The sequence below is a fragment of the Argopecten irradians genome, chromosome 13, assembly GCF_041381155.1.
Source record: "Argopecten irradians isolate NY chromosome 13, Ai_NY, whole genome shotgun sequence".
In the NCBI taxonomy this organism is placed as follows: domain Eukaryota; kingdom Metazoa; phylum Mollusca; class Bivalvia; order Pectinida; family Pectinidae; genus Argopecten; species Argopecten irradians.
In genome coordinates this window covers 2,372,370-2,444,458 of record NC_091146.1, presented here as the reverse complement: position 1 = coordinate 2,444,458, position 72,089 = coordinate 2,372,370, and the positions used below count along the sequence as shown (strand labels likewise).

Here is a 72,089-nt window from a genome sequence, read left to right as displayed (position 1 = left end):
CAACAAAGTAGGAAACGAAACCCTACAATCTCGATTAAATTATATTACAAAATTGTTACTGAATTGTACAAGCATATTGAAAAAGATCATATGTATTGCCGTTTGGACTGATTGATGTACATTTAGATTTTGATACTAGAAGTATTAAATTGTCCATTTTAATATGACAGTTTATTTTTTAAAATTACGTTGATTGTTAAAAAATAAATATTGATTTATCAGATTTTGACCCATAGCAAGGGCAATGAATTGTTGGGGGATAAAATGATGTAAGAAATTATGAACTATAGTCATTTAAAAGCCAGAGATATGTCATTAAGATTGTTTACATTTCAAACCAGAGGGGTTAAACATGCACGTGTTGCGAAATCTAAATTTAAGAAGAAAATATGCTGTGATTTAATGAAGCCATGAAAAAAAACTATAATTACTGACATTGATGATTGAGGACATTTATGTGGTAGATGTGGATAGTATAGCAAGAAACACAAAGTTGTCCAGCCATTGGCCAAACCTGCAAAAAATGCAAATGGGGAAAAAGGATCACTTTGCGAAAAAAAATGTAGACCATAAGAAGAAAAAAATCAAATGATTGTTAAAGAGTTTTCAGAGCAATAAAGTGAAAGTAACAGAAATGTTCCAATGTGTTTATTGTAGACTTTTCAAATAGCGCGTCCACACAGAAGTCACCGAATGGACTTGATCAATGATAATAAACGTGGAGGATTGTGTAAATAAACTTTCTTTAGATTACTGGGGCAGCCTGCAAGTCCCTAATTATCAGAACGTGTAAGAATTGAAACAAGTCTTTGATGACGAATAAAGTTGTAGTTTTTCCATTAATTCATTCAATCTACTCAGGTTTAGAAAACAAGATTACAATTGAAAGCATGGGGTTAATAGTCGAACTCTTGATTGTTGAGTACAAGGTACCCAGTACAATTACACAAATGAAAAAGGTTGTTGAAGTGTGGTTTTTACAACAATAAACATGCCAATTCTTGGAGCAAAGGCCTGTGAGGACATGGGTTTGGTGGGGCTAGAATGTATCGCATAGAACAACAAACAAGAACATTTTGAATGACTGCAACTGACATTAGTCAAGGACTATGGGGTTCTTTGTCAAAGGTATTGGATGTATAGTATCAGGAGTACATACTTTCAAGACGGACCCTGGTGTAAAACCAGTTAAACACCCTCCTTTGGAGGAAGATATTGTTAGCCCAAAGGTAAAGGTGAAAGCGGAACTAGATGATGTGGACAATGGGATTAGCTGATATGTAACATAGAAATGGTAAAAGCAAAACGAAAAACCGACTCCATGTGAACGAAATCTTATGGTTTCCGTATAGCTAAATCAAATGGGAAAGTACGCAAATGTATTGGGGGGCCATACCTTTCAATACATGGATCATGTTTGAAAGTTTTGTCGAAAAACAGTTTCACCACAACATGTCCCCATGAAAAATGATCGAAGACGTACTCGCAGAGATACCCAACGCAAAAAAAGTATAGGGTATTATTTTTTGACGCGACTTCAGGGTTTTTGGCAATTTACCAGACAGACATGAGAAAGTACAAAATGTTGTACATTTAACTCACCATTTGGCCGATACAGCTTCACGAGACTTCCCTTCGGTATTAAGAGTGCACCGGAAGTGTATCAACGCGCTATCACAGAAATGATCGCAGGTTCTCGAGGGATGTAAGGCAATAGTTGATGATATCCTTATTTGGGGAACCAACCTCGAGGAAAATGATGCATATGTACATAGTAGTCTCTCTACATAGTTCTAAGTTGAATATAAGATGGACCGTGTGTAAGTAATATAATTGATGTTCAGTCCTGACAAGTGTGAGTTTAGGAAAAGTAGTTACTGACATATTTCATGTAATTCAACCGTCATGTGTAATTGTGACCAAGGTGCTAAGCCTGACGAGTCTAAAGTCCGTCTGACGTGCAGTGATTGAAATATTTTGTACATGCAACTGAGTCAAGAACTACAAACTAAAGGATTCGTACTTGAACTTTTGTACCTTGGTAAGTTTGTGCCCAACTTATCAAAGATTTGTTAGTGCACCACTGAGAGAACTTTTGCAGAAAACCACAGAGATGGTATTGGTTTGAACAATGCTCAAGAATAATAGCGATTCAAGCGACTCAAACAGCTAGTATTGCAAGCACCAGTTCTGTTGCTATGTTTACAACACATGAAAATCCAACAAATTAACATTCGACTGAGCAAGCGCAAAGGGCTTAGGAGCAGCAATATATACAGAGGAAGGAAAACCTGTTGCTTATTCATCAAGTGGCCTTAATTCCCTGCACAACAGAATTACGTGTCAAATTGAGAAGGAGGCGTTGGCCTTTAGAGCCTTTGGATGTCAGAGATTTCATCAATTCATATACGGACGCCAGGTTACATGTAGAGAGTGACCATAAAACCGCTTCAGTCGATATTCCGTAAACCGTTGATGACAGCGCCCTCTAGACTAGACTGCAACATTGAATATTGCTAACATTGCAGAAGTACGACTTGAACGTTGTAGTTACAAACCTGGTAAGAGACATGTTCATTGCGGATCTATAAATCTACATTAAAGCATTATCTTACCTGAAAGCAAAAGATGACATCGTTCCAGATTTGACGATAAACTTTTGCTAACACTCGTATCTACCTGTATCTCCAGTAATGTTTTAAATAACTACAAGAGGAGACAGCAAAGGACTTACAACCTAGAGTTTACAGACACTTCAGGATGTTGTGATTAGAAGGTTGGCCAGAAAAACCAAAGTTGGAAATACAAAGGTAGTAGTAACGGAGATTCATTTACCCTACTGGAATTTCTAGATGAAATATATCAAACAAATTGTATGAAATGTGTGGATGGTTTGTTGTAACAAGAACCACAAACTAATCATTCCAAAATAATATTAATGCTCAGAAAAATGCTGAAAATTATAAGACTTTCTCATCTAGGCCAAAATAGTCAAGTCCAAATCCTTAGCGAGGGACATTCTGTACTGTACTGGCCACATATGGCGATCTAAATATTGAGAACCACATGTCCAGAGGTGTTCTGTGTGTGCGGAAACCCCTCAAGGTGATCTGAATCCGAAAGAGCCATTGGTAGAGGAGACCGAGCTACCATAACAGACAATGGGTCCGCGATATCATTTTTAAGATCTATCCATTTAATACAAGGGAATGTTGAACTATTTGTTTCCGTCGACAATTACTCAAAGTAAAAAAGTCTAGAACTCTCTTCAAGTTATAGACAATCTGGTTTAGTTATAGAAACACCATTTCCTAACCTAAAAGGTCAAATTTTTCGATACGGAGTTCAACCAGACATTTACGGGGAAGTTGTAAAACTTTGACAATGGATTAAACAGTTTGCATCAGAGGAGTTCATATTTAGCAGTGAGTACGGGATTTGAACATGTACAATTTGTCCCTCTTAAGTCCGATCCGCGAAATATCCGCAAGTCCAACGGTAAAGTATCAAGCCTACTTTTATCCAAGGATGTACAAACTTCATTAAAAAAAGATTCCAAAGCAGAGGATCCATTTCGTGCATTTGCTTGATTCTAACTAAAACAACGTCCCATTGATGGATTGGGTGTGTCACCGGCACAAATGTTCCTGTGTCGGAGATTAAAAACATTTATACCGACTATGATTTGTCAACAAAGTCTTGTTAGATAAAACCAACATTCAACGAACAAGGAGGAACTTTTTCGAATGAGAAAAACATACATAGGCAATTAAAAGCAAAAATCAATTATGACAAAAATTGCGGGACGCGAGATTGAAACCTCTCCACGAAGGACTGATACAGTTCTACGAACCATCAAAATAAAGAAAAGTGGATCGCTTTGAAAAAATTGAACAAAGACATATTTAATCCAAGGTTTACTTGTGAAGCTACAAATGGTCGTCAATACAGACGTAATAGGACGACCATTTATAATCACCATTACAAGAGCTGACTTCCAGCAAAAAAGTCAGTTCTAACAATCCAGAATCCTGCCTGACACAGTGTCAGATGAACATCACAAGTGATTCTAAGGCGAAACCTGAAAGGGAACCACATGTGGGTCCGATGGATTTTCACCTGAGGAGACAGCGGCCCACCACTAGTCCATCTGTTACATCACCATTTTACCCCTGGTAACCCGAAGTGGAAGAGTGGTCCGTATTCCCAGCTTTCGCTTCGAAGACTAGTCTTGACTTTGTAAATATTATTCGCGAGTTTAATTTGTTAAATTAATTTTTTTTTGCATGAACCGGTGTGAACTTTAATAGTTTTTGATGTTTCAAATTTCAAATAGTTTGAGCTTTAATTATGGATTTGAACTTCAATTATAATAAAAATCTTAAATGATATTTCACTTAGTTATCTCAGGACATTTTTGTATTTGAATAACTTACATGTGTCCGGAAATAATACAGTGTGCATTAATTATTAAATATAACAAATATGCATTAATTATATATGCATATTTATACAGCAAAAGGAAAAAAGCATAATAAATATGAATATGAAAGACTTTATTCCATGGACAGTAATGAGTGCTTTGATAATGTCTTATCATAAGTTTAAAAAATAGTAATTAATAATAATCATAATAGTTAATATTTTTATAGACATTTCAACTTTATATTTAAAGAGAATGGATGTTATGTATTTTAATTATAGCTATCCTAATAAGCCTAGTGGTTATTTAGTATGACCTCATGAATCATCAGTGAAAACGGTTTATTCACTAGTACAATACCCATGCATTTTATACCATGTAAAAGCGCCTAGTAGACCTTGAAGACAAATGATAACTTGAGTTGGAATTGATCTGACCATATGAGTCGTGTTTGGTAACAGTCGCCGATCGGTTTCGCACAGGTGCTTGTGAAACCGATCAACGTCAAGTCGTGGGACTTGGCAATTTTCCGTGATATTGCATCTGTTGATTTATGGAGTCGTTGTATTGATTAATATGTTATGTATATGGTATTTTATGAATGATAAATTTTGTGTATATTGTTCAGTATTTTCCTGACTTTCATCGTATCTATAAGTTATGCCAGATTGGTGAGAAAAAATGGTTAAAAATGACCACATATTGCTATGTATCGCGTTATTTACCACACATCACACGTACTTTTTAGATGAAATTCTTTGTTTTGAAAAAAAATGTTTGTTGATATTGCAAGATATTTATAAATTGATGGATACAAAGTTATCAACAGTATGAAGTTTCAAGCATTTATTTTTTCAGTACTTTGTGATTAGCAAGGGATTCCATTTTCGGGTCCCGTGCACTGAAATGTTTACGCCGACAGAATAGAACGTCGTCAATACAATTGTATAAATAGTTCCGGTGTTTCAGGCTGGCATCTTTTTTTATAAGCTCAATATTCACATCTTGAGATAACTTTGTTATATTGATAAAATTTTATAAGACATCATAAATATTACGTGATATCTCTAGTTTAGTTTTAAGCAAGATATTAATACCCGTATCTCCGATGCCCTACTAACTAATAAGGGCGTTATGTCCGTATGTGTTCTAAAACCGGCACTACGGATGTGTTGGGCGTAGTTTGGGCGTATCTGGGAGTTAAGGGGTTTATGTAAGCGCTAAACAACTATACACTCAGTAGAAATATTACCTACAATTACTTAGAAGAAGTAATTATTTTACTTGGATTGAGAAATGTTTAAGTAATTATTTTTAAACCAATTGGTAAGTAAATGTTAGTAATTTGCAATAATATCAAGTACTTTTCTAGTTAATATTGGAAAAATAATTACTCGGTTGAAGTTCAAGATATAAGTAAGATATAAGTAAAAGGGCTTATCATTTTAGTATTAGTTTTACTTATATCTCGAAAAAAGGAAGTAATACATGTACTTACTTCAAGTAATTCATAATTTAAAAAAAAACAACTCTTTATCCGTAAATAATTTACCTATTGCAAGTGATTGATAGGAACATTTTGTACTAATTGTTTAAGTAAAAGATTTACTTAAAAACAAGTGCTTTAATTGCTCGTTTAATGCTTATTAATTTACCTGTTTTGTTATAATTCATTTACTTAATTTGTGGTATATCATTTACTTGTTTTTGAGGTAATTTATTTACTTGTTTCAATAATAAATAATTGAATAAATGAATGATTTAAAGATGCTCCACCGCTGACAAAAAGTATTTTTTACACTATCAAAAACAGGAGCAGACGATTAAGTATTTTTCTTTAGTTACAAAAGTTACTTACTTTACACCGTTACCATCACTGAAAAGTTTGAGCTTTTAATTTGACTTCAAGTTAGAAATATGAAAAATAATCAATTGCAATCCGAAAAAAAAATCCACGGCACTATATCCTATATGGAATGAAGTACTGATTGCGCATGCACCAAAAGCGAAATAAATAATTTTATATTAGTTTTTGTGTTAATTAGACATATATATACTCAATTAAACACCAATTATTGTTCAAATGATGAATATAATTTATGCTCTGTCGGCGGTGGAGCATCTTTTAAATAAAAAAAAAAAATAAAAAAAAATATTAGACAACAAGATAACGTTTATTCAAATATAACGTGGCACATAAACTAAATAAAATCTTCTTGATTTGTCCATGATATCCTCCTTCTTTTCGTTGTGGGTTTGTTGAAGTCAACTATGTTCACTTTATAGCATCTTAAAATATGGAGAAAAAAAAACAGTTAATCTTTCCAATATAGACATCATAATCCTAATTTTACTTTAAATATTAACACATGGTTTTAGCTGCATCAATATTATCAATTCAAAAATTCTACAAAATCACAGGTTAAATAAAACAGTAAATTAAGGATGGTTATTGTATTAAACAATTTATAAAACTTTTTATCTTTTTTTGCACTTTATATTATTTGACACATGCATTTTAATAATTCAAGTGTAACCTTTAAATTCAGTAATGCTCAATAAAGATGGTTATCAATAATATGATAATAACATTCTCATCTTTTGATGTCTCGGATTTAATATGTGTCCCGCAGAATATGAAATGAAGAGACGTAAGGTACGATAACAACTGTTATCGTTCCTTCGGAACGAAATGTTAACACGACAACTTTTAGCTATCAACCCGCTTATAACCGCGATTTGAGTAATAAGGAAATCCAACGATATATTTTGCTGAAATTTTGAATGTAAGCTAATCACGGCGTGATCTATCGATTGATATAATCACCTTAGCTGTGAAAATTCAAAACGACGAGATATTTTGGTGTAAAACCCCCAAAATCGGCATTTTGACCACTGATTTCTGTTTAATCTATCCTAGTAAATAAATTAATAAAGCTGAGAAGCTAGAACTCTACATATAAAAAGTCCTTGTAATTCTGAACAAAACGGTAGTTCTTACTTTTGGAAATGTTATATACAACGGCCACAATACAGCCATGAATAAAGGTGGTATTTCGCAGGTTCTCGGTAAATTTCCACAACAGACGAGATATTTCGGGGTCCCAGGCGCCTTCCTTCTGAGCTATTCTGAACGATTGGACCGGCAAATGTACCATTTAAAAAATGAGTGAGTATATTTTTGAAATTTCCTGTAGAAGTGACTAAACTTTATAAAATGAGTAAATAATGTATGCGCTAAGAGCATCAAATTTATGTTACAAAATGCGCCCAACAAGTGCAACAGTGAAATGAATCTATTTGTACTGTCTCGAACGCACAAAACCATGGCGCAGACTATCGCGCCCCCTATAAGGAATGAGTATTGTTTGTATCCGGTTGAGTTAAAAACGTTGAAGCCGCCTTGATGTTCAAGTTAAAACAGTCCGGCATTATCAGGTAAGTAATTGTTCATTTTACTTGGGAACACATCTAGTATAGCGGACCCCATTTTTTCCGCGAAATATCACGAGTTTATTGACGGCGGGACCTGTAATATATAGAAGGACCGCGTGAGCGGGCGGTCTTCCAAAAATTAAAAATATGGTTTTATTTTGTATGCAAAAAAATGTTATAACATTTTGAGTTACACGAGTCCTTTTTTTGGTTTAAAAACTGAAGTTTTCAACAAAGTTTTTTTTTAACTAAGGAGTCATCATGAGCGAAAACATTGTTAGATGAACGAGAAAAAAATTCGGAATTTCGTTTTGGTTGTCAGCCGAGCACGCGCACTGAACATGCGCAGATGAGTGATTATTACGGACTTTGATTTTATTGTAAAACACAAGTCACGTGTAGTTACGATGGTGACGATTCGCAATCAGGATATATGACAGAAATAATGAAAACGTGTGCAATATCCATCCACTGGCTTATTGAAATTGGATCATTTTTCATTTGTCAGGTAAATTATTGCACAAACAGAGGAAAATTTGGCATGGGGAAAAGACAGCGAAATCGGTGTTCCACATGTGCTGGCATGGTCCAAACATAATCGAAGATCACATTTGAGGCCAAAGTTCCCCTTTCAAACGTCCTAGAATTGTGTTTTTTAAATATTTAAAAATGCTTAAAAAACAGCACGTAAACTGACCCCGAAACCCCGTCGGCTCTTCGAAGCGGGATGATTCAAAATGGCGACATTTTTACATGAGTAGCAAACCTCTGACATGAGCTGATTATTATGTTCTAAACTTCCGGGGTACGTTTAGAAACTTCCTGTACTTGTTATAGTCAGCAATATCGGTTGGATGTTAGTATTATCAGATATATTTGATTGTTTCTTGTAGGCCTGCAAATATAACGTTAGGTACTGTTTTCAGTTCTGTTTTATGATACCATATCGCGTCGTGTCTGTCTGACAACAGAACCATGCATGTGTTCTAAAATCGTGGCTTATCAGCACGTTAAACTGACAACTGTACGACTTTGAGGCATGATGCCGTTTGCATATATGTATCTCTATTTGAGCATATGATTAAATTGCTAGTAGTTAAACCATAATGTTCATGCACATTTATCGTTTCCGGTAGTGACGTAGGCTCACATGTAACGTACGTAACGTTAGCTTCGTTACATGTCATTTCGGTACATGCGGAAGTCTTTTCGGTATCATACAAGTGAACAGGGCGAAAATGACTTTCAGAAGGTACCGAAACGTCTTTGAGTAATCTGAATATTAGACAACTAAAGAAAACAAACCAGAAAAAAAATTAAAAAAATGGTAACAATGTACATGTAGTTTGACAATGGATATGATCAACATTATTACATGTAGATATGGACATTTGTATGCACTGCAGTTTTACATGACACATAATAATTGCTTAGGCTTAAGTTACTGTACAGACTGGGTGGGTGAGGGCAATCATATTAATGAAAATTCATTTCACAATTTTGCTGTGTTTGTGTATAGTGATAGACAACCTACTGCGTAATAATTAGGAATGCCGACAGGAATCATCAGATTGACCCGTGTTGTGAAAATTAGCATACATGTATAATATCACTCTGACCCATTTTTAGCAATGTTATGTACGGTCATGTCATACAATGTTGTAAGACGAACGTTATTGTGGCGTCGTAGATATTAATGACCGTCTGTGATGTTGTAATGATTATCTCGGTTGACACGTCGTCAAATCCAAGCCCGTGATTTGCCACTCTTACATAAAACAGAATTGAAACTAAACAAAGTAAACTCCCAATTTTGACCCAGAGCTTAAGCCCTGGCTATTCTCTCAAGGATTCAATAGATCTAGAATTAAATAAACAATGTTCAAGAAAATTTGTAAGATTTTTCCTTGTAAAGGAAGTTGTTGATATCTTCTTGGTGCCCCTGGACTCTGATCTGGTGGTCATTTATTGAGGTCAAGGTGCACTTTAAACTAAGCACCATGGATGCCCTTTTTTCCTGCAGGGGCGTAGGAAGTGTGGGGGAGGGGGGGCGGCAGGGGGGTGCAAATATTGTCTTTTTGAAGGCCCCCCCCCCCCCCATTTTCGCTGAGTGAAATGTTCTAAAAATTCACATTTGAAAGAAAAAAGGGTCCTACAACATTTTTTGAACTTTTTTAGAAAAATATTTCGCTGCACGACGTCACGTTATCCTAAAACATTCAAGCATGTAATGTTCAAAAACCTTTAATAATGAAAATTCAATACACACGAACTAGACTAAAAATGTCCATCAAGGAATTATACTATTACAAAAAATGCTTCTTAAAAGATTTATTTGTTTATATTGTCTTAGCAAGACAATCAGTTGATTATTATTTTGAGTTACACAACAATGTGCCGATGGTGTGAATCCGGGGTATGTTCAAATTCCATTTCGACCCCCAATAAATATATGTAATGCTATATGAAAAAAGTAAACAAGTATCTACTGTGGGTGCGAGGCGCGGGGGGGGGGTGTGTTATGAAATTATGAAATATTGAGGACCTTTGCCCCCCCACTATGTTTCATCTTCCTACGCCACTGTCCTGTCAGAATCACTGAAGTTTTGACTATGTTTTGATTAATACTAGTTATGTGATAAATAGAATCTTACACTCATGGCTACATCATTTGAAATTTATTAAACTTAAATTTATAAAATTTGAAATACCACGAGCCTTTAAGGATATTTTGACATTTTATTTCCAAAATAACAACAGTTTTCTGGGTTTTTTTTAAAATATCATACAGTATCTAGGTAAAAGGAGACCTAGTTATAACACTCACTATACAGTAGTGAATGTCAAACTTGTAACAGCCTCATCAGCTTGAGAAAGGTTTTCAAAATGTTTCTAAATCAAAAAAACAATTTAAAAAAAAAATTGATACATTGAAAGCCATTTCGGTTAAGGTATAGACTTTTAAATATATGATTTGCTTGCTGTTGACATTTTTTTCATCTGTGATGAATAACACTTGGAAACGGTAACTATTTTAAATACTAGTACATGTACCTATATATATATATATAGGTAATCTTCCTCAATATAAAAATTAAATATGATTAATAAAACAAAAGACTGAAGTATGAAAGATGTACCAATTAAGTAATTCATTTCTGCGTATGAATAAAAGCTACAAATAGATCCTTTAATGTGATGATTTATTTAACTGATTTTCATATCATTCAGCAGTATCAAGGATTTAAAATAATTTAATTACCTGGTACCATATGTGTTCCAATTAGGATGTACAATTCGGATGTAGAATAGAGTTCTCTTTTTTTATTAGTTTAACGTCCTATTAACAGCCATGCAGGGTCATTTAAGGACGTGCCAGGTTTGATGGTGGAGGAAAGCCGGAGAACCCGGAGAAAAATCACCGACCAGCTGTCAGTACCTGGCAAATTCTCCACATAGGATTCGAACTTGTGACCCAGAGGTGGACGGCTTGTGGTAATATGTTGGGACAACTTTACCACTTGGTCACCGTGGCCCCACGAATAGAGTTCTCATAAAAGGTCTCATAAATGTTATGATAATTAGAAAGATTGGCACCTAATATAACTCATTACCCTAATTGCCCAACATGAAATTCGAATTAGCATTATACAATTCCAAGGCATTTCTTGAGAATTAAAGCACTTTATTGTTAAATATCTTATGCAAGTACATGTATGATCAGGTGCATGTATACCATCAAACAACTGACTTACTTGTAAAAGGGTACGTGGGTTTTAAATTAAAAACTTTAAATTCTTTAAATGTTCATATGAACAGTTTCCATTGGGATTGGGTAAAGGGAGGTAATTGGCTTATTATTTTTTAAGGTATATTTTCTAGCAAAATGCTCAATATCACTAAAAGAATTGCAAAAACAGAGAAATGTATGTTTAAATTTTGGATTGAGTATTCGGTCAGACCAATATTGTCTATATTTTGACATTTTTTTTTATCTACATGTGGAAAAAAACAGTTTCTCTATTGATAAAATGGGGGTAGCAGAGACTTTTACATGATTATTCGTGATGTACATGTATAATTACATGATATTTTTCAAATCTTTGATGCCGTGTCTCATTATGAAACGATATAATCCATATTAAATGAATTCTGGTTATTTTAATTTTTTTTTTTATTTTTTTTTATTTTTTCCAAGACAATAATACAGGCATATACACATTCACTCCGACATAGACCATATACATTATACATGTATAGATAGTAATTGCAATCATATGAAGTACATACATACATTTATACATCTATTACATAGATTTATACATTTTCTGGTTATTTTAACTTGATTATAGCAGTAGTTTTATTTTGTTTTTTTTTCTCTGTAAAAAACTGTTTAACATTTCTTGTTCTCTAAAATGTATGTATTTGTAAGAGATTGAGTGCCAGCCAGGCGATATTGGTCTATTATTACCATTTTTTTTCCTTTTTTTTTTTTTCGATAAAATGGGGGTAGCTAGCAGAGACTTTTGCATGATTATTCATGAAAATGCATATTCCAGGCAGCAATAGCATAATTATGATGAACTCCTTGCTTAATTGTAAGTCATAGGGACAATTATAAAAATGCCACATTCAAGTTTTAAGTCTCCCTTTATTTAAGAAAATAGCAGCAGTAATAGCCTAATCCTTCTCCATTACGCCAGGGGTTACTATCACTCAGGGGTTGGTTTGAAGTTGGGTGTCACTTTCTCTGTAATCTTGAAAGGAAGTCTATGCAGGACTCAGTTTTGAGGTCACCTGAGATGAAGTCTCCAGTGACCTAATCTAATTTTGCAGAGACCTTTCAAGGCCAAAGGTCAATCAAAATTGTGAATTATATGGTCCCCTAGGGACCTGAGGGTTGGGGCCAAAAGGGGTCAATTAGGCTAAAACTTCAACAATCTTCTTCTAAAATTCAAGAAATAGTGGAATCAAATACTCTTCATAGATGGAATCACGTGGGGAGGGGGTCAAGTTTACTATAGTTTATTTAGGTAAAACACATTTTTGAGCATTATTTGGTCATTTGTAATAGAAAATTAATCAGAATTATCAGTATGAAATGGTCAATGAATCATATTAACATATTTCCCATAACTGACCCCCAGGGGCCTGAGGGGTGGGGCTAAAATGGGTCAAATAGGATAGGCTTAAACTTCAAAAACCTTCATCTAAAATTGTGGAAATGGTAGAATCAAATACTTTTCATAGATGGAAAGGTCTTAAGGTCCTTTACAATGATTATGAATTATATATGAACCTTGGGGTCTCATGTTTTCCCCTCGGGAGGGGTCAAGTTTACTATAGTTTTTATAGGGAAAACACATTTTTGAACATTATTTGGTCATTTGTAATAGAAAATGAGTCAAATGTTGTCAGAATTATCAGTATGATATGGCCATTGAATCCTATTAACACATTTTCCATGACTGACCCCCAGGGGCCTGAGGAGTGGGTCCAAAAGGGGTTTCTTTTAATTCATAAATGCTTTTTAAAGATTTGAACCAACTTTGCAATGTTCTTTCTGTATCAGCACTCAGGTGACCATCAAGGCCTCTTGGGCCTCTTGTTTTCTTCTGAACTGCATCCAATTTTACTAAGAGATATTAGTCCATGGGTGGATATTACGTCAGTGATAGTAACCCCTGGAATATTGAGGATGTAGCCAAAAATGATTTCTGCAAGCCTGTGATTGGTCAGTTTGTTTCTTCTGAAGTGGCTCCAAGTTACTATGAGATATTCCAAGAGTGGATATTACGTCAGTGATAGTTACCCATGGAGTTAGTATTGAGGATGTAGCTTAAAAGGATTTTTTCATTTTTTAATTACATTCCTTTATTGGTGTTTTTATAGACAATCAATTATAATGTATCTTTCAGGTTAACTGCCAGTATATATTATACAATGAACTACCAAGGTTGTTTAAATAAATAACCTTGACCTTTATTCAAGGTCACAGGGGTCAAATAGACTAAAATCCTTAAATGACTTCAAGCTCTGGTATATTTTTAGGTCATCTGACCCGAAGGTTCAGGAAGATCTATTGTCATCATGCATCGTCCGTCATCGTGCGCCGTCTGCAGTCTGCAGTGCGAAACTTTTTCATTCAAATGAAAGGCCCAGGGTACTGATATTTGGCCTGTAGCATGCTGGGATGAAGGGCTACCAAGTTTGTTCAAATGAATGACCTTGACCTTCATTCAAGGTCACAGGGGTCAAATAGGCTAAAAGATTTTAAACAATTTCTTGTGAATAACTAAGAGGCCTAGAGATCTGATATTGGGTCTGTGGCATGCTAGAATAAATGGCTACCAATTATTTGTTCAAACAGATGACCTTGACTTTCATTCAAGGTCACAGGGGTCAAATAGGCTAAAATCTTTTTTTAAAACAACTTCATGTGAATAAATTAAGTAGCCTAGAGACCTGATATTGGGCCTGTGACATGCACAGAATGAATGGCTACCAAACTTTGTTCAAATGAAGGACAATGACCTTCATTCAAAGGTCACAGGGGTCAAATAGGGTAAAATCTTTAAATGACCTCTTGTGAATAACCAAGAGGCCTAGATATCTGGATATTGGGTCTGTCGCATGCTAGAATAAATGGCTACCAAGTTTGTTCAAATGAGAACCTTGACCTTCACACCTCAAGGTCACAGGGGTCAAAAATGCTAAAATCTTTAAACGACTTCTTCTCAAGAACCAAAAGTCCCAGGGTACTCATATAGGGTCTGCGGCATGCTTGGATGACACAAGGGCTATAAAGTTTGTTCAAATAAATTTATCTTGACCTTCATCAGGTCAAATAGGCTAAAAAAATTTGAACGACTTCGTGTGAATAACTTAAAGGGCTATAAGAGACCTGATATTGAGCTCTAAACATGAATGACTACCTTGAGACTGGAAATTGAATTTGCAGCAAGGTGGTGGGGAGCAAGGGACCTTCCCATTCACGGTCTAATTCATTAAATATATCAGGACCTGCACTTCTTCTAATAAATGAGTTTTTTTGGATTGCCTTAACTGTTTGCCACTTCTTTATTCTTTGAGGTGTTGTATTGTGCCAATAGTCAGATGACCGTTTTAAGGCCCATCGGCCTCTCGTTCATAACCTAATGGAATTGGTCCCGTTTAAGGGTAACAACAAGACTTATCTTCCCTTTCTATTCTCTTCATTTCATCCGCGACACTCCTTCAGGTGTCGCCCAACAAGTATAAAAATTGGCACAGGTCGTTGTGTTTTCTGGTACTTTTTGTTGCTCACGAAATCATTAAACTTAAATTGTAACCACGTTAACATCAACAGTACAGTAACCACAGCTACATACACATTATATATATGCAAGAGTAGACCGTAGGCTTATATCCCATCATCATAATCACATTACCCAACAAATTACAAATTAGCTATTAAAGTGAGACGAATTTTAACTATGAAGGAGGATCCTATATTGATCTTGTACTATTACAGTAACTATTTGTGTGGGCCTATTTGGTTTTTGTCAATTATTAGACAGGTACATTGGAACATTCGTACATGTGATACCCTTAGTAACAAAATTATTCTCTTTCCAATAAAAGTTAGTTTAGGTTGCTGTATTTGGGGAAACCCTCGTTTGGACAAGTGTGACATAACCACCTCCTTCTAAGATGTTATTCATATGGGTTGTTTCAGAGGTACGTCGGTTTCCCAGAAACTAATGCAACGCTAGTATTTTTAACTTCAACACAAATAAAGTGTCCTCTTTAATAATTAAAGTAGACCGGTGTAGAGGCCAAGTTTGACTATTATTGTTTAAGGTAGGTTTTACGCCTTTTTGAAATAACCGCGCCAATTTGCAGCACGCCTGCACAGAAGCTCCGAAGATTGTTTGACATTGAGATCTTTGTCGCCCAGATAAAGTACGTTAGTTTTCGATACACTACGACAAGTCCAAATTGAGCATATTTTGATTCACTGAAGTAGTCCAGGAAATTTATTGACATACCCGATCATCGAATCAGTTTAGAGTTCAGAATAAATCCAAATTGAAGGACAAAAAATAAATATGCTATCACTTCCTGGACTTTGTCATAACGAGTGCCGAGATTTCTTCCGCTATGACTCAAACCTATTTTTCTTGATTCACATTTAAATGTTATTGAACTTTTGTCAAATTGGCTAACAGGGTAATGGTTGTTCCTGCTGAAACAGAAGGCATGGGATGTTATCTGTCCAGAGTAACTGATATCCCACTATGATGGAACTCTTAGACCAAAATCAATTCCAAGCATCTTAGTCCTTGTGCTCAACCAGATGATGCTTAAAATATGCGGATGGTGTGATATCCAAATAAAAGGACATATTACGGGCGTTTGCAGTTATACTGAACTATTACGCTGCTAAAATATCTTTTAAGTTTTGGACACAAAGGTACCGTCCCCTAATGACTCTGGACATACTATCAGGATCAGTTAAGTGTCAAATAGCAGCTAAATAACATCTTTTTTGCAAACATGAAAATTAACTAAAATAGATATTTACATTTATAATCATGATGAACTTTTGATCTTTTGTAAATAGCGTATGCAGCTTATGCAAATTAACACAGCATTAAACAGCTGATTAAATGAGGTATAGTGTCTTGAACCGTAGGAGGAAAGCGAACCTTGGCTAGCTGCGGCTGGAAAATAGACTCCCATAACTCCTCGATTTAAGATACCCTCTATGTAGCAACTGACATTCATTCTGGTTTTCACCACGTTGCAAAATCAATTAATAACCAATACGCAAGCTTTTCGCATTTGCAAATATAGGATAGAACACAATAAAGAACCTTAGAAAATACGATGAGAGTTATTTAAAAACAAATAAGGATCATTTCTGCTTTGATCTAGACATTAAGTCGTCCTCAGTCTTAACGTAAAGGATTGCCCTAATGAATAATTACAGAAAGATACTTATAAACAAGTAATTTGTGGAGATGTCCCCTGAGTGAAATAAATATCAATGTCGAAACGACAAACTCGAATTCTAGCTGGTTGTTTTAACCTTACGATTAGTAGAGACCTTTGCTGTACTTACGATTCAGGTAACTGTTACGAGGTCGTTGAGTTGGACTATTTGCACTTAGTAGCCAAATTGATTAGACGTGAACCTATAGTTCCTGAATCAGTTCCCGTTTGTGCGTTGTTGATACTAAAATTGAAGGCGAAGTGGTCGTCCCCCCCTTCTAAAATGAATCTGCTATTTTGGCATGATCTGAACATTGTTGAAATACATTATTAACAAATTTCTTGGCATAAAAGTAGAAGTTAGGATTTGTCCGTGGAGGTAACCCTATGCCAGACAAGTGTTGATCATAACCACCTCCACTTATATGGTTAATGTGTACCTATATGTTTCAGAGTCACAGTTATAGGATTGATCTATAAACGCAATTAGACAAACATTCGCAAAGTAAAGTGATATCTTAATTAACATTAAGTAGACCAGTAGTGTGCAAAACATCTTATTTGTTTGGCATTCAGGGTTCATACGTTTTTTGAAAACCTGGGGCCAATTTGCAGCAGGATTGCACCAGGAAGATGCAAAGATTGCTACTTCGAATCCCAGAAAAAGTTTTCGAACACTACGACATTCCACTTGACAATTTCAATTCATGATCAGTCTAAAATTGCTATTACATATAGTATGAGAATGTTTAAGTTCTAAAACCAGAATCAATAAAAGTTTGAATTAGAAAAATAGAGATGCTATCACTTCCTGACGATAAAATGAGGACTATAATTAAAGTTAACTCAAGCTGATTTTTTTTGTAAGTCTGTTTAATGTTATTGAACTTTGTTAGCTAACATAAGTTGTTCCATGCTGAAACAAATGTTTATGAACTGTTATAAGAATAGTAACTGATTCCACTAGTGATGGAAGCTCCCCCCCGTAGACCTCCAAAGCATCTTAGTCTTGGTTGCTCAACATTTTATGAATGTTTAAAGATATGCTCATTCCCAGGTAAAAAGGCATATTACGGCTTGCAGTTTGGGACAATTTACCTAAAAAATATATCTTTAAGATACTAAGTTGACACATAAACCGCCCTAGTAATTGGACTCTGGTATTTTAGGGAACAGTTTATTAATGGTATTTTAACAAAAAGGAAAAAACAATCTAGATTTAAAGATTAACTAACCTATGATATTTACATTTTTAATCATGATGTTCAGAAACAGTGATGAATTAGCAGTCGTTAAAGTAAATAATATAACACAGCATTAAACAGCTGAGGAGAGAATGTCATGATCCTGTTGAATGGTAGGAGGAAAGTCGAACTATTGGTCTACGCTGCGGCAGGAAAATCGACTCTCCATAACTGAAGCAGATTAATCTCACATGTTCTGGTTATAAAAAATTTCCTAAACTTAAGTTACCATTTAGCACGTCTTTTGCATTCCATTATAAACACAATAAAGAACTTAGAAAACACTTGAGAGTTATTTAGAAAAAAAAAATAAGGAATGAGATAGTTAAAGAAGAAGACTGTTTATTGTCTCTGAAACAAAAAGGATTGTATGAATCTGGGCCCTCATTATGAAAGAATACTTTTAAACAAGTAACTTCCATGTCCTTGAAAAATAAATATAAGGAAACGCTACAAACGGAATTCCAGTTTGTTTTAAAACTTACGATTATAGAGTATATGTTTACTACGTCCGGTAACAGTTAGCGAGGAGTCGTTGTATGGGACTATTCGTAAAAGTGCCATATTGATTAGATCGTTGAACATCTATAGGTTCCGAAAATCATGTCGTTTGTGGCGTTGTTTTGCATAAATAAAATTGGGCGAAGTAGGTCGTGCCCCCCCGTCTGGATCTGCTGTTGGTGATTATTCAGAACTTGTTTATATACATTATTGAACAAGTTTCTCCACCAATAGAAAGGTCGTATTAGGGTATTCTTTGAGGTAATATTGTACACATGTCCCTGTGTTTTAAAAAAAAAAAGACAAAGGTCTACGGAATTGTCTTATTATGGTTTGGGGCATGAGACTAGTAAAAGATCATATCCTAATATTGACGGGATGGGGACAATAAAGGGGCTAAAAAATCTAAATTAAAAGAATGAAAATAACAGTAAGCGGCAAAAATCTTAAATAATAATGGGGGTGCTTGATAACCCAACAGGTTACAAATTAACAATTCTTCCATACAAAGTCTTACCACGAGAAGGGGGGGGAGATAAAAATGTTACTCCGATAAACCAAATATTGGAGCTAAATTTTAAAGGCAGGATGCCTAAGTTCAAAATAAACAATCTGAAACAAATAGTTTAAACCTTCCTTACAGTTAACGTACGTCATCATTACGCTGTCCCAAATGAGATACTCAAAAGTATCCTTGAAAACTATCACAATACCGTCGTATAAGTCCTAAATCCAATACGGCTACACTCTTCATCTTTATTACTTAGTCTTTTGTTAACGAACATCCTTAAACGGCTCTCTCGATTATGTATATAAACTAATCTAAACATATCTAATAGATAGAAGCATCCCACTAGAAGCGCTTATATCCTTTACTTAAAAACTGAAATATTCGATAGTTTTTTATTGTGTACTATATTGTTTTACACTGTAAACAAAGAGATCTAAAACACACATGAACTTTCTAATGAAAAAAGACGTGCATTCTGTAATCTCTATCTGTAAATGTAATACATCACATGTACATGTAATAATACAGTGGTTGTATTAACATGTATAGCGGACTGAAAATAATAGGCATCTATAGAAAGAGTCTGATGTGGGATCAAACGAAACTGTAAAACACAGAATAGCTCAGGGAAAATGACTAATAACAACAGAAGATCATGTAACGACACCCTATCCCAAGACAAGAATAATCCGCAATAAGTAATAAGCTATAAACAAGAGAACGTCTCATCAAAACGTAAGGACCACGTTACCTGCGTAAATTATATCAATGTGAAAAACTAGGTAAATTAAGCCGCAAATAAGAACAGCTCGTATTCCAAGAATGTAACTGACAAAATATTTGTGTTCTCTGATAGTGTCGAAACCGTCCAAGTCCTAACTGAAATCTATTTCGCAACGTTCATTCGCGCACAGACTAAAAAAACAACTTCAGAATATCCGGGAATGAGCAAATAATTAGAGCGAGAACCGCAACCAGGAGGTAATAAAAACAAGCTAAGAGGGCAATGACGCACTAAATACGTAGCGGCGTGTTCATAAACAATCACCATATTGGTACCGACATTAATCGATGTACTTAATTATATGAGTATGACAGTTTACGGAAAACTCGCACAGAATAACGCATCCAACTGAAATAGCATTACGCTTATCAGAATTATAATGGCTCATACTGAACTAACCCATCACTTCTGGCAAAAAGCTACATAGTCAACAAACTGACAACTCGTGCGATAGAGAATGCCGTAGAACAAAACCATTTGACTACCAAATCACACTAAACTGAAAACAAATACAGATACAAAATTATTCGATAACGTTTACCCGTAAGCGGTCCTCCGTACCAACGGTTCGGCGACAATAAATTATAGTAAGTAAAAAAAAGGATTAAGTGGTATTATTCTGTAAGAACGCCTATATGAAACAACGGCAGAGCAACACGGAGAACGTGCAATTTTAAAAATCTTATCTGAAAAACTAACCAAAACAGAGATACGAAAGATGATATATTACGACAAGGACCGTGTATACTATTTCGAAAGTGCCTGACGATATATAATGTAATGCACATACTTGTGTGTTATTGACTCTTGACCATATTGTATAAACACTGCATACACTGTGTACATACATGTACATAGAAAATATGTCATGTATATTTGACATGTCTAGGCCATACTGCAGATACACTGCATACAGTGTGTACATACATGTATATGTGATATGTCTTGACCATATTGTAGATACACTGTGGTGTCTACATATATATATATGTGTTATCTCTTGACCATATTGGTTATACAAGTGCGATGTCTACAAACATGCATATGTATATGTGTTAACTTATGTATTGACCATAGTGTAGATACATGCGTACACTGTCGTGTTTATACATGTATGTTTTATGTATTTACCATATTCTATTGTAGATGCACTGCAGTGTCTACAGATATATGTGTGTTATGTCTTGACCATATTGTAGATACATTGCAGTGTCAACATATATATGTGTGTTATGTACTGACCATATTGTAGGTACTCTGCAGTGTCTACACATATATGTGTGTTATTTACTGACCATATTGTAGATACACTGTGTGTCTATACATGTATATGTTTTATGCATTGACTATATTGTAGAGATACGCTGCAGTGTCTACATATATGATTCATATCTTTGCCATATATGAATGTTATGCCTTGACCATATTACAGTATCTACATAAGCATGTGCATTGCATGTGCTGTGTCTTATTCAGATTGTAGACACACTGCAGTGTCTACCTGTATATATGTTATGTATTGTCATACACGTACGTGGTCTTTGTTTAGTCATACTTGTGTGATAACAATTCCAAAAAATTGACTTCACCTTTTACTACATGTTCACTTTTGATATAGCTATGAATAAATCCATAAACATGTATCTGAACATTGTTTTCTGACATATGCTCTTTTTACAAATGATTTGCTAAAGACAAAAAAAATGTATTATTTCAACAAGAAACAATTCAAAAATCATATATGATTATTTCAATACAGAAAGCAGAAAGACATGATGAAAATGCTGAGTCTCATTACATGGTTATGTTAAATACATCTGACCCCTTTCCAAATTATAATTTTAAAATTAACTTCCCTACATTTGTGTAACATACATGTACATTTTTTAGCCTAATCTTTTTTCTGGGCAAATATCAATAGTATCTCTATCACAGAGCATAATATTTCACATTTATGTCAATTGAAGCATGAAGAACTTTACAGGCAAAATATGTTTATACATTTTGTATCTCTGCTCAAGTTGCCCTGTCACTTCCCATCAGAAAACCATAATTTGGATTACATGTAAATGCATATGCGGTATAAAGAAGATGATATATAAGATTCAGTTGACTTATTTGTATTATGTGACAAACTGCATTTTTAATGTTTTTAGTGCAAATAGTACATTGCATGTGTCAATCTTTGATTTGAGATTAAGAGCAGAATTTGTATTGATACTGAATCTATCTGTACTATACATGATGTACATGTATAGGTATGTATATGAAAGGTATCATTATTCTAAATGATTGTATCTCTGCAACTTTCACTACATAAGTTAACATGATCTATCCAAATTGGAACACTTTTTGAAGAATTGGAAAAAAATGTAGAACTTTGTGTTTGTGTCATGATCCCCCTAAAATTTCAAAACATAGATTCCTTTGTTTTCATTTCATATGTTTTGTTTACATGTCAATAGACTATTTTTGGTAAACTGTACTGGATTAATTAGTTGACTTCCTCCTGGAGGACATTTCTAGTTTGAATTTGAAGAACAAATTCATTACAGTAAAATTTGAAGAATCATGTTTAAAAAAAAAAAAATCTGGATATTAAATATCATTATAGATAATCTAATATATCTTGTCATTGACACTTGAATTGTTTATTTCCATTACTTGTAATCAGTAATTTTCTTAATATCAAACAAAATGTATATATTTAAAATAAAGATAAGATATCATAGTCAGTATTTGAAGTTAATCTAGTATTCCAATCCACAAAATATGTATGGGTATATATATCGTATCAATGTTTACCTCTGTGCCTATGTTCGTCCTACGATCGAGTCTTTGGAATGGACGGGCGTGAGACCCTCTGATAGAGGTCAATTAAAAACATATCCTCTTGTCTTTGTTCTTTGAGAATTTAATCATGTGTATTATAAAACATGCACCGCTAATAATCCACGTGTTGACAGTTACGCGTCACCACAAATACATTGTATCCGTCGAACACAAGTGAATTTGTTTCATCTATCGATGGCGATGGATCTAACCGTAGATTATATAATCACATGGCTCCCAAGGATGATATCGTCAAGTCAGACGACATCTCAAACACATTGAGCTGCTTGAAAATCGGTGTTTTGACAACTTCGGCAAACTCAAGTGTGTAAGCGTGCGTCAGCTTCGCCTCGCTGCACAATAACGGTCACCGAGTTCACACATGTGGCCGTGTACAAATTCTTTATGTTATTACGCTATTTATTAACTTTTAGCAAAATTGAATATGCATTTAAAGTTCTGATCTGATGAAATAAAATTTTCTCTGAAATTTACTGTGTTTGTCATGTTTATTTTACAATAAATTATTGAACTTTTTTGTCGTCGCGGATGAATAATTCTACCTTACGTGAAGAGTCATCATTCGCTGTTCAATTGAGTAAGCTCCTCCCACTTTTGACCGACTTTTATTGAATAATTACGTCACATTCAAATGACGATTTTATTGCATAAAATATAAATAAAAATGTCGTTTGAGTGTAAATATAGGGATTGGATTGCGCTTTTATGTTAACCATGCTTGTATGGAGCAATTCCTCTAAGAATATATTCAATATGGGGCGCTAACGCGCCCCATAGAATATATTCTTAGAGGAATTGCTCCATACAAGCATGGTTAACATAAAAGTGCAATCCAATCCCTATATGTGTTTAGTTCTATTGGTATTGATACAAATTAATATTTACGATGAGGTTACGGCATATTAGGTACCATGTATGTTTCGTATTTTTGTGTTCAGGAAACTTCGCATCGTGTCCGGCATACTTACAAGCATGCACATTGTACATGTGTCACGTAGGTACAGTAGATCTACATGTATATCGGCTGATAACACAACCATGTTAATTAGGTCCTCAGTGATTATGACAGTGTCACTCATAAGATGTCCTAGTCAATCAATACTAACAATTTAGCTATAAACATGCGGGCCACCATAGAAAATCGGCGTCGGACACGTGTGCTTCAATACATGTAACTTTTAGAAATGAAAGTCCGAGGAAATCCCCGTTCTTATAAATAGTTTTATCTGTCGTCAGCAAGACTGATTTGCTGAATTAATATATTTTTTGAATACAGTCAAAGAAATCACTGTAAACATGTTTCTTGACATTTTTTGCGTAAGGGTTTAGAGTTTTTTAACGCCAAAATTGAGGACCATTATCCGTGTGTTCTGGTAAAGTCGCCGATCGGTTTCGCACAGGTGCTTGTGAAACCGATCAACGTCAAGTCGTGGGACTGAGCAATTTTCCGTGGATGCGTCTGTTGATTTATGGAGCCGTTGTATTGTTAATATAGTATGTTATGAATGATATATTTGTGTATATTGTTCAGTATTTTCCTGACTTTCATCGTATCTATAACTTATGCCAGATTGGCGAGAAAAAAATGGTTTAAACTGACCACATATTGCTATGTATCGCGTAAAACCACACATCAACACGTACTTTTTAGATGAAATCTTTGTTTTTGAAAAAAATGTTTGTAGATATTGCAAGATAAATATAAAATTGGGATACTAAGTTATCAACAGTATGAAGTTCAAGCATTATTTTAAGTACTTTTTGATTGGCGAAGGATTCAATATCGGGTCCGTGCACTGAATGTTACGCCGACAGAAAGACGACGTCATCAATTTAAAATGTTCCGTTTTTCAGTCTGCATCTTTTTTAAACTCAATAAAACATCATGAAGATATTGTTAAATGAAAATGTTTTAAGAACACAAAATTTTACTTGTTATCTCTAGTTTTAGCAGATAGAATCAGTATCTCGATAGCTCCTAAAATAAGGGAGTTACAACGATTTGTTCAACACCGACACGTTATTGGCGTAGTTTGGCGTATCTGGGAGTTAAGGGGTTAACGTGTGATTTGTCCGCCAATAGGTGAATATATTCCACATCTGATGGAACGTTTTCTAAATTTACTTTGACTACTGTGGTGTACCCGATATCGAGTTGGCACTGCAAGATGGCGGTCACATGAAAGCAAAAAAAGTCGGATGCAAAATTTTCCATATTATAGCTAGATTTTCAGAGTTGTTATAGTTATAGTTGTTTTCCAGTACCGGAACAGACAAGACCCTCTACAAGGGACACGTATTAGTTATCAACAGTGTATTTAAAGTTCATTTCCAGTTATGGGTTTTCCATATTTCATGTAATCTGTTCTTAAATGAGTTTGTATTTTTAGCTGATATAACATCTTCAGGACGACTTTTCCATACTCTAGCTGTTCTAATGTCGAATGTTTTACTTCTCAGCGTGGTCCTGAATTGTTGTGTAAATATCATCTTTGAGTTTCCTCTACTGCTGTGCCGTTCGGCCACTTCTTTCCATAATTTACTAAAATTGCAGGAGTCTTTATCATATATACCTCTTAAAATTTTGTAAAGTTCAATCGTGTCTCCGCGAATCCGTCTGTATGCTATTGAAGGGAGTTTTAATTTCCTGAGCCGCTCTGGATACGGTAGATCACTCATTCATTGTACATGTAAATGTTTGGTTGCTCTCCGTTGCACTGCCTCCAATTTATCGACGTTTTTTGCCTTCCACAGGGCCCACACAGAGCTAGCATAATCTAGCTGTGATCGTACCAACGTTTTGTACAGCAAATTGAAGGTTTTATAATTCACAAATCTAAATGTTCTTCTCAAAAGACCAAAAATTTGATTAGCCGAATAGCCGACTTAGTTCTGTATCTAGAATAATGCCAATATCTTTTTCTTTGTCCAATTTTACCACAGTGTTTCCCTGTAACTTATATGAGGTTATTCGCCTTTCAGCGGTTTGATTTTTATTATCAATGTGCATATCTTTGCATTTTCCAGGATGCATCTTTAAAAAGCCACGTGTCGCTCCAGGTACTCATAGTGCTGTAATACAAATTCGTATTATTGATGTTAAACAATGTCGCATTGCCATGACCCTGTTAATTAACGATGTTTTGGTCATGGAGTAGACTCGAATATATGGGTATAGGGGTACTTTTTTCGTCCTCGAGAAAGTAACTCTACCAGGGACACAATTCTAGATGTACCCCGCCACATATAGTGTCAATGGTTATAAATTATTGCGATATATCACAGATTATTATACAATGTACCTCACTTTCATTTAGAATGTTCTAATTGGATTAAACTTGATCACATGACATTGAATAAGTCAGATAAATCCCCAGAATTGGAAGGCGAGAGAAATAACCCCAGGGAAATAACCCTGAGGAAAATAACCTCAGGGAAATAATCCCTTGGAAGCTCCGCACGTGACCGGAAGTTGACGTCATCTGCAACGTTAACCAACAATGGCAACGACATTATACAATTATGGCCCTCTGTGGAGGGATACATCTAGAATTGTCTCCCTGGAAAGAGTTATTTTCTCGAGGGCGAGTGTGGTTGAATTCGTCGGGCTGTAAAACAATAAGCATTATTATACCTCACTTTTATTCAGAATGTTCTGATTGGATTAAACTTGATCACATGACATTGAATAAGTTAGATGTTTCCCCGGAATTGGAAGGCGAGGGAAATAACCCCAGGGAAATAACCCCCGAGGGAAATAACCCCTTGGAAGCTCCGCACGTGACCGGAAGTTTACGTCATCTGCAACGTCAACCAACAATGGCAACGCTGTTGTTTATTTTTTGTAGCCCAACGAATTTAACAACGTTGTTGTTGGGAAATATCTTCATGGATTCTTTTAACAGAGATTTTTTTCTTTTGATTTTGTTCGGTATAATAAAACAATTATGCCCCAATGTGTCGAGATACATCTAGAATTGTCTCCTTGGAAAGACTCATTTTCTCGAGGGCATTGTTCTCAATGGTAATCCGTAACTACAGATGATGATTATGACCAAACAGAAACATTGAGGAGGTTAACGTTCGCTGTATTCCCAGGGATATATCAGTAAAGTATGACTCTAAAAATAATACGGCTGTTTTATTTAGAACCAAGGGTTTAGACAGTTAAATTTGAAAGAAAAAAATGATAATGTTGTTACAATGAAGATTAATTAGTAATTAGCTAAAATTACATGTAAAAGCAAAGGAGCTATTAACATGTAACTTAGATGATATCAAAGCGTAGATATCATACTAAGTTATGATGTATTGTGAAATAAATTTACAATTGAAATTTACTCAATAAGTGATATAACGATTCACAAATGAATGTAAAAAGAGATAATAGATTAAATGACGAATAACAGACACAATTGTTGTTTTTATTCCATCGTTTTAATGATCATATAAAATATGTAACAAATCGTAACAATCAACAAATAATATGATACATAACATGTGTGTCTGAACATTTAAATAGAAGCAATGCCACTGAATCCTACATAATCTGGCATTAATGTCGCACCGTTTAGACCTTGTGGAATGGAATCCAAAAACAACTCTATACCCCGCTTACCCAACACAGTGGTCTGTGCTTTGAGTTATCTGCCCTTGCGAATGTGACGTCATCTTTTAATGAACGTTACGTAATATAAGACCTTTTAGAGAAAACGAAGCAAATTTCGCTCATTATATAGAGACGTCACAATTTATGGATATCTATTTCCAAGGGAAGTAACTCTGATATACTTAACATTGTCGTGCTTTCCTTACATTGCCTCTAGATTAAACATTGACATAGGATATATGGCACATGGTCATGGTGAAGGTCAAAGGTTAAAAGAAGGTCATTTTGAGGTCGTCGTCAGGCCACTCTGGGTAAATGACTGTACAGGTGAAGGTCACGGGAATGTGGCGTGAAAAGGAGTGAGGAAGGGGGGGGGGAGGGATGGGGGGGGGGGGGGGGGGGGAGGGGGGGGGCGGGGTGGGGGGGGAGGGGAGGCGATGTTGTGAACACGGCGAGGAAAGGAGGGTACCGCCACAGGAATATGGCATAGTTGTAGTAAGGAGATGTGGGAAGTGTAAATATCTTAGAGGAAAAACATTGGAGCAAAGTTCTGGGGATGGGTGGTAGTTTGATGCTACAATGTAACAAAGATAAATAATCTATATTTATTGTATATCAATCAACAGAAAATTATAACGTATTTACAAGGCACATGATACACGGCACACATGGCTTTAAAATATATAGTGAACGATTTGCATTATTCATAAAATAGCAGTGAACCACGGTGGAGATTGCACAAACACACACATCAAAAAAACACACACATTAAAATAAACGTAGTACAAAAATAGGATAAAGATCTCATGAAAAATATTTTCTGATCATATATTCTGACAGTATCACCAAGAACAACTTCAATAGAGGTATTTGAACAATTTCCACTAGAGAGAATAATTTGAAAATGGTGTTCAGGTTACATACATCGCGCCATTTAAATATTAGTTTAGCATTTCATTGGCTTAAATATAATGCAACTATCTTATAACGTCGATTATAACGCTGTTTCTTATTGGGTTAAACAAAGGCGCAATGATTCTATAGAAAACGGACTTTTACTAGACTATATCGAACAATAAACATTAACTTAATATATAGATATCTTATGTTATGGAGATATGTCACAAAAATTCAAGGTGCAATATCACCATCAAGTCAGATTTAGAGTACACTCAGATTTAGAGACTCAGGTTTAGAGACTCAGATTTAGAGTACACCCAGATTTAGAGTACACCCAGATTTAGAGTACACCCAGATTTAGAGACTCAGATTTAGAGTACACCCAGATTTAGAGTACACTCAGATTTAGAGACTCAGGTTTGGAGACTCAGATTTAGAGTACACCCAGATTTAGAGTACACTCAGATTTAGAGTACACCCAGATTTAGAGTACACTCAGATTAGGGTACACCCAGATTTAGAGTACACCCAGATGTAGAGACTCAGATTAGAGTACACCCAGATTTAGAGTACACCCAGATTTAGAGTACACTCAGATTAGAGTACACCCAGATTTAGAGTACACTCAGATTTAGAGACTCAGATTTAGAGTACACTCAGATTTAGAGTACACCCAGATTTAGAGTACACTCAGATTTAGAGTACACTCAGATTTAGAGTACACCCAGATTTAGAGTACACTCAGATTTAGAGTACACCGAGATTTAGAGTACACCCAGATGTAGAGACTCAGATTAGAGTACACCCAGATTTAGAGTGCACCCAGATTTAGAGTACACTCAGATTAGGGTACACCCAGATTTAGAGTACACTCAGATTTAGAGTACAGATTTAGAGTACACCCAGATTTAGAGTACACTCAGATTAGGGTACACCCAGATTTAGAGACTCAGATTTAGAGTACAGCCAGATTTAGAGTACACTCAGGTTTAGAGTACACTCAGATTTATGTTATGTGTGATATGTCACAAAAATTCAAGGTGCAATATCACCATCAAGTGTTTCATTGTTTATTTAGAGTACACTCAGATTTAGAGACGCAGATTTAGAGTACACTCAGATTTAGAGTACACTCAGATTTAGAGACTCAAGTTTAGAGACTCAGATTTAGAGTACACCCAGATTTAGAGTACACCCAGATTTAGAGTACACTCAGATTTAGAGACTCAGATCTAGAGTACACCCAGATTTAGAGTACACTCAGATTTAGAGACTCAGGTTTGGAGACTCAGATTTAGAGTACACCCAGATTTAGAGTACACTCAGATTTAGAGTACACCCAGATTTAGAGTACACTCAGATTAGGGTACACCCAGATTTAGAGTACACCCAGATTTAGAGTACACTCAGATTAGGGTACACTCAGATTTAGAGTACACTCAGATTTAGAGTACACTCAGATTTAGAGTACACCCAGATTTAGAGTACACTCAGATTTAGAGACTCAGATTTAGAGTACACCCAGATTTAGAGTACACTCAGATTTAGAGTACACTCAGATTTAGAGTACACCCAGATTTAGAGTACACTCAGATTTAGAGTACACCCAGATTTAGACACCCAGATTTAGAGACTCAGATTTAGAGTACAGCCAGATTTAGAGTACACTCAGGTTTAGAGTACACTCAGATTTAGAGTACGCTCAGATTTAGAGACTCAGATTTAGAGTACACCCAGATTTAGAGTACACTCAGATTTAGAGTACACTCAGATTTAGAGACTCAGATTTAGAGTACACCCAGATTTAGAGTACACCCAGATTTAAAGTACACTCAGATTTAGAGTACACTCAGATTTAGAGTACACCCAGATTTAGAGTACACTCAGATTTAGAGTACACTCAGATTAGGGTACACCCAGATTAAGAGTACACTCAGATTTATAGTACCCTCAGATTTAGAGACTAAGATTTAGAGAACACACAGATTTAAAGTACATTCAGATTTAGAGTACACTCAGATTTAGAGTACACTCAAATTAAGACACTCAGATTTAGAGTACACCCATATTTAGAGTACACCAGATTAGACACTCATTAGATTTTTAGAGTACACCCAGATTTAGAGTACACCCAGATTTAGAGTACACTCAGATTTAGAGTACACTCAGATTTAGAGTACACCCAGATTTAGAGTACACTCAGATTTAGAGTACACTCAGATATAGAGTACACTCAGATTAGAGTACACACAGATTTAGAGTACACTTAGATTTAGAGTACACCCAGATATAGAGTACACTCAGATTTAGAGACTCAAATTTAGAACACTTAGATTTAGAGTACACCCAGATATAGAGTACACTCAGATTTAGAGACTCAAATTTAGAGTACACTTAGATTTAGAGTACACCCAGAGGTATAGAGTACACTCAGATTTAGAGACTCAAATTTAGAGTACACCCAGATTTAGAGTACACCCAGAGGTTTAGAGTACACTTAAGAGTACCTTTAGAGTACTCAGATTTAGAGTACACTCAGATTTAGAGTACACTCAGATTTAGAGTACACTCAGATTTAGAGTACACTCAGATTTAGAGTACACTCAATTTAGAGTACACTCAGATTTAGAGACATCCAGATTTAGAGTACACCCAGATTTAGAGTACACTCAGATTTAGAGTACACTCAGATTTAGAGTACACTCAGATTTAGAGTACACTCAGATTTAGAGTACACTCAGATTTAGAGACTCAGATTTAGAGTACACTCAGATTTAGAGTACACCCAGATTTAGAGTACACTCAGATTTAGAGTACACTCAGATTTAGAGTACACCCAGATTTAGAGTACACTCAGATTTAGAGTACACTCAGATTTAGAGACTCAGATTTAGAGTACACTCAGATTTAGAGTACACTCAGATTTAGAGTACACTCAGATTTAGAGTACACTCAGATTTAGAGTACACTCAGATTTAGAGTACACTCAGATTTAGAGTACACTCAGATTTAGAGTACACCCAGATTTAGAGTACACTCAGATTTAGAGACACTCAGATTTAGAGTACACTCAGATTTAGAGTACACCCAGATTTAAAGTACACTCAGATTTAGAGTACACTCAGATTTAGAGTACACTCAGATTTAGAGTACACTCAGATTTAGAGTACACCCAGATTTAGAGTACACTCAGATTTAGAGTACACCCAGATTTAGAGTACACTCAGATTTAGAGTACACTCAGATTTAAATACACTCAGATTTAGAGTACACTCAGATTTAGAGTACACTCAGATTTAGAGTACACAGATTTAGAGTACACTCAGATTTAGAGTACACTCAGGTTTAGAGTACACTCAGATTTAGAGTACACCCAGATTTAGAGTACACTCAGATTAAGAGACTCAGATTTAGAGTACACTCAGATTTAGAGTACACTGATTTAGAGTACACTCAGATTTAGAGTACACCCAGATTTAGAGTACACTCAGATTTAGAGACTCAGATTTAGAGTACCCAGATTAGAGCACTCAGATTTAGAGTACACTCAGGTTTAGAGTACACTCAGATTTAGAGTACACCCAGATTTAGAGTACACTCAGATTTAGAGTACACTCAGATTTAGAGTACACCAGATTTAGAGACTCAGATTTAGAGTACACTCAGATTTAGAGTACACTCAGATTTAGAGTACACTCAGATTTAGAGTACACTCAGATTTAGAGTTCACTCAGATTTAGAGTACACTCAGATTTAGAGTACACTCAGATTTAGAGTACACTCAGATTTAGAGTACACTCAGATTTAGAGTACACTCAGATTTAGAGTACATCAGATTTAGAGTACACTCAGATTTAGAGTACACTCAGATTTAGAGTACACTCAGATTTAGAGTACACCCAGATTTAGAGTACACTCAGATTTAGAGTACACCCAGATTTAGAGTACACTCAGATTTAGAGACTCAGATTTAGAGTACACTCAGATTTAGAGTACACCCAGATTTAGAGACTCAGATTTAGAGTACACCCAGATTTAGAGTACACCCAGAGACTTTTAGATTTAGACCACACTCAGATTTAGAGTACACCCAGATTTAGAGACTCAGATTTAGAGTACACCCAGATTTAGAGACTCAGATTTAGAGTACACTCAGATTTAGAGTACACTCAGATTTTATGTTACATCTCCATCACCTAGATACCTATGTTATAATACCAGTATGACGCAGGAAGAGTACATTGTATATTGGAAGAAAACAACTAAAATGGATTTCTATCGAATGTACATTGTTTACCGCCAAGTATAGACAAATAAGAAATGTTTTAAAAACTCTAACATAATGTTCACAGACAAGATCTGGCATAAATATAAAAACATAATTGGCACATTCGATTTGCATCCAAAATACACTATGGTATATTACCGGTGTCACTGAAATCTACCCAGAAATAACAGTATTCGCGAGACACCGTTCTACAGTAAAACCTGACTAGGCGTCCACCTCTCTATAACCACAACTGCTTAATATTTTCTCGCGCTCAATTTCAACAAAATTCATCCCCGTATAAAGACATCTGCATAATCAACATCAAAGATATCTGGGAAACTTTAAATAAATAATTTTATTAAAGATGCTCCACCGCCGACAAATGGTATTTTTTTCACTATCAAAAACAGGAGTAGATGATTAAGTATTTTTCTTTAGTCACAAAAGTTACTTATTTTACACCATTACCACCACTGGAAAGTTTGAGCTTCCAATTTTACTTCAAGTTAAAAATATGAAAAATAATTAATTGCATCCGAAAAATTCCGTGGCACTATATCATTATATGGAATGAAATACTGATTGCGCCATGCACCCAAAGGCAAAACGACTGATTTTATATTTATTTTTGTGTTAATAATTAGACGAATATGTATACACGATTAAATACCAATTATTGTTCAAATAATGAATATCATTTATGCTCTGTCGGCGTGGAGCATCTTTAAGATTTGATGTTACTATGTAAATATTTTTAACCTGCATAGGGGTATGAAAAAAGAAATTTTGTTTGCAACTCTGTGTGCAATCCGCCGTAGTGTTTACTGACCCACTGATGTTTACAATAGAAATTATATCTATTATTACATGTATAATTCTCAGTTCCTTACGTTTGCTCGACCACTGAAGTTTACAATAGACCTTATAATCTATTATTATTGTATATTCTCAGTTCCTTAGTTTGTCGACCACTGATTTTACAATAGAAATTATATCTATTATTATTGTATATTCTCAGTTCCTTAGTTTGTCGACCACTGATGTTTACAATAGAAATTATATCTATTATTATTGTATATTCTCAGTTCCTTAGTTTGTCGACCACTGATGTTTACAATAGAAATTATATCTATTATTATTGTATATTCTCAGTTCCTTAGTTTGTCGACCACTGATGTTTACAATAGAAATTATATCTATTATTACTGTATATTCTCAGTTCCTTAGTTTGCTGACCACTGATGTTTACAATAGAAATTATATCTATTATTACTTGTATATTTCTCAGTTCCTTAGTTTGTCGACCACTGATGTTTACAATAGAAATTATATCTATTATTACTGTATATTCTCAGTTCCTTAGTTTGTCGACCACTGATGTTTACAATAGAAATTATATCTATTATTACTGTATATTCTCAGTTCCTTAGTTTGTCGACCACTGATGTTTACAATAGAAATTATATCTATTATTACTGTATATTCTCAGTTCCTTAGTTTGTCTGACCACTGATGTTTACAATAGAAATTATATCTATTATTATTGTATATTCTCAGTTCCTTAGTTTGTCGACCACTGATGTTTACAATAGAAATTATATCTATTATTATTGTATATTCTCAGTTCCTTAGTTTGCTGACCACTGATGTTTACAATAGAAATTATATCTATTATTACTGTATATTCTCAGTTTCCTTAGTTTGTCGACCACTGATGTTTACAATAGAAATTATATCTATTATTACTGTATATTCTCAGTTCCTTAGTTTGCTGACCACTGATGTTTACATGAAATTATATCTATTATTATGTATATTCTCAGTTCCTTAGTTTGTCGACCACTGATGTTTACAATAGAAATTATATCTATTATTACTGTATATTCTCAGTTCCTTAGTTTGCTGACCACTGATGTTTACAATAGAAATTATATCTATATTACTGTATATTCTCAGTTCCTTAGTTTGTCGACCACTGATGTTTACAATAGAAATTATATCTATTATTATTGTATATTCTCAGTTCCTTAGTTTGCGACCACTGATGTTTACAATAGAAATGGTATATCTATTATTACTGTATATTCTCAGTTCCTTAGTTTGTCGACCACTGATGTTTACAATAGAAATTATATCTATTATTACTGTATATTCTCAGTTCCTTAGTTTGCTCGACCACTGATGTTTACAATAGAAATTATATCTATTATTATTGTATATTCTCAGTTCCTTAGTTTGCTCGACCACTGATGTTTACAATAGAAATTAGAAATTATTATCTGTATATTCTCAGGTTCCTTAGTTTGTATATTCTACATTAGAAATTATATCTATTATTATTGTATATTCTCAGTTCCTTAGTCGACCACTGATGTTTACAATAGAAATTATATCTATTATTACTGTATATTCTCAGTTCCTTAGTTTGCTGACCACTGATGTTTACAATAGAAATTATATCTATTATTACTGTATATTCTCTCAGTTCCTTAGTTTGTCGACCACTGATGTTTACAATAGAAATGGTATATCTATTATTACTGTATATTCTCAGTTCCTTAGTTTGCTGACCACTGATGTTTACAATAGAAACGGTGGTATATCTATTATTATTGTATATTCTCAGTTCCTTAGTTTGTCGACACTGATGTTTTACAATAGAAATTATATCTATTATTACTTGTATATTCTCAGTTCCTTAGTTTGTCGACCACTGATGTTTACAATAGAATAGAATATGCTGGTATATCTATTATTATGTATATTCTCAGTTCCTTAGTTTGTCGACCACTGATGTTTACAATAGAAATTATATCTATTATTACTGTATATTCTCAGTTCCTTAGTTTGCCCACTGGATGTTTACAATAGAAATTATATCTATTATTACTGTATATTCTCAGTTCCTTAGTTTGTCTGACCACTGATGTTTACAATAGAAATTATATCTATTATTATTGTATATTCTCAGTTCCTTAGTTTGTCGAGACCACTGATGTTTACAATAGAAATTTATATCTATTATTACTGTATATTCTCCAGTTCCTTAGTATTGTCGACCACTGATGTTTACAATAAGAAATTATATCTATTATTACTGTATATTCTCAGTTTCCTGTAGTTGTGGCTGACTCACTGATGTTTACTATAGAGTTATATGTGTTATTACTGTATATTCTCAGTTTCCTTAGTTTGACTGACCCACTGATTTTTACAATAGAAAGATATATCTACATTATTGTATATTGCACCAGTTCCTTAATTTGTCGACCACTGATTTTTACTAGAAATTATATATATTATTATTGTAAATTCTCAGTTCCTTAGTTTGTCGACCATTCTGATGTTTACAATAGAAATGGGTATATCTATTATTACTTGTATATTCTCAGTTCCTTAGTTTGTCGACCACTGATGTTTACAACAATAGAAATGGTTTAGATCTATTATTACTTGTATATTCTCAGTTCCTTAGTTTGCTGACCACTGATGTTTACAATAGAAATTATATCTATTATTATTGTATATTCTCAGTTACCTTAGTTTGCTGGACCACTGATGTTTACAATAGAAATTATATCTATTATTTACTTGTATATTCTCAGTTCCTTAGTTTGTCGACCACTGATGTTTACAATAGAAATTATATCTATTATTACTGTATATTCTCAGTTCCTTAGTTTGCTCGACCACTGATGTTTACAATAGAAATGGTATATCTATTATTACTGTATATTCTCAGTTCCTTAGTTTGTCGACCACTGCATGTTTACAATAGAAAATGCTATATCTATTATTACTTGTATATTCTCAGTTCCTTAGTTTGTCGACCACTGATGTTTACAACAATAGAAATTATATCTATTATTATTGTATATTCTCAGTTTCCTTAGTTTGCTCGACCACTGATGTTTACAATAGAAATTATATCTATTATTACTGTATATTCTCAGTTCCTTAGTTTGTCTGACCAACTGATGTTTACAATAGAAATTATATCTATTTATTACTGTATATTCTCAGTTCCTTAGTTTTGCTGACCACTGATGTTTACAATAGAAATTATATCTATTATTACTGTATATTCTCAGTTCCTTAGTTTGCTCGACCACTGATGTTTACAATAGAAAAATGGTATATCTATTATTATTGTATATCTCAGTTCCTATTGTTTGCTGACCACTGATGTTTACAATAGAAATATAATATCTATTTATTACCTGTATATTCTCAGTTCCTTAGTTTGTCGACCACTTGAAGTTTACAATAGAAATTATATATATATCTAGTTTCATTAGTTACTGTATATTCTCAGTTCCTTAGTTATGCTCAGTTCCTTCGTTGTGACCACTGTGTTTACAATTGAGACGATATATGTATTATTACTGTATATTCTCAGTTCCTTAGTTTGCTGACCAACTGATGTTTACCAATAGAATTATCATCTATTATTATTGTATATTCCTCAGTTCCTTAGTTTGTCGACCATGTTGTGCTTGGCATGTTTACAATAGAAATTATAATCTATTATTATTGTATATATTCTCAGTTTCCTTAGTTTGTCGACCACTGATGTTTACAATAGAAATTTATATCTATTATTATTGTATATTCTCATGTTCCTTAGTTTGTCGACCACTGATGTTTACAATAGAAATTATATCTATTATTATTGTATATTCTCAGTTCCTTAGTTTGTCGACCACTGATGTTTACAATAGAAATTATATCTATTATTATTGTATATTCTCAGTTCCTTAGTTTGTCGACCACTGATGTTTACAATAGAAATTATATCTATTATTACTGTATATTCTCAGTTCCTTAGTTTGCTGACCACCGATGTTTACAATAGAGACGATATGTGTTATTACTGTATATTCTTTGTCAGATTCTTATAATTAGTGATGTACGTCCAACACTTCTGTGTTGTCGTAGCTATGCGATTCCGTCTTTGCATGTTACAGAGTTAGCTCGCTCGCGGATAGGTACCTATTCTTACGTCAATTTTGTGTGCGCCAATCCACGTCGTTTCTCCAAAAAGTATGACGTTCACGCTCTCATACATATGACGTCACAATCAAAATTACCTTTTTTTAAACCTACCACACGGGCAGTTAACTCTGTAATATGATCAATTGCATAGTATATTTCGAATTTTCTTAATATTATTCTTCTCTCATACACAAAAAACGTATGTGCATGCTAAGGTCGTTGATATATATACCCCTGTATAGTAATGATATAGTGATGGCACCACAATATTGTCATAAATTTACACATAACATAAATAGGAGCAAATCAAAATAAATAAAATAAAAAACTTTAAAAGTGTAGTAGATCATCAAATTTTGATTGGATTCACAAAAATACCTGAACATCAATGATTGCTTATAGAATCGTTTTTACGATCATCGCATAACTACCTCCCTTGTCCATCAATGTTTGTCTTGCACCTATGTAACTGGAAGTAAGTCTGTAACAATTTCTTTTTGTGATCTTTTGTCAAAGAAGAAGGCGAATAGGTCTAGTTCCCCGGATCCGGATGCTACATCTCTAAATATATTACATCCCCCGATGTACTTTCAATACTGCCCCAGGTGGTGGTCGATTATAGTTATCCAGGGCCCCTGTGGCTTGCATGGCGGAAAGCAGTAGATATACCTCCGGGCAACTCATGGCCCGGGGACAGCAAATGAACGACAGCCAGGCCCACAGCAGCCATACCAGATAATCCGTGACCCACTTGTAACCATGGCAACAGTAAATGTTTTTTCACTTTTAAAATGAATTAAAATTTAGACATTAATGGATAAAGACATATAAATAGGAACCATACTATGTCGACATCAAAACATTTATAATTATAATAACTATGTTTTCGTAATAAATTTGATTTTACTTGCGTGTGGTAGATGATATGAGATATGTAAATATTGATGTCATCTCTGCGAGGCATGTTTACTGAAGGAGATTCCTTTAAAGTTAAAAATGAACGCTAGTGAAAACTGGGCCCGAGGAACACATACCCAACGGCAGATGCCATTCTGATTTACTTAAAAGTAAAGTCTTTATTTGCTATCCTAATCTAAACCGATAGTCATTGATAAGAGCGCCATGATTTACAGACCAGTGTGTGCAAATACGAGCGCCAATGTACAGAACAAGATAAGTGTGCAGATAGCAGCGCATCATGATAACAGTCCAGTGTGTGCAGATACGAGCGCCATGATACAGACCCAGTGAGTGCAGATAAGAGCGCCATGATACAGACCAGTGAGTGCAGATACGAGCGCCATGTAAACAGACCAGTGAGTGCAGATACGAGCGCCATGATACTGACCAGATGAGTGCAGATACGGTGCGCCATGATACAGACCAATGAGTGCAGATATGATGCGCACATGATACAGGACCCAGTGATGAGTGGCAGAATACGAGGCGCCTTGATACAGGACCAGAGGAGTGCAAGATACGAGCGCCTTGATACAGACCAGATGAGTGCAGATACGAGCGCCATGATACAGGAACATTAAGTGCAGATTAAGAGCGCCATGATTACAGAACAGTGTGTGATGAAGGATAAGAGCGCCATGATTACAGACTCAGATGAGTGCAAGATACGAGCGCTCCATGATACACACAGTCAGATACGAGCTGCAGGATACGAGCGCCATGATACAGACACCGATGATAGTTGCAGATTACCGGCGCCATGATAAAGACCAGATGACGTGCAGATTAGTGCGCCATGATACAGACCAGTGTGTGCAGATAAGAGGGCCGTGTTTACAGACAGTGAGTGCAGATAGAGCGCCTATGATACAGACCCCAGATGAGTTGCAAATAAGAGCGCAATGATTCAGACCATATGAGTTGCAAATACGGAGCACCATGATACAGACTCAGATGGAGTGCAGATACGAGCGCCATGATTCAAGACCAGATGAAGAAGTGCAGATACGTGCGCCATGATACAGACCTGTGAGTGCCAGTTTCGAGCGCCTTGATTACAGAACAGTGAGTGCCAGATTAAGAGCGCCCATGTTACTGACCAGTGAGTGAAGATGTGAGCGCAATGATAAGACCATGAAGTTGCAGTTACTGAGCGCCAAGATACCAGACCAGTGAGTGCAGATAAGACGGGCGACCATGATACAGACCAGTCGAGTGCAGAATACGCGCGCCATGATACGACCAGTGAGTGACAGATACAGTGCGCCTGATACAGACCAGATGAGTGAAGATCACGAGCGCCATGATACAGGACCACGTGCGGTGCAGTTACGGAGCGCCTCGATATCAGTACCACAGATGAGTGCAGATACGAAGCGTCCATGATACAGAAGTGAGTGGCAGATAAAGAGCGCCATGATTACAGACCAGTGAGAGCAGATAAGAAGCGCCATGATACCAGACCAGATGAGTGCAGATTACGAAGCGCCATGATACAGACCAGATGAGTGCAGATTACCGAGCACCATGGATACAGACCAGTGAGTGCAAAGATAAGAGCGCAATGTTTAAGACCAGGTGATGTGCTCAGATAAGGAAGAGCCATGTTATCAGACAGGATTGAGTGCAGTTTCTCAGTGCACATGAGACAGACCAGTGAGTGCAGATTAGTGCGCACATGATACAGACACACGTGAGTGCAGATACGAGCGCCATGATACAGACCAGTGAGTTGCAGGATACGGGCGCCATGATACTGACCAGTGTATGTGCAAGATAAAGAGCGACCATGGTACTGACCAGTGAGTGCAGATACGAGCGCAGTGATACAGTCCAGTGAGTGCCAGATTTACGAGCGCCATGTATTCAGACCAGTGAGTGCAGATAAGTCAGCGCCATGATACAGACCCAGATGAGTGCAGTTACGGGAGCCCTATGATACAGACCAGTGAGTGCAATTAAGTGCGCCTCATGATACAGTCCCACGTGAGTGCAGATATTGATACGAGCGCCACCAATGATACAGAACAGGGAGTGCCGAATAAGAGCGCCATGATACAGACCAGTGGTGTGCAGATACGAGCGCCATGATACAGAACAGTGCGTGCAGATAATGAGCGCCATGATACAGGCCAGTGAGTGTGCAGATTCGAGTATTAGCGCCCATGATACAGACCAGTGAGTGAAGTTGCCGAGCACCATGTACAAGACCAGGGTGTGCAGCTAAGTGCGCCTTGATTACAGCGCAGTGAGTGCAGATACGAGCGCCTTGATACAGACACTAGTGAGTGCTGATACGAGCGCCTTGATACAGACCAGACGATCTTCGTGATGTGCAGTATACGAGCGCCATGATTTACAGACGTGAGTGCAGATAGAGCGCATGATATAGGACCAGTGAGTGCAGAATAAGGAGCGCCATGATACAGACATCAGTGAGTGCAGATACGAGCGCCATGATACCGACAAGTGAGTTGCAGATACGAGGCGCCTTGAATACAAGACCACGTGAGTGCAGAATGACGAGACGCCATGAATCACAGGGACCAGTGAGATGCAGATAGTGAGCGCCATGATACAGACCAGTGAGTGCAGATACGCGCTTCCCATCACCTCCACCCCCTTACTCTAGTTCCTTAACCCCCTCTCTCCACATCACACCCTATACCCCTTCTATCCCTCATCTCTCCCTCCCCACCAATTCACACCCCTGACCCTACCCCCCTATCTCCTCTCACCGGAGCGCATGATACAGACCATTGAGGCAGATAAGTGCGCCATGATACAGACCAGTGAGTTGCAGATCGAGCGCTCATGATATTCAGAACCAGAGTGAGTGCAGGACCTACCTCGGTGCATCCTTTGCCCCTATGGCGTGCCCCGAATCAGGAGATAGGAATCCCACCCGAATACAGAGCCATTCGAGAGTTGTTGGCCCCTTACTCGTGCTTGAGTGTGTCTGACGGAGACTCCAGACAAACAGGCACCTACCACCACAAACGACACGAAGAATAACCTGCAAGGGAGGTAACCAGGAATCATTTCATTTTACATCATGTTTACTTAAACTCAATGTTTCAACGTAAACAATATCTAATTTATTTGTGGTAGAGCAGATAATCTATCTTACATGTGGGATGGTACAGTAAGACAAAGGTACTGATGAAGCCGGACGATCCTATTTCTTTCATACTACAAATATCAAAATGGGTGCAAATCACATATCATGTTTTTTATCAATCTTACCTGCCAACCATAAGTTTCCGACGCTCCCCCCCCCCCCCCCCCCCCCCCCCACCCGGTCCTGTACCCCACCCCCCCCCTTATCCTCGACCCCACAACAATAAGGAAATGTTTCGAGCCCCCACGTTCTTATCCGTGATGACCCATTGTGATACTATGGTGACGTAACTACTGCTGCCCCCTACCGTATCCTTGACAACCAACACCAGGGGGACCTGTAGTAGGCCAATGAAGGCACCTGTAGGAGGACAAATGGATGTTGTGTAATTTTATCTTGAATGTTTATCAAAACTTCAGTTATCACTTTGTATTCTCTTTACGTGTTATTTGTAATTACTAATTCATGATCTCAGTTCATTGGCCAATTTTCTGATAATGTAATAGTTCCGTCTTTGGATATTGCAGAGTTAGCTCCCTTGCGGATAGGTATCGATTGTTACGTCATTATTTTGTGAGCGCAATTCACGTCGTATTCTCTCCGAAAAAAGTATTGACGTTATTTATGCTCGCAAACTCATGACGTAACAAGCAATACCTACCCGCAAGTGCAGATAACTCTGTAACATGCAAATACAGAATACTTTCCGTCGAATCTGTCCATCAGCATTTGGTGTAACTCTGATAACTTAAAACGTACATCAGTAGGCAATGAAGAATTTTTAATGGAGTTACTTCCCTTTCTATAAAAAATATGAGAAATTCCATTCTCAATTGAATATGATGATGTACATGGTCTCTATGACCTTTTTGCACTGGAAATCGATATGATTGATATTCTGCTTGCTGGCAACTCTAATAATTGAGCACTTAAAAAAACATCCGTCATACAAATGTATATCGCATAATGACATAAACATCAACTCATTCATCCCTGATTAACACATTTAAGATCATCTAAAATCATAGAATGGACCGGTCCATTATAACATTTCAGGGGAGTTAATACTAAATTAGAAAATCTGTCGTCTCTAAGCTTTACATAAATGATAAACAAACATACTTATATACATTATCAAACCATACATGATATAATAGTGGTCTATTGGTTTACTCCGTTTCTGTGTCCTATTAATACAACATATCATTAAATACGCATCCATTCGAATTTTAGGACTATGTGTATTAAGATCGAACAATGACGAGAAATCGTTCAGGCATTAGCTTTTCTAACAATGTATAAAATTGACATTTGTCTACAAGACCATTGTTATACGGCAGCTGAGTCATAACGAGGCTTTTACTGCTATTAATTTGTTATCACAGGGCTTTAACATAAATCATCATTAAATAATGATTAAGCTGAGACAAAACATTCCGCCGATGTGCCAAAATATAAATGAATATAGTGTATAAAATGTATGATACATAAGTATACAAATAAGGTGTATACGTCATACCTGATACATATAGTATACAAATAAATTGTATTAGTCGTACCTGATACATATAGTATACAAATAAAGTGTTTAAGTCATACCTGATACAGTACGGTGGCCATCCCACGGCTGTCACCACATTAGCACTGGCTGGGTTTTCTCGCTATAATCCAAACCACAACACAGATTATAATTAAACGTGTACGAAAATTTAACGTGTACATATTTATCTTTAGTACTGTAAATCGACTTATAGTTTTTGCGTGTGATGCTTTCTCGTGGATTTCACGGGATATAACAAAATCGCGAAAACAATTCGCCGCGAAACTTTTTAATATAGAGGGCCCAGTTTCACGAACATTTCTTAACTTAAAGGAATTTCCTAACTTAAAATTATCGCGTAGGAAACCATTACAGAATTTAAGATTTGATTCCTTAACTTTTGTAATGCTTGTCTATGGGAATTCCTTAAGGATGTATTCTTCTCTGAGGTTTCAGTCCCGTTGAAGTCTCGTTTCAATCATAGACCAAAGAAGTTATGAGATTTTCAAATATAATTTATCAGTTTATGTAGCAAGTTGCCAGATGCAAATTTTGTTCAAAAATTACATTTCTATTTTTAGTAGATTATTTTATACGGGGATTTTAAAAGAAAATGGCCCATTTGGCGGCCATTTTGAAATTGTGTCTCTTTTTTCGCTTCAAGTAGAGCCACAGTTTTACCATTTTTTCCTGAAATTGTTTTTACTTAAATCATCACTGCGCCATCATTTTTAGCTGTATTTAACTAATTTTTGCTGCAAATCGTTACTTAGCTTAGTAGTAATTAAAATATTTAGCATTAATATGTGAAATGATACACTTTTGTGACTTTCTTTTTACATTTAATGATAATTTTGGCACTTTTATTTTTTTTTCTCTAAAATACTGAAAAATAACAAAAATTCAAATAGGGCAAAAAAGTAAGCACACGGACCCCCAATTTTCTTCCTGATTTAGAAAGAACAACCGTTTCCCTATTGATATGCAAAATAATAACAAAAGTTTAATACCAGAACTTTTTCTGTAAAGGGTTAAATTTGGCAAAAATGGCTGCAAATGGTGCATTTTTTAGCTCAAAATTAAGGGGTAGGGGTAGCATATGTTGTTATTCTGAGAAAAAATATTAGTCTATTTGATCAAAACTGATATATTTTTTAAAGAAGACTACTAGAAAATGAATTCTACAAACATTCATACATATCAAACACCCCCATTAGGAAATTATGGCTTTAATCTCTATCTTATATGGTCAAAACGGCAAAATTTCCCATAAAATCCAATATTTTGTCAACTAGGTATCTTTGAGTGACAATAGCTCAATAACGAGCACACGAACATATGTTTTTTCTTCCATTTTCTTTTATGGTATAAACTCCTTTTTCCAAAAATCTATATGAGAAAAAAAGTTTAATACAAGAAAATTTTGACTTCTCAGAGGTGTACATCCTTAAAGTTATGGAATGTTCGTGACACTGGCCCCAAGTAAGTTAGAACTGTAAAAGTAGCTAGTTGGTGAAATTAAATCTCTGCGAAAAAGTCTTTAAGCATAAAGACACGGTAAAATGAGTAATTAATCTTCTTTGTTATAACAGGTTATTATTAATAAGGACTATTTTCATTATCGAAGAGAACTTTCATGAATCGTCTTTCTCTTCATCATCCATTCCACATACAAGTTTTCGTTATATTGATACTTTGTATATTGTCCTATTCTCGTATTTTAAAGACGATGATGGAACAGATAAAACAATAACATAGTAAGATTAACGAATTAAATGCTTCTCACCAATGAAAATCATGTTTATTTAATTTCTTTTCGTTTTGACCAATCAGAATCCATGTTACACTTACCCCCATAGAAACGAGGTCTTTGTTCCAGGACCAGAAATACTCGATCAGGGCCACGATCACTAACAGTAATATAGCCATGGGTAGGGCCAGCAGTATGAAGGGTTTGTCTAGTGACGTGTGTACGCTAAAATCATACAATTATAAATATTTATATATGTAGGTATATTTCCATCTAAACACACATTCAAAGCTGACAATGCAATTTAAAAAGTATACATTTGGGATAAAAAAAATAATAAAGGTTTTGTTTCAATATTTTTTTTCCAATTCGTTTCTGAGACAACCCCTTGCGTTTCTAAGGACAGGCAGTCGCCATTTAGTTTTAACTCTGCTCGGATACACCACCGGGTACCGACCCCTATATATGCTCATAATGAGGCTTGAAAAGGCCCTTTTGGTGTCCTTTCCATGCCAATTAAAAAACTCGTTGTTTGAATCCGGCGAGTGCAGGTAGCGACAATTGTTGGCAGGTTGGTAATCTGTGACAATAGAAAAAACAAAACATAACTTCCTGAAACAATCATTCTTGTAAACTAAAACTAATTTATTTATTAGCTTATTAGACAAATGACTCCCTTGTTGTTTCAATTGTTCTCACATTTTTTTGGAATACTTATAAATTGTGTGTACTATCTATATCCAAGCAGCAAAATGTGCACATACTTTGGGGATTTCCACCATAACCAGGTGATGCTGTAGTTTTGTTATCAATAACCTTCTTATCAAGTGCCTGGAGGGAGACTAGTGGTCAGTGTTTAGAATATGGACGGAAAAGAAATAAGGGGTGTGGGATTTTAGTTTCATGTTACAGAGGAATGTTGTGAAGGGAGTGTAATCTATTCTATACATCACAACCATTTCAGCATTGGATTATGTATTCAAAATTGTAAACTTGTATATAATTATATAACTCTTCACTTGTTAAGTTGCTTATCTAAAGTAGGCTTGATCGTATGCAGCCTGCTTATAGCAACATTAATTATAATTCAAAAGGAATTTTCTGTACTGATATATAATTTGAAATTTGCTCTAATGCTGTTAAAAGGTACTTCTTTATTAGAACTTTCAAACTCTATATCATATCAGACAAATAACTTATACTACTTATGAAATAATGTTATTATGTCTGTCGATGTTATTCAACTTAATCTTTCCTCACCATCTACGGTGTATACGTACACTGACCATGTGGTAATGTTTACATGCAGCAGCAGAGGCTGGCCACTATAACCACCCCAATGTTTAAGTAGGACGTTCCCAGCCTTTCAAAAATAATATATTCCGTTGTTGCATGTACATAATGCGCATGTTTTATAACATGTTAATTATCTACATCTACATGTACCACTTTCAACCTGATCACAAATTTTGTGAAATATGTTTTTGGCATGTGTAATAGTACTGATAAATTGGCAAAGGTTTAGCTTTAGTTTGAACATGGAAATGGAACTATAAACATACACCAAACAATCTGTACATCACCACAACGTTAAAACAGATATAATATCATTATTACTGATCATTAACTAGTATATTATAACAAAAGTAACTCTACTTACAATTTTGATGTGGTCTTGAAGTAATTCTTCCTATATGTCAGCAAAACTCAATATGAATTCATGTGTGCTGGTCAGCTCCTGGTCAACTAGCTATAGAGTGTGGTCCAGATACAAATAGATGGGGTTGGTCTTGGCGGGAATAGTCACGTGACTCATAGCAGATGTGGATAATTGATAGTGTCCGCCAGCGGAAATTATCCGTGTACACGTAATGGTATAAGTATGACCAGAAGACCGAGTCAAAGATGCAAACATTAAATTCAAGTAATGAATCTCGCAGATACACACTGAGGATTAAGACAAAAAATAAAATAGGCCTAGGAAATAAAGAAAAAAAGTGTTTTTTTTTTTAATTACATCAACTCACGGTCATTAGAGAAATTTCTAGCAACTGTGTGTAGTACATAACATTGTTTCATTATTTTATTGAAAGTTTTTTTTTCTGTCACACGTCGCATTGGCCCAATGAAACTGTATTGGGAATCGGCCAATTTGCCAATAATGGGCCAACATTTTACCAATGTAAGCAGGCCAACCATTGGGGCGTACAACATCGGACCAATAATGGGCCAACTTTATCATCCCAACCGTTGGTCGTACTTTATCGGGCCAACATTATATTGGGCCATTGATAGTTCACCGACTGCCAGCGGTCACCCGACCGTACGACCATTACCCAACATCGGGCCAACATTGGCATGTTATCTGGGCATACATTCTTTCTAATTGTGGGATCCATTTTGATTAAAATGTAAACAAACTCGGAAATTCTAACAGCAGATAACATTGTCAAACTAAAAATAAACACTGCACCACCTGAAAAAGTTTCATTGAAGTAATATTGTCTGCTAGATCCGAAAATAAGTCAAATACGAGCTAAAACACTTCAATATGCATTAGATATTACACGCACATGTACACGTGTGTACCTTCGGTAGTTTATTTATGGAAGCGTCACTTGTTCGGGTCAGGTGACCACGTGCACGTGGCCAGTCGAGTACATCGGGTACGATAGTATACGTGGAGATTTGTGGACGGATTATCATTGGGATTTCTATTCATTTGTGTGGAAAGTTCAATTTGTGAAACACCTAAATGACAGCTTAGAGGAGTTGACATGTTTGCATTCTAAAATAAGTTCTGCACATATTACAGGTAAGCGGTTTGTTTATGTATTAGAAGTTAATACACTGTGGACAAGAGCTAGGTCTATATGTACATGACTGAGCGCACGTATGTTGATTCACGCGCTTTATCCAAGCAGAGTTCAAAACAAAATGGCGTCTCCCCGTCCTTAGAAACGCAAGGGAATGTCTCAGAAACGAATTTGGAAAAAAAATCTTTTTTTTTTTAAATCACAAATGTATATCTTTAACTTGCATTGTCAGCTTTAAGGTATAAACAGTAAGAACTCTACTGTCACTAAGTTCTGTGACTTATGTTAACAAGGCTTTATAATGTCTGTCTGTCCATTGGAATGGATTACTGAAAAATTAGCATGTCATCATGTAGCTGCTGGTCTACTATATATATTATATGATTGGTAGTGCTAGCACCCTATTTCTATAACATAGTTACATACTGTGACCACGTGTAGGCTTTCTTTGGCTTGGTCAGTCTGGAAATGAATGGGTCGAGTAGTCCATATACCAAAGCTCCTAGGAGGACCCCGAGCAAACTGAAAACTAAATAAAGGGGTACAGCATTAATGTTAAAGTAGATTGTAGCAACATACAGGACTCAGATCGCACTAAATACCGGAACATATGATTAGATAGATAGATATCTTTATTTCCTCCATGTGTATGAAGATTACAAAAATAATTCATAGTAATGAGTTCAAGAGTGATGCAAGTTTGCGAGAAAATTATGTAAACTAAACATATAAATTATCATGAGAGCCCGTCTGTGAAGTGAAAATGTATTGTTTATTACATAATATTGAATAAAATATTTTTGAAAAAAAAAAAAACGGGAAAAGAGAGGTACAGCATTAATGTTGACATATATATAATAGCGATGTGTCTATATCAAACAACTATAGAACGTACGAGCTCTCACAGGAGGTGTCTATATCAAACAACTATAGAACGTACGAGCTCTCACAGGAGGTGTCTATATCAAACAACTATAGAACGTACGAGCTCTCACAGGAGGTGTCTATATCAAACGACTATAGAACGTACGAGCTCTCACAGGAGGTGTCTATATCAAACAACTATAGAACGTACGAGCTCTCAAAGGAGGTGTCTATATCAAACAACTATAGAACGTACGAGCTCTCACAGGAGGTGTCTATATCAAACGACTATAGAACGTACGAGCTCTCACAGGAGGTGTCTATATCAAACAACTATAGAACGTACGAGCTCTCACAGGAGGTGTCTATATCAAACAACTATAGAACGTACGAGCTCTCACAGGAGGTGTCTATATCAAACAACTATAGAACGTACGAGCTCTCACAGGAGGTTTCTATATCAAACAACTATAGAACGTACGAGCTCTCACAGGAGGTGTCTATATCAAACAACTATAGAACGTACGAGCTCTCACAGGAGGTGTCTATATCAAACGACTATAGAACGTACGAGCTCTCACAGGAGGTGTCTATATCAAACAACTATAGAACGTACGAGCTCTCACAGGAGGTGTCTATATCAAACAACTATAGAACGTACGAGCTCTCACAGGAGGTGTCTATATCAAACGACTATAGAACGTACGAGCTCTCAAAGGAGGTGTCTATATCAAACAACTATAGAACGTACGAGCTCTCACAGGAGGTGTCTATATCAAACAACTATAGAACGTACGAGCTCTCACAGGAGGTGTCTATATCAAACAACTATAGAACGTACGAGCTCTCACAGGAGGTGTCTATATCAAACAACTATAGAACGTACGAGCTCTCACATGAGGTGTCTATATCAAACAACTATAGAACGTACGAGCTCTCACAGGAGGTGTCTATATCAAACAACTATAGAACGTACGAGCTCTCACAGGAGGTGTCTATATCAAACGACTATAGAACGTACGAGCTCTCAAAGAGGCGTCTATATCAAACAACTATAGAACGTACGAGCTCTCACATGAGGTGTCTATATCAAACGACTATAGAACGTACGATAGGGTGTCTATATCAAACACTAGAACTACGAGCTCTCACAGGAGGTGTCTATATCAAACAACTATAGAACGTACGAGCTCTCACAGGAGGTGTCTATATCAAACAACTATAGAACGTACGAGCTCTCACAGGAGGTGTCTATATCAAACGACTATAGAACGAACGAGCTCTCAAAGGAGGCGTCTATATCAAACGACTATAGAACGTACGAGCTCTCACAGGAGGTGTCTATATCAAACAACTATAGAACGTACGAGCTCTCACAGGAGGTGTCTATATCAAACGACTATAGAACGTACGAGCTCTCACAGGAGGTGTCTATATCAAACAACTATAGAACGTACGAGCTCTCAAAGGAGGTGTCTATATCAAACAACTATAGAACGAACGAGCTCTCACAGGAGGTGTCTATATCAAACGACTATAGAACGTACGAGCTCTCACAGGAGGTGTCTATATCAAACAACTATAGAACGTATGAGCTCTCAAAGGAGGTGTCTATATCAAACAACTATAGAACGTACGAGCTCTCACAGGAGGTGTCTATATCAAACAACTATAGAACGTACGAGCTCTCAAAGGAGGCGTCTATATCAAACAACTATAGAACGTACGAGCTCTCAAAGGAGGCGTCTATATCAAACGACTATAGAACGTACGAGCTCTCACAGGAGGTTTCTATATCAAACAACTATAGAACGAACGAGCTCTCACAGGAGGTGTCTATATCAAACAACTATAGAACGAACGAGCTCTCAAAGGAGGCGTCTATATCAAACAACTATAGAACGTACGAGCTCTCACAGGAGGTGTCTATATCAAACAACTATAGAACGTACGAGCTCTCACAGGAGGTGTCTATATCAAACAACTATAGAACGTACGAGCTCTCAAAGGAGGTGTCTATATCAAACAACTATAGAACGTACGAGCTCTCACAGGAGGTGTCTATATCAAAACGACTATAGAACATACGAGCTGTCACAGGACGTACAGCTGTCAGCAGGAGGTGTCTATATCAAACAACTATAGAACGTACGAGCTCTCACAGGAGGTGTCTATATCAAACAACTATAGAACGTACGAGCTCTCACAGGAGGTGTCTATATCAAACAACTATAGAACGTACGAGCTCTCACAGGAGGTGTCTATATCAAACAACTATAGAACGTACGAGCTCTCACAGGAGGTGTCTATATCAAACGACTATAGAACGTACGAGCTCTCAAAGGAGGTGTCTATATCAAACAACTATAGAACGTACGAGCTCTCACAGGAGGTGTCTATATCAAACGACTATAGAACGTACGAGCTCTCACAGGAGGTGTCTATATCAAACAACTATAGAACGTACGAGCTCTCACAGGAGGTGTCTATATCAAACAACTATAGAACATACGAGCTCTCACAGGAGGTCTCTGTGACAAACGATTATAGAACGTACGAGCTCTCACAGGAGGTGTCTATATCAAACAACTATAGAACGTACGAGCTCTCACAGGAGGTGTCTATATCAAACGACTATAGAACGTACGAGCTCTCACAGGAGGTTTCTGTGACAAACGATTATAGAACGTACGAGCTCTCACAGGAGATGTTTATCAAAAGACAACATAACTTACTTGCATTGGGTACCCAAGCTCCGATCTGTGATAACACCATTGCAGGACACTGAAAAAAGAAACCATTTAAATCTGAAGATATACAATTGTTTTGGTGAAAAATTATTTAAGGATTAACTTGAATAGATTTTTTATGTTATGGAGATATAACACAAAAATCTGAGTGTACTCTAAATAAACCGCGAAGCGGTTTATGATGAGAGTACACTCAGATTTTTGTGTTATATCTCCATAACATAAAAAATCTATTCAAATTAATCCTTATAATTCAAATTACTAAAGATAATCTCTTCAATATTCAAATTTCATTTCGGGACTCTTTTGTCTATGAAATCATTACGCCGTCATCTCAGCCAATCAGAAGCAATGTTACAAACGGCGACGCCATTTTTTCCTCTATGGGCTGATAAAGTAAATTTTTAAGCCAATGAAAATGCTCGTAACAAGCAAAATTGAATTATATATATATATGATATTTTTGTCATTTGTCCGTTTGAACCGTTCACTCAAAAACAATAAACTCACATGCGAAAACCTTTTCTCGCTTCATTCCATTTGCTTACGAACCGTTGCGAGTAAAACCCGAAATTAGCAAAAAAGATGATCGATTGAATGACGAACAAAATTTTTGCACGGTGGTGTGAATGATTATGTAATTCTATTATTGTCTTCACGTAAATAACAACAGTTTTCCACGCGTTAAAATCAATTTTAACTTTGATCGTTATGTTTTTATTTATTATCAGCAAATATTCGTCCCCTTTTCTCACGTATTTCATGTTCATGTTCTGGTATCTAACACTACAGTTTATACTTACAGATCCGCCATGGTCATGCCGACACCCGGATAAAGGGCCCCAAAACAACTAGTGAGGATGTCATGTTCTGGTATCTAACACTACAGTACCCCAGTTTATACTTACAGATCCCGCCATGGTCATGCCGATACCCAGGATAAAGGGCCCAAACAACTAGTGTGAGGATGTCATGTTCTGGTATCTAACACTACAGTGTTATACTTACAGATCCCGCCATGGTCATGCCGATACCCAGGATAAAGGGCCCCAAACAACTAGTGAGGATGTCATGTTCTGGTATCTAACACTACAGTGTTATACTTACAGATCCCGCCATGGTCATGCCGATACCCAGGATAAAGGGCCCCAAACAACTAGTGAGGATGTCATGTTCTGGTATCTAACACTATACTCCAGTGTTATACTTACAGATCCCGCCATGGTCATGCCGACACCCAGGATAAAGGGCCCCAAACAACTAGTGAGGATGTCATGTTCTGGTATCTAACACTATACCCCAGTGTTATACTTACAGATCCCGCCATGGTCATGCCGACACCCAGGATAAAGGGCCCCAAACAACTAGTGAGGATGTCATGTTCTGGTATCTAACACTACAGTGTTATACTTACAGATCCCGCCATGGTCATGCCGACACCCAGGATAAAGGGCCCCAAACAACTAGTGAGGATGTCATGTTCTGGTATCTAACACTACAGTGTTATACTTACAGATCCCGCCATGGTCATGCCGATACCCAGGATAAAGGGCCCCAAACAACTAGTGAGGATGTCATGTTCTGGTATCTAACACTACAGTATTATACTTACAGATCCCGCCATGGTCATGCCGATACCCAGGATAAAGGGCCCCAAACAACTAGTGAGGATGTCATGTTCTGGTATCTAACACTACAGTGTTATACTTACAGATCCCGCCATGGTCATGCCGATACCCAGGATAAAGGGCCCCAAACAACTAGTGAGGATGTCATGTTCTGGTATCTAACACTATACCCCAGTGTTATACTTACAGATCCCGCCATGGTCATGCCGATACCCAGGATAAAGGGCCCCAAACAACTAGTGAGGATGTCATGTTCTGGTATCTAACACTATACCCCAGTGTTATACTTACAGATCCCGCCATGGTCATGCCGACACCCAGGATAAAGGGCCCCAAACAACTAGTGAGGATGTCATGTTCTGGTATCTAACACTACAGTGTTATACTTACAGATCCCGCCATGGTCATGCCGACACCCAGGATAAAGGGCCCCAAACAACTAGTGAGGATGTCATGTTCTGGTATCTAACACTACAGTGTTATACTTACAGATCCCGCCATGGTCATGCCGATACCCAGGATAAAGGACCCCAAACAACTAGTGAGGATGTCATGTTCTGGTATCTAACACTATACCCCAGTGTTATACTTACAGATCCCGCCATGGTCATGCCGACACCCAGGATAAAGGGCCCCAAACAACTAGTGAGGATGTCATGTTCTGGTATCTAACACTATACCCAGTGTTATACTTACAGATCCCGCCATGGTCATGCCGACACCCAGGATAAAGGACCCCAAACAACTAGTGAGGATGTCATGTTCTGGTATCTAACACTACAGTGTTATACTTACAGATCCCGCCATGGTCATGCCGACACCCAGGATAAAGGGCCCCAAACAACTAGTGAGGATGTCATGTTCTGGTATCTAACACTATACTCCAGTGTTATACTTACAGATCCCGCCATGGTCATGCCGACACCCAGGATAAAGGACCCCAAACAACTAGTGAGGATGTCATGTTCTGGTATCTATACACTCCAGTGTTATACTTACAGATCCCGCCATGGTCATGCCGATACCCAGGATAAAGGGCCCCAAACAACTAGTGAGGATGTCATGTTCTGGTATCTAACACTACAGTATTATACTTACAGATCCCGCCATGGTCATGCCGATACCCAGGATAAAGGACCCCAAACAACTAGTGAGGATGTCATGTTCTGGTATCTAACACTATACCCCGGTGTTATACTTACAGATTCCGCCATGGTCATGCCGATACCCAGGATAAAGGGCCCCAAACAACTAGTGAGGATGTCATGTTCTGGTATCTAACACTACAGTGTTATACTTACAGATCCCGCAATGGTCATGCCGATACCCAGGATAAAGGGCCCCAAACAACTAGTGAGGATGTCATGTTCTGGTATCTAACACTATACTCCAGTGTTATACTTACAGATCCCGCCATGGTCATGCCGATACCCAGGATAAAGGGCCCCAAACAACTAGTGAGGATGTCATGTTCTGGTATCTAACACTATACTCCAGTGTTATACTTACAGATCCCGCCATGGTCATGCCGATACCCAGGATAAAGGGCCCCAAACAACTAGTGAGGATGTCATGTTCTGGTATCTAACACTACAGTGTTATACTTACAGATCCCGCCATGGTCATGCCGATACCCAGGATAAAGGGCCCCAAACAACTAGTGAGGATGTCATGTTCTGGTATCTAACACTACAACCCAGTGTTATACTTACAGATCCCGCCATGGTCATGCCGATACCCAGGATAAAGGGCCCCAAACAACTAGTGAGGATGTCATGTTCTGGTATCTAACACTATACCCAGTGTTATACTTACAGATCCCGCCATGGTCATGCCGATACCCAGGATAAAGGACCCCAAACAACTAGTGAGGATGTCATGTTCTGGTATCTAACACTACCAGTGTTATACTTACAGATCCCGCCATGGTCATGCCGATACCCAGGATAAAGGGCCCCAAACAACTAGTGAGGATGTCATGTTCTGGTATCTAACACTACAGTGTTATACTTACAGATCCCGCCATGGTCATGCCGATACCCAGGATAAAGGACCCCAAACAACTAGTGAGGATGTCATGTTCTGGTATCTAACACTATACCCCAGTGTTATACTTACAGATCCCGCCATGGTCATGCCGATACCCAGGATAAAGGACCCCAAACAACTAGTGAGGATGTCATGTTCTGGTATCTAACACTATACCCCAGTGTTATACTTACAGATCCCGCAATGGTCATGCCGACACCCAGGATAAAGGACCCCAAACAACTAGTGAGGATGTCATGTTCTGGTATCTAACACTATACTCCAGTGTTATACTTACAGATCCCGCCATGGTCATGCCGATACCCAGGATAAAGGACCCCAAACAACTAGTGAGGATGTCATGTTCTGGTATCTAACACTACAGTGTTATACTTACAGATCCCGCCATGGTCATGCCGATACCCAGGATAAAGGACCCCAAAAAACTAGTGAGGATGTCATGTTCTGGTATCTAACACTATACTCCAGTGTTATACTTACAGATCCCGCCATGGTCATGCCGATACCCAGGATAAAGGACCCCAAACAACTAGTGAGGATGTCATGTTCTGGTATCTAACACTATACTCCAGTGTTATACTTACAGATCCCGCCATGGTCATGCCGATACCCAGGATAAAGGACCCCAAACAACTAGTGAGGATGTCATGTTCTGGTATCTAACACACTATACCCCAGTGTTATACTTACAGATCCCGCCATGGTCATGCCGATACCCAGGATAAAGGGCCCCAAACAACTAGTGAGGATGTCATGTTCTGGTATCTAACACTATACCCCAGTGTTATACTTACAGATCCCGCCATGATCATGCCGATACCCAGGATAAAGGACCCCAAACAACTAGTGAGGATGTCATGTTCTGGTATCTAACACTACAGTGTTATACTTACAGATCCCGCCATGGTCATGCCGATACCCAGGATAAAGGGCCCCAAACAACTAGTGAGGATGTCATGTTCTGGTATCTAACACTATACCCCAGTGTTATACTTACAGATCCCGCCATGGTCATGCCGATACCCAGGATAAAGGACCCCAAACAACTAGTGAGGATGTCATGTTCTGGTATCTAACACTACAGTGTTATACTTACAGATCCCGCCATGGTCATGCCGATACCCAGGATAAAGGGCCCCAAACAACTAGTGAGGATGTCATGTTCTGGTATCTAACACTATACCCCAGTGTTATACTTACAGATCCCGCCATGGTCATGCCGATACCCAGGATAAAGGACCCCAAACAACTAGTGAGGATGTCATGTTCTGGTATCTAACACTACAGTGTTATACTTACAGATCCCGCCATGGTCATGCCGATACCCAGGATAAAGGACCCCAAACAACTAGTGAGGATGTCATGTTCTGGTATCTAACACTACAGTGTTATACTTACAGATCCCGCCATGGTCATGCCGATACCCAGGATAAAGGACCCCAAACAACTAGTGAGGATGTCATGTTCTGGTATCTAACACTCCAGTGTTATACTTACAGATCCCGCCATGGTCATGCCGACACCCAGGATAAAGGGGCCCCAAAACAACTAGTGAGGATGTCATGTTCTGGTATCTAACACTACAGTGTTATACTTACAGATCCCGCCATGGTCATGCCGATACCCAGGATAAAGGGCCCCAAACAACTAGTGAGGATGTCATGTTCTGGTATCTAACACTATACCCCAGTGTTATACTTACAGATCCCGCCATGGTCATGCCGATACCCAGGATAAAGGGCCCCAAACAACTAGTGAGGATGTCATGTTCTGGTATCTAACACTATACCCCAGTGTTATACTTACAGATCCCGCCATGGTCATGCCGATACCCAGGATAAAGGACCCCAAACAACTAGTGAGGATGTCATGTTCTGGTATCTAACACTACAGTGTTATACTTACAGATCCCGCCATGGTCATGCCGATACCCAGGATAAAGGACCCCAAACAACTAGTGAGGATGTCATGTTCTGGTATCTAACACTATACCCCAGTGTTATACTTACAGATCCCGCCATGGTCATGCCGATACCCAGGATAAAGGGCCCCAAACAACTAGTGAGGATGTCATGTTCTGGTATCTAACACTACAGTGTTATACTTACAGATCCCGCCATGGTCATGCCGATACCCAGGATAAAGGACCCCAAACAACTAGTGAGGATGTCATGTTCTGGTATCTAACACTATACCCCAGTGTTATACTTACAGATCCCGCCATGGTCATGCCGATACCCAGGATAAAGGACCCCAAACAACTAGTGAGGATGTCATGTTCTGGTATCTAACACTACAGTGTTATACTTACAGATCCCGCCATGGTCATGCCGATACCCAGGATAAAGGACCCCAAACAACTAGTGAGGATGTCATGTTCTGGTATCTAACACTATACCCCAGTGTTATACTTACAGATCCCGCCATGGTCATGCCGATACCCAGGATAAAGGACCCCAAACAACTAGTGAGGATGTCATGTTCTGGTATCTAACACTATACCCCAGTGTTATACTTACAGATCCCGCCATGGTCATGCCGATACCCAGGATAAAGGACCCCAAACAACTAGTGAGGATGTCATGTTCTGGTATCTAACACTACCAGTGTTATACTTACAGATCCCGCCATGGTCATGCCGATACACCCAGGATAAAGGACCCCAAACAACTAGTGAGGATGTCATGTTCTGGTATCTAACACTACAGTGTTATACTTACAGATCCCGCCATGGTCATGCCGATACCCAGGATAAAGGACCCCAAACAACTAGTGAGGATGTCATGTTCTGGTATCTAACACTACAGTGTTATACTTACAGATCCCGCCATGGTCATGCCGATACCCAGGATAAAGGACCCCAAACAACTAGTGAGGATGTCATGTTCTGGTATCTAACACTACAGTGTTATACTTACAGATCCCGCCATGGTCATGCCGATACCCAGGATAAAGGACCCCAAACAACTAGTGAGGATGTCATGTTCTGGTATCTAACACTATACCCCAGTGTTATACTTACAGATCCCGCCATGGTCATGCCGATACCCAGGATAAAGGACCCCAAACAACTAGTGAGGATGTCATGTTCTGGTATCTAACACTACAGTGTTATACTTACAGATCCCGCCATGGTCATGCCGATACCCAGGATAAAGAACCCCAAACAACTAGTGAGGATGTCATGTTCTGGTATCTAACACTACAGTGTTATACTTACAGATCCCGCCATGGTCATGCCGATACCCAGGATAAAGGACCCCAAACAACTAGTGAGGATGTCATGTTCTGGTATCTAACACTCCAGTGTTATACTTACAGATCCCGCCATGGTCATGCCGATACCCAGGATAAAGGACCCCAAACAACTAGTGAGGATGTCATGTTCTGGTATCTAACACTATACCCCAGTGTTATACTTACAGATCCCGCCATGGTCATGCCGATACCCAGGATAAAGGACCCCAAACAACTAGTGAGGATGTCATGTTCTGGTATCTAACACTCCAGTGTTATACTTACAGATCCCGCCATGGTCATGCCGATACCCAGGATAAAGGACCCCAAACAACTAGTGAGGATGTCATGTTCTGGTATCTAACACTACAGTATTATACTTACAGATCCCGCCATGGTCATGCCGATACCCAGGATAAAGGACCCCAAACAACTAGTGAGGATGTCATGTTCTGGTATCTAACACTACAGTGTTATACTTACAGATCCCGCCATGGTCATGCCGATACCCAGGATAAAGGACCCCAAACAACTAGTGAGGATGTCATGTTCTGGTATCTAACACTATACCCCAGTGTTATACTTACAGATCCCGCCATGGTCATGCCGACACCCAGGATAAAGGGCCCCAAACAACTAGTGAGGATGTCATGTTCTGGTATCTAACACTACAGTGTTATACTTACAGATCCCGCCATGGTCATGCCGATACCCAGGATAAAGGACCCCAAACAACTAGTGAGGATGTCATGTTCTGGTATCTAACACTATACCCCAGTGTTATACTTACAGATCCCGCCATGGTCATGCCGATACCCAGGATAAAGGACCCCAAACAACTAGTGAGGATGTCATGTTCTGGTATCTAACACTATACCCCAGTGTTATACTTACAGATCCCGCCATGGTCATGCCGATACCCAGGATAAAGGGCCCCAAACAACTAGTGAGGATGTCATGTTCTGGTATCTAACACTACAGTGTTATACTTACAGATCCCGCCATGGTCATGCCGATACCCAGGATAAAGGACCCCAAACAACTAGTGAGGATGTCATGTTCTGGTATCTAACACTATACCCCAGTGTTATACTTACAGATCCCGCCATGGTCATGCCGATACCCAGGATAAAGGGCCCCAAACAACTAGTGAGGATGTCATGTTCTGGTATCTAACACTCCAGTGTTATACTTACAGATCCCGCCATGGTCATGCCGATACCCAGGATAAAGGACCCCAAACAACTAGTGAGGATGTCATGTTCTGGTATCTAACACTATACCCCAGTGTTATACTTACAGATCCCGCCATGGTCATGCCGATACCCAGGATAAAGGACCCCAAACAACTAGTGAGGATGTCATGTTCTGGTATCTAACACTACAGTGTTATACTTACAGATCCCGCCATGGTCATGCCGATACCCAGGATAAAGGACCCCAAACAACTAGTGAGGATGTCATGTTCTGGTATCTAACACTATACCCCAGTGTTATATACTTACAGATCCCGCCATGGTCATGCCGACACCCAGGATAAAGGACCCCAAACAACTAGTGAGGATGTCATGTTCTGGTATCTATCTAACACTCCAGTGTTATACTTACAGATCCCGCCATGGTCATGCCGATACCCAGGATAAAGGACCCCAAACAACTAGTGAGGATGTCATGTTCTGGTATCTAACACTATACCCCAGTGTTATACTTACAGATCCCGCCATGGTCATGCCGATACCCAGGATAAAGGGCCCCAAACAACTAGTGAGGATGTCATGTTCTGGTATCTAACACTATACCCCAGTGTTATACTTACAGATCCCGCCATGGTCATGCCGACACCCAGGATAAAGGGCCCCAAACAACTAGTGAGGATGTCATGTTCTGGTATCTAACACTATACCCCAGTGTTATACTTACAGATCCCGCCATGGTCATGCCGACACCCAGGATAAAGGACCCCAAACAACTAGTGAGGATGTCATGTTCTGGTATCTAACACTATACCCCAGTGTTATACTTACAGATCCCGCCATGGTCATGCCGATACCCAGGATAAAGGACCCCAAACAACTAGTGAGGATGTCATGTTCTGGTATCTAACACTACAGTGTTATACTTACAGATCCCGCCATGGTCATGCCGATACCCAGGATAAAGGGCCCCAAACAACTAGTGAGGATGTCATGTTCTGGTATCTAACACTATACCCCAGTGTTATACTTACAGATCCCGCCATGGTCATGCCGATACCCAGGATAAAGGGCCCCAAACAACTAGTGAGGATGTCATGTTCTGGTATCTAACACTATACCCCAGTGTTATACTTACAGATCCCGCCATGGTCATGCCGATACCCAGGATAAAGGACCCCAAACAACTAGTGAGGATGTCATGTTCTGGTATCTAACACTATACCCCAGTGTTATACTTACAGATCCCGCCATGGTCATGCCGACACCCAGGATAAAGGACCCCAAACAACTAGTGAGGATGTCATGTTCTGGTATCTAACACTATACCCAGTGTTATACTTACAGATCCCGCCATGGTCATGCCGATACCCAGGATAAAGGACCCCAAACAACTAGTGAGGATGTCATGTTCTGGTATCTAACACTATACTCCAGTGTTATACTTACAGATCCCGCCATGGTCATGCCGATACCCAGGATAAAGGACCCCAAACAACTAGTGAGGATGTCATGTTCTGGTATCTAACACTACCAGTGTTATACTTACAGATCCCGCCATGGTCATGCCGATACCCAGGATAAAGGACCCCAAACAACTAGTGAGGATGTCATGTTCTGGTATCTAACACTACAGTGTTATACTTACAGATCCCGCCATGGTCATGCCGATACCCAGGATAAAGGACCCCAAACAACTAGTGAGGATGTCATGTTCTGGTATCTAACACTATACCCAGTGTTATACTTACAGATCCCGCCATGGTCATGCCGATACCCAGGATAAAGGACCCCAAACAACTAGTGAGGATGTCATGTTCTGGTATCTAACACTATACCCAGTGTTATACTTACAGATCCCGCCATGGTCATGCCGATACCCAGGATAAAGGACCCCAAACAACTAGTGAGGATGTCATGTTCTGGTATCTAACACTATACAGTGTTATACTTACAGATCCCGCCATGGTCATGCCGATACCCAGGATAAAGGACCCCAAACAACTAGTGGAGGATGTCATGTTCTGGTATCTAACACTATACCCCAGTGTTATACTTACAGATCCCGCCATGGTCATGCCGATACCCAGGATAAAGGACCCCAAACAACTAGTGAGGATGTCATGTTCTGGTATCTAAAACTATACCCCAGTGTTATACTTACAGATCCCGCCATGGTCATGCCGATACCCAGGATAAAGGACCCCAAACAACTAGTGAGGATGTCATGTTCTGGTATCTAACACTATACCCCAGTGTTATACTTACAGATCCCGCCATGGTCATGCCGATACCCAGGATAAAGGACCCCAAACAACTAGTGAGGATGTCATGTTCTGGTATCTAACACTATACCCCAGTGTTATACTTACAGATCCCGCAATGGTCATGCCGACACCCAGGATAAAGGGCCCCAAACAACTAGTGAGGATGTCATGTTCTGGTATCTAACACTACAGTGTTATACTTACAGATCCCGCCATGGTCATGCCGATACCCAGGATAAAGGGCCCCAACAACTAGTGAGGATGTCATGTTCTGGTATCTAACACTATACTCCAGTGTTATACTTACAGATCCCGCCATGGTCATGCCGACACCCAGGATAAAGGACCCCAAACAACTAGTGAGGATGTCATGTTCTGGTATCTAACACTACAGTGTTATACTTACAGATCCCGCCATGGTCATGCCGATACCCAGGATAAAGGACCCCAAACAACTAGTGAGGATGTCATGTTCTGGTATCTAACACTATACAGTGTTATACTTACAGATCCCGCCATGGTCATGCCGATACCCAGGATAAAGGACCCCAAACAACTAGTGAGGATGTCATGTTCTGGTATCTAACACTATACCCAGTGTTATACTTACAGATCCCGCCATGGTCATGCCGATACCCAGGATAAAGGAACCCCAAACAACTAGTGAGGATGTCATGTTCTGGTATCTAACACTATACTCCAGTGTTATACTTACAGATCCCGCCATGGTCATGCCGATACCCAGGATAAAGGACCCCAAACAACTAGTGAGGATGTCATGTTCTGGTATCTAACACTAAACCCCAGTGTTATACTTACAGATCCCGCCATGGTCATGCCGATACCCAGGATAAAGGGCCCCAAACAACTAGTGAGGATGTCATGTTCTGGTATCTAACACTACAGTATTATACTTACAGATCCCGCCATGGTCATGCCGATACCCAGGATAAAGGACCCCAAACAACTAGTGAGGATGTCATGTTCTGGTATCTAACACTATACCCCAGTGTTATACTTACAGATCCCGCCATGGTCATGCCGATACCCAGGATAAAGGACCCCAAACAACTAGTGAGGATGTCATGTTCTGGTATCTAACACTATACCCCAGTGTTATACTTACAGATCCCGCCATGGTCATGCCGATACCCAGGATAAAGGACCCCAAACAACTAGTGAGGATGTCATGTTCTGGTATCTAACACTATACCCCAGTGTTATACTTACAGATCCCGCAATGGTCATGCCGATACCCAGGATAAAGGGACCCCCAAACAACTAGTGAGGATGTCATGTTCTGGTATCTAACACTATACCAGTGTTATACTTACAGATCCCGCCATGGTCATGCCGACACCCAGGATAAAGGACCCCAAACAACTAGTGAGGATGTCATGTTCTGGTATCTAACACTATACTCCAGTGTTATACTTACAGATCCCGCCATGGTCATGCCGATACCCAGGATAAAGGACCCCAAACAACTAGTGAGGATGTCATGTTCTGGTATCTAACACTACAGTGTTATACTTACAGATCCCGCCATGGTCATGCCGATACCCAGGATAAAGGACCCCAAACAACTAGTGAGGATGTCATGTTCTGGTATCTAACACTACAGTGTTATACTTACAGATCCCGCCATGGTCATGCCGATACCCAGGATAAAGGGCCCCAAACAACTAGTGAGGATGTCATGTTCTGGTATCTAACACTAAACCCAGTGTTATACTTACAGATCCCGCCATGGTCATGCCGATACCCAGGATAAAGGACCCCAAACAACTAGTGAGGATGTCATGTTCTGGTATCTAACACTATACCCAGTGTTATACTTACAGATCCCGCCATGGTCATGCCGATACCCAGGATAAAGGGCCCCAAACAACTAGTGAGGATGTCATGTTCTGGTATCTAACACTATACCCCAGTGTTATACTTACAGATCCCGCCATGGTCATGCCGATACCCAGGATAAAGGGCCCCAAACAACTAGTGAGGATGTCATGTTCTGGTATCTAACACTATACCCCAGTGTTATACTTACAGATCCCGCCATGGTCATGCCGATACCCAGGATAAAGGACCCCAAACAACTAGTGAGGATGTCATGTTCTGGTATCTAACACTACAGTGTGTTATACTTACAGATCCCGCCATGGTCATGCCGATACCCAGGATAAAGGGCCCCAAACAACTAGTGAGGATGTCATGTTCTGGTATCTAACACTATACCCCAGTGTTATACTTACAGATCCCGCCATGGTCATGCCGACACCCAGGATAAAGGACCCCAAACAACTAGTGAGGATGTCATGTTCTGGTATCTAACACTATACCCCAGTGTTATACTTACAGATCCCGCCATGGTCATGCCGAACCCCAGGATAAAGGGCCCCAAACAACTAGTGAGGATGTCATGTTCTGGTATCTAACACTATACCCCAGTGTTATACTTACAGATCCCGCCATGGTCATGCCGACACCCAGGATAAAGGGCCCCAAACAACTAGTGAGGATGTCATGTTCTGGTATCTAACACTATACAGTGTTATACTTACAGATCCCGCCATGGTCATGCCGATACCCAGGATAAAAGGGCCCCAAACAACTAGTGAGGATGTCATGTTCTGGTATCTAACACTATACCCCAGTGTTATACTTACAGATCCCGCCATGGTCATGCCGATACCCAGGATAAAGGGCCCCAAACAACTAGTGAGGATGTCATGTTCTGGTATCTAACACTACAGTGTTATACTTACAGATCCCGCCATGGTCATGCCGATACCCAGGATAAAGGGCCCCAAACAACTAGTGAGGATGTCATTTATTTTTGTTCTGGTATCTAACACTACTATACCCCAGTGTTATACTTACAGATCCCGCCCCATGGTCATGCCGATACCCCAGGATACTTAAGGACCCCCCCAAACAACTAGTGAGGATGTCATGTTACTGGTATCTAACACTATACCCCAGTGTTATACTTACAGATCCCGCCATGGTCATGCCGATACCCAGGATAAAGGACCCCAAACAACTAGTGAGGATGTCATGTTCTGGTATCTAACACTATACTACAAGTGTTATACTTACAGATCCCGCCATGGTCATGCCGATACCCAGATAAAGGACCCAAATAACTAGTGAGGATGTCATGTTCTGAGTATCTAACACTATACAGTGTTTATACTTACAGATCCCGCCGATGGTCATGGCCGATAAAACAGGGCCCCGATAACTTGTGAGGAATGATGACAGCCACTCAGACTATTACAATACTAACATTGTACCGACAGTTTATGATGACAGCCACTCAGACTGTTACAATACTAACATTGTACCGACAGTTTATGATGACAGCCACTCAGACTGTTACAATACTAACATTGTACCGACAGTTTATGATGACAGCCACTCAGACTATTACAATACTAACATTGTACCGACAGTTTATGATGACAGCCACTCAGACTGTTACAATACTAACATTGTATCCGACAGTTTATGATGACAGCCACTCAGACTGTTACAATACTAACATTGTACCGACAGTTTATGATGACAGCCACTCAGACTATTACAATACTAACATTGTACCGACAGTTTATGATGACAGCCACTCAGACTATTACAATACTAACATTGTACCGACAGTTTATGATGACAGCCACTCAGACTATTACAATACTAACATTGTACCGACAGTTTATGATGACAGCCACTCAGACTATTACAATACTAACATTGTACCGACAGTTTATGATGACAGCCACTCAGACTATTACAATACTAACATTGTACCGACAGTTTATGATGACAGCCACTCAGACTGTTACAATACTAACATTGTACCGACAGTTTATGATGACAGCCACTCAGACTATTACAATACTAACATTGTACCGACAGTTTATGATGACAGCCACTCAGACTATTACAATACTAACATTGTACCGACAGTTTATGATGACAGCCACTCAGACTATTACAATACTAACATTGTACCGACAGTTTATGATGACAGCCACTCAGACTGTTACAATACTAACATTGTACCGACAGTTTATGATGACAGCCACTCAGACTGTTACAATACTAACATTGTACCGACAGTTTATGATGACAGCCACTCAGACTATTACAATACTAACATTGTACCGACAGTTTATGATGACAGCCACTCAGACTGTTACAATACTAACATTGTACCGACAGTTTATGATGACAGCCACTCAGACTATTACAATACTAACATTGTACCGACAGTTTATGATGACAGCCACTCAGACTGTTACAATACTAACATTGTACCGACAGTTTATGATGACAGCCACTCAGACTATTACAATACTAACATTGTACCGACAGTTTATGATGACAGCCACTCAGACTATTACAATACTAACATTGTACCGACAGTTTATGATGACAGCCACTCAGACTATTACAATACTAACATTGTACCGACAGTTTATGATGACAGCCACTCAGACTGTTACAATACTAACATTGTACCGACAGTTTATGATGACAGCCACTCAGACTGTTACAATACTAACATTGTACCGACAGTTTATGATGACAGCCACTCAGACTATTACAATACTAACATTGTACCGACAGTTTATGATGACAGCCACTCAGACTATTACAATACTAACATTGTACCGACAGTTTATGATGACAGCCACTCAGACTGTTACAATACTAACATTGTACCGACAGTTTATGATGACAGCCACTCAGACTGTTACAATACTAACATTGTACCGACAGTTTATGATGACAGCCACTCCGACTATTACAATACTAACATTGTACCGACAGTTTATGATGACAGCCACTCCGACTATTACAATACTAACATTGTACCGACAGTTTATGATGACAGCCACTCAGACTGTTACAATACTAACATTGTACCGACAGTTTATGATGACAGCCACTCAGACTATTACAATACTAACATTGTACCGACAGTTTATGATGACAGCCACTCCGACTGTTACAATACTAACATTGTACCGACAGTTTATGATGACAGCCACTCCGACTATTACAATACTACCATTGTACCGACAGTTTATGATGACAGCCACTCAGACTGTTACAATACTAACATTGTACCGACAGTTTATGATGACAGCCACTCAGACTGTTACAATACTAACATTGTACCGACAGTTTATGATGACAGCCACTCAGACTGTTACAAGACTAACATTGTACCGACAGTTTATGATGACAGCCAATCCGACTATTACAATACTAACATTGTACCGACAGTTTATGATGACAGCCACTCAGACTATTACAATACTAACATTGTACCGACAGTTTATGATGACAGCCACTCAGACTGTTACAATACTAACATTGTACCGACAGTTTATGATGACAGCCACTCAGACTGTTACAATACTAACATTGTACCGACAGTTTATGATGACAGCCACTCAGACTATTACAATACTAACATTGTACCGACAGTTTATGATGACAGCCACTCAGACTATTACAATACTAACATTGTACCGACAGTTTATGATGACAGCCACTCAGACTATTACAATACTAACATTGTACCGACAGTTTATGATGACAGCCACTCAGACTGTTACAATACTAACATTGTACCGACAGTTTATGATGACAGCCACTCAGACTGTTACAATACTAACATTGTACCGACAGTTTATGATGACAGCCACTCAGACTATTACAATACTAACATTGTACCGACAGTTTATGATGACAGCCACTCAGACTATTACAATACTAACATTGTACCGACAGTTTATGATGACAGCCACTCAGACTGTTACAATACTAACATTGTACCGACAGTTTATGATGACAGCCACTCAGACTGTTACAATACTAACATTGTACCGACAGTTTATGATGACAGCCACTCAGACTATTACAATACTAACATTGTACCGACAGTTTATGATGACAGCCACTCAGACTATTACAATACTAACATTGTACCGACAGTTTATGATGACAGCCACTCAGACTATTACAATACTAACATTGTACCGACAGTTTATGATGACAGCCACTCAGACTTAATTACAATACTAACATTGTACCGACAGTTTATGATGACAGCCACTCAGACTATTACAATACTAACATTGTACCGACAGTTTATGATGACAGCCACTCAGACTATTACAATACTAACATTGTACCGACAGTTTATGATGACAGCCACTCAGACTATTACAATACTAACATTGTACCGACAGTTTATGATGACAGCCACTCAGACTATTACAATACTAACATTGTACCGACAGTTTATGATGACAGCCACTCAGACTATTACAATACTAACATTGTACCGACAGTTTATGATGACAGCCACTCAGACTATTACAATACTAACATTGTACCGACAGTTTATGATGACAGCCACTCAGACTATTACAATACTAACATTGTACCGACAGTTTATGATGACAGCCACTCAGACTATTACAATACTAACATTGTACCGACAGTTTATGATGACAGCCACTCAGACTGTTACAATACTAACATTGTACCGACAGTTTATGATGACAGCCACTCAGACTATTACAATACTAACATTGTACCGACAGTTTATGATGACAGCCACTCAGACTATTACAATACTAACATTGTACCGACAGTTTATGATGACAGCCACTCAGACTATTACAATACTAACATTGTACCGACAGTTTATGATGACAGCCACTCAGACTATTACAATACTAACATTGTACCGAGCGTTTTTTATGATGACAGCCACTCAGACTGTTACAATACTAACATTGTACCGACAGTTTATGATGACAGCCACTCAGACTATTACAATACTAACATTGTACCGACAGTTTATGATGACAGCCACTCAGACTATTACAATACTAACATTGTACCGACAGTTTATGATGACAGCCACTCAGACTATTACAATACTAACATTGTACCGACAGTTTATGATGACAGCCACTCAGACTGTTACAATACTAACATTGTACCGACAGTTTATGATGACAGCCACTCAGACTATTACAATACTAACATTGTACCGACAGTTTATGATGACAGCCACTCAGACTATTACAATACTAACATTGTACCGACAGTTTATGATGACAGCCACTCAGACTATTACAATACTAACATTGTACCGACAGTTTATGATGACAGCCACTCAGACTATTACAATACTAACATTGTACCGACAGTTTATGATGACAGCCACTCAGACTATTACAATACTAACATTGTACCGACAGTTTATGATGACAGCCACTCAGACTATTACAATACTAACATTGTACCGACAGTTTATGATGACAGCCACTCAGACTATTACAATACTAACATTGTACCGACAGTTTATGATGACAGCCACTCAGACTATTACAATATACACATTGTACCGACAGTTTATGATGACAGCCACTCAGACTATTACAATACTAACATTGTACCGACAGTTTATGATGACAGCCACTCAGACTATTACAATACTAACATTGTACCGACAGTTTATGATGACAGCCACTCAGACTATTACAATACTAACATTGTACCGACAGTTTATGATGACAGCCACTCAGACTATTACAATACTAACATTGTACCGACGTTTATGATGACAGCCACTCAGACTTTACAATACTAACATTGTACCGACAGTTTATGATGACAGCCACTCAGACTATTACAATACTAACATTGTACCGACAGTTTATGATGACAGCCACTCAGACTGTTACAATACTAACATTGTACCGACAGTTTATGATGACAGCCACTCAGACTATTACAAATAACATTGTACCGACAGTTATGATGACACCACTCAGACTTTACAATACTAACATTGTACCGACAGTTTATGATGACAGCCACTCAGACTATTACAATACTAACATTGTACCGACAGTTTATGATGACAGCCACTCAGACTATTACAATACTAACATTGTACCGACAGTTTATGATGACAGCCACTCAGACTATTACAATACTAACATTGTACCGACAGTTTATGATGACAGCCACTCAGACTATTACAATACTAACATTGTACCGACAGTTTATGATGACAGCCACTCAGACTATTACAATACTAACATTGTACCGACAGTTTATGATGACAGCCACTCAGACTATTACAATACTAACATTGTACCGACAGTTTATGATGACAGCCACTCAGACTGTTACAATACTAACATTGTACCGACAGTTTATGATGACAGCCACTCAGACTGTTACAATACTAACATTGTACCGACAGTTTATGATGACAGCCACTCAGACTGTTACAATACTAACATTGTACCGACAGTTTATGATGACAGCCACTCAGACTATTACAATACTAACATTGTACCGACAGTTTATGATGACAGCCACTCAGACTATTACAATACTAACATTGTACCGACAGTTTATGATGACAGCCACTCAGACTATTACAATACTAACATTGTACCGACAGTTTATGATGACAGCCACTCAGACTATTACAATACTAACATTGTACCGACAGTTTATGATGACAGCCACTCAGACTATTACAATACTAACATTGTACCGACAGTTTATGATGACAGCCACTCAGACTGTTACAATACTAACATTGTACCGACAGTTTATGATGACAGCCACTCAGACTATTACAATACTAACATTGTACCGACAGTTTATGATGACAGCCACTCAGACTATTACAATACTAACATTGTACCGACAGTTTATGATGACAGCCACTCAGACTATTACAATACTAACATTGTACCGACAGTTTATGATGACAGCCACTCAGACTGTTACAATACTAACATTGTACCGACGTTTATGATGACAGCCACTCAGACTGTTACAATACTAACATTGTACCGACAGTTTATGATGACAGCCACTCAGACTATTACAATACTAACATTGTACCGACAGTTTATGATGACAGCCACTCAGACTATTACAATACTAACATTGTACCGACAGTTTATGATGACAGCCACTCAGACTATTACAATACTAACATTGTACCGACAGTTTATGATGACAGCCACTCAGACTATTACAATACTAACATTGTACCGACAGTTTATGATGACAGCCACTCAGACTGTTACAATACTAACATTGTACCGACAGTTTATGATGATGACAGCCACTCAGACTGTTACAATACTAACATTGTACCGACAGTTTATGATGACAGCCACTCAGACTGTTACAATACTAACATTGTACCGACAGTTTATGATGACAGCCACTCAGACTATTACAATACTAACATTGTACCGACAGTTTATGATGACAGCCACTCAGACTATTACAATACTAACATTGTACCGACAGTTTATGATGACAGCCACTCAGACTATTACAATACTAACATTGTACCGACAGTTTATGATGACAGCCACTCAGACTTACATACTAACATTGTACCGACAGTTTATGATGACAATACTAAATATACATTGTACCGACAGTTTATGATGACAGCCACTCAGACTGTTACAATACTAACATTGTACCGACAGTTTATGATGACAGCCACTCAGACTGTTACAATACTAACATTGTACCGACAGTTTATGATGACAGCCACTCAGACTATTACAATACTAACATTGTACCGACAGTTTATGATGACAGCCACTCAGACTATTACAATACTAACATTGTACCGACAGTTTATGATGACAGCCACTCAGACTATTACAATACTAACATTGTACCGACAGTTTATGATGACAGCCACTCAGACTGTTACAATACTAACATTGTACCGACAGTTTATGATGACAGCCACTCAGACTATTACAATACTAACATTGTACCGACAGTTTATGATGACAGCCACTCAGACTGTTACAATACTAACATTGTACCGACAGTTTATGATGACAGCCACTCAGACTATTACAATACTAACATTGTACCGACAGTTTATGATGACAGCCACTCAGACTATTACAATACTAACATTGTACCGACAGTTTATGATGACAGCCACTCAGACTATTACAATACTAACATTGTACCGACAGTTTATGATGACAGCCACTCAGACTGTTACAATACTAACATTGTACCGACAGTTTATGATGACAGCCACTCAGACTATTACAATACTAACATTGTACCGACAGTTTATGATGACAGCCACTCAGACTGTTACAATACTAACATTGTACCGACAGTTTATGATGACAGCCACTCAGACTATTACAATACTACCATATAGAGTGGACGGGAGTCTTGGAAATTAACATGCATTCTGTATCTATCATGCATGCATATCATGTTGTTGTATTGCCTCCACGGAAATATATTACAGAAAATGTATAGCAAGTTTCAAAGGAAGATACAAGTTATCATAACATGGTT

General features: G+C 37.9%; 1 protein-coding gene across 1 annotated transcript; it reads right to left on the bottom strand.

The window, feature by feature from the left end:
* Window positions 1–41,784: 41,784 nt before the first annotated feature.
* On the bottom strand, window positions 41,785–52,365 carry LOC138306586 (uncharacterized). The gene is made up of 7 exons (XM_069247024.1): window positions 52,311–52,365; window positions 51,288–51,336; window positions 48,115–48,217; window positions 44,974–45,097; window positions 43,182–43,243; window positions 42,377–42,384; window positions 41,785–41,942 (listed from the first exon to the last, which is right to left on the bottom strand). Exons 1-7 carry the CDS (start codon window positions 52,326–52,328, stop codon window positions 41,785–41,787), a joined length of 522 nt encoding a protein of 173 aa, XP_069103125.1. The 5' UTR covers window positions 52,329–52,365.
* Between the last annotated feature and the right edge of the window lie 19,724 nt (window positions 52,366–72,089).

Bases quoted from the DNA above. Each gene is read 5' to 3' on its own strand.
- LOC138306586 (XM_069247024.1), bottom strand. The intron at 48,218-51,287 runs GTAAGTTATGTT...CCCTTTATTTAG, and splicing joins AGCTTGGGTACCCAATGCAA to TTTTCAGTTTGCTCGGGGTC. The intron at 45,098-48,114 runs GTATGTAACTAT...GTATGATTTTAG, and splicing joins AAAGCCTACACGTGGTCACA to CGTACACACGTCACTAGACA.